The sequence below is a fragment of the Solanum stenotomum genome, chromosome 6 (genome assembly GCF_019186545.1).
Source record: "Solanum stenotomum isolate F172 chromosome 6, ASM1918654v1, whole genome shotgun sequence".
NCBI lineage: Eukaryota > Viridiplantae > Streptophyta > Magnoliopsida > Solanales > Solanaceae > Solanum > Solanum stenotomum.
In genome coordinates, this window is record NC_064287.1 from 31,506,632 (window position 1) to 31,574,605 (window position 67,974).

The window sequence follows — 67,974 nt, forward strand, 5'->3', positions numbered from 1 at the left end:
GAATCATGAGAATTCATTGTTCGTATATGTTGATGATATTGTACATGTTCGATATGTGCATGTGATTATATAGTTGTATTGACTAATGTATGTTACACTTATTAGGATAGCCGTGTGATCCTACCAGTACCCTATGATTTTGTACTGATACAGCACTTGCTTGTTCTTTATTGAGTATAGGGCATCTTCAAGCAGCTATTGATAGACCTCAGCTAGGTTTGGACAAATATGTATATACTTATTCTATTCGAAATGAAAGTTGTAGTATTTCTCGAGATTAACATTGAATTTGTACTTGTGAAATGAAGAGTTCAGAGTCATCTTATGTCAATTGATCATATTAGTACAAATTCAATTATTACGGATCTACCCACGAAAGGTTTGCCTCCTAAAGTGTTTCATGGGCATGTGGCTCATAAGGGTGTTGTTAGATTTGATGATGAGTCACTTTAGTGGGAGTTTGTCATTTTATTTATGATTTTGTCATATTAAAGTTTATTTTCTGTACCTATTAAAATTTTATGAAATTTATGAATTTCATGTGTTTAGTGATAACTCTGGAAAATAAAGGTATGAACTTTCTATTGTGTTTATTACATAAGGTATAAGAAAGTGTTTTTGGACTATTAAAGTCATAAAGTAGGACTAGTTAGAAATAAACGTGATTTAGATCATTTTACATTTAATTTATGTATTTGATCTATGTCATTGATATTGCTGATATTTATGACCATTGATGGGTTTAGTTACGAATATTTGTTACAAAAATCTCTTTTATCCAATATTGATATTATCAATTAACCATATTATTTTTGAGATATTTAAGTTAAAATAGCAAAAGTTTGTGCAAAATAAAGTTTCATCTATGTATGATTCTTTATAAATGTATGTAGTCCAAGTGGGAGATCGTTAGTAATTTCTATTTCGTGGACTCACATATTAATATATTATACTTACATGTTATCATTAAAGTAACCCATTATATGATCTAATAAAGTATTAAAATTTTTGGCCTTAAAAGTAAATATCTATTAATATGAGTTTAATTTAGATAACTTGAAACCCATAGACCTTTTCTTCAGTCTGATGGAAACTTATTGAAAAGGTGCATATAAAAGTTGAAGTGTGTGTTTCCAAAGGCATTGGAAAAAATAAAACTCCAAGCATTTGAATTGAAGCTTGTGTATCCAAAGCTGAAGAAAAAGAAAAGCGTCCCAAGTCTTTATTATATGAATTCACCCATTAAAGTTCAAACTTTTGTCATAGATATGTCAATTTTTTTCATAGATATATCATAGTTAACTTTAATTCCACATAATTGTGAAAGATTTTCTTTGATCTCTCAAGATATTAATAGTTGTAGAAGAACTAGGTGCAATAGTTACGTTCTTCCTTATCTATGTTCTTGTTTTCTCAAAAATAGATAAGGAAAGAGAGTAATTCCACATACAAAAAACAATGCCCAATAGGACATTGCTTTAATATATGTAGATTACAAAGCATAGGGAAAGGATGAAGTTGCATGCCCATACTGGAGAAGGTCATTCACTCATATTATCAAAATAGGAGAATAAGGGCTTGTAAGATGCTAAAAACGAACTCCTTTAGCCTTCCCTCTCTTGTCGATGGGCCCACTAGTTTGATCAAGCAACTTACAAAAATTGCCAGGGCCTCTACCTTTCTAAGCAGAGTGATGGTAGCTATACAGCTACTCTTGTAGTAGCTAATTGTGAAGTTGTAAACACTAGGGTTGTAGCGACACAACACATATCTTAGTTCAATGAAGAAGCACATTTGTCTTTTGTAAAGAACTTTAAACTCTTAGTCATCTTGGTGAGGTGAATCAAAATAGGGAATTGTCTCAAGATTGCAAAATAGTGGTCCCACACATTGACAATCCTAATGTTTCTTGTTCGGGATATTGAGTCTTAGCCTAATCATCCATCATGCTACTATGAGATTAAATAATTCATGACCAGAGTTGATACCCAATTAGTCCATACTTACTATACAACAGAGTACCCGAACTAACCATATATGGGTATCCCCATACCTGGCAACGCACCCGAGCCAACCATTAGTATATACCAGAAATGGTATCCGTGGCAACCCTAGGGATATCAAATACCAGGTGTGTACCCGAGCCAACCATAAAAAACTATCAGTCATGCATAATCACAAACTAAATGAAGAATAACAGGTTGAAATCACAAGTCACACAACCGTTTCATTGCATGAGATTATCAATATGTTGTCATTACATATGCTTTCATATGGTTTCCCAAATATACATATGCAAAATATAATGTTGTAAACGGTTATTACCACTCAATTAAAGGAAATCTAGCATACCTAGGCGCAAAACATTAGCTAATGAACCTTGCCCAAGAAATTTTGACTACGCATAAAAAACCTATGATGAACGAGCACTTGAATACCGTAGGCTTTCAGCTTACTTGCGCCGTAATTCATTTCCATCATTTCTCCTTTGGACCGAATGCCTTTAGAGGATTTATAGAGCATCCATAATCTGTTTTCTCCTTTCAAAAGTTGGAGGAAAGTAAAAGAAAACACATTAGTTAGGTTGGAGAATTATCGTTAGCCTGTTATGCCTCCAAAGAGGGAAGTCTCTCGCCATGGCAGGCTGGCGTCAGCCTGACCTAAAATTCAATTTGGGCCACAATCATCGTGTGCTAAAATTTTAAAAATTCCCACACCGCACTTCCATACCTTTCGGACTCCTTACGAGGTGCCCTTTAGTAACAACAAATTGGTTTTTTATAGTGTCGATGAGTGAGAACCTAGGCAAAGAAAATTGATGAATCCAATTTTGACCAAACTCATTTTCACCTCTTTGAAAGAAAGGTTCGGTATAGATTTAACGTACTGTGGCCAAACCCTGGTGTCGAATTTTGTACACTCATCACAAAATTGTTATATATAGTGGACGATAAAAGCATGTGACACTACAATAAAAAAATTGTTGAAATTATTTAGCAGCAATAATATAATTGTGCTTGTATTATATCTACACCGTCAATACGAAATATGAGTATTTATCAAAAACACTATATATATATACTGCTAACGACTTTAGTGACTCTGAATCTAATGACATTAACTCAGTTGCCGCTAAATATTCTTTCTGTAAAAAAATCATATTGCCAACAAATGTCTCTTTTGTTATAGTGTGATTGAGGTGTTAATCCTTAATAATGGTTTGTATCTGATTTACAAATCCTTGTTGTCATCCCCTGCAATATCCTTTGTACTAGATTCTTTTCACATCAAGTTCTGACTAATGATTTTAGTCCACTAAGTATTAGTTGAGAAAGATATGGAACTGTGTTGTCAGTTTCATGAAAAAAAGTAATCTACTTACATTAGTAGCTTTCTAATATCAATGTTACTACTATACTGAAAAAAATAATAATTCAATGGTTGATTGACCAAATAAATAAATTAACGAAAAGACAACACCAAAATATCTAATAAGCTATAAGCAACAATGATAAAAAGTATATTTTTCATGGAAATATGCGAAAAAGAAAAAGAAGGAAAGGTCAAACAAGACTTTCATAAAGATGAGGGGGGTAAATCTCTCCCTTAAATATGCAATGATTTTTCTATTATTCGATAAAAAAAGAAGAGTATAATAGCACTTCGCAAAATGCGTAAGGTAGAGCTTCTGCCGCCTTCAATCTTGTTGTATTCTTGGTTCATTTTGTGAAAGGGGATAAACTAGACTTACAATGTAGATTTCCACCGTAAGAAAATTACCAAATTTAGGAGACTTAAGAATTCTGATCTAATTATACTCTGGAATGTATATCATGAAAGTTGATTCAAACATAACAAAAAATTCACCACCCTTTTGACAAACAAAAAGATTGAGAAACAAAATAATCTATTGGTTCTGGAGTATGATTGATGCTAAACATTGTTGTCCAATATTATTTATTCCCATATCTTTCATAGACCACACATCTACTTGAGCAATCAAATTATGACAAAGCATAGAAAGATTACATCACAATGCTCCCAACATAAGAATATCATCCCTCTCTCAATAGCAAGGTCGTTCCACCTTTATCCATTTCTCTTCACCCAGATCAAAAGAGTATATGTTCCACCCCCTTTAGTAACCAAGACCAGAAGTAGTAGCCCATCTAAGCTTTCCATTCAAAAACTTACCTGAACTAATTAATCGTGTCCGATACTGAGGATAACCAATTATTCGCCAAGAATCATTTCTTAGACTATATATATTGACCTCTTGAAAATCACGTTGATGGCCAATATTAATAAAATTACACACTACTTTGTAATCATTATGAATCTCATCATATCCAAAACCATATAAGAAATGGATATCATTCCTCACTTTAGGTTTAAAATCAGGTAATTTTATATGATTTGTTATTGTTGGGTTCCATAGAAATAATTCTTTTGTAATATTTGCAAGACAAAGCAATCCATTTACAGAACTCTTAGATAAGAATATCTACTAGAGTTTTTCATGGGAGAATCCATATCAGATTCATCAATAATAGACTCATAAAGTAAAGACTTAAGAGAGTAATTCTTAAGATTATTTTCTGGATGGGCAGTACTTAACATAAGCCTATGATTGGTGTAGTCTTTTGTGAGGCTCCGACCCTACACCCTGGGTGGGACTGGCACTCGAGAACCATTGCTGGCCCCAAGAGAACCCTTGGCCTGGATAGACTCTTAACGAAAGACTTTAAGCATTAATAAGAGAATTCAAATGCAAGATAACTCAACTGTCTCAACTGTCTCAACTAAACTCAGAATGTTTTAGAATTAAACATTTAACTTAGCCAAAGTGACAACTCAAGTCTTAACATAAGCCAATAACAAGATAATGACAAATGAACTAACTAATAGTCTATGAAGCCTCTTACAACAGAGATAAATGTTGGGACAAGACCCACGACATCCTAATGAACTAACTAATCAAAGCAATAAAAAGGGAATCCTCCGGAAAGCAAGGATGCTCACCAACTGACTCTAAGTGCTCAACTGGATCAACGAGGTAATGGATGCTGAACTTGGTTACCTGTATCTGCATCATAAAACAATGCAGGCCAAATGGCGTCAGTACATTGAATGTACGAGCATGCGAGAGGAATTCTAAATAATACATAAGCTTGAACTGGAATCTAAATGAAACACTTACCTCAACATTACTAAAACTAATGGATACTCAACTCAAATGCAGAATTAAACAACATTAAAGATGCAGTTTATATGAAGCATTTAAAACAGTAAGAAACAACTCAATATACATATATATAATAAAATAATATAACCTTATGGGAATTTCTCTAATCGACAACAATCACTATAAGCTATGTAATGATACATCGTCTCGCCCACGCTGCCAAAACTGTCCTATAACTTGATGTGATATAGAACGCCTCAACTAAGTTGATCCACTAGTCTATGCTAAAAAGCACTAAGGAATCATCTAAACATATGTCCCTTTTCTACCCAGGTTGGCTACATGATTTATGGAGACTTTGAGTTGTTATGAACTCATCCCACATCGGTGCTCAATACTACTCCCAAAAAACTAAGCTCATACGCTTAAAAACAAAAGCTCTTTCTGTGGTTTGAGATAATTACTCAAAAACTAGCTCAAAAGCTCTCTTGGAAATCAGTGTTTCCTCTCTTGTTTCAACTATGAAAACATTTAATCATTTGGGAAGACACAGTCCCCATATACTCTTTTGAAGAAAAGAACTTAATTTTTTACTCTTACTCAACTCAAACTCTAGTCTTAAAAGAAGTTAAAAGCATTTGCAAAAGACTTGTTGAAAATACTCTATGAACTTTCTAGATTACTTTTCTTGAATTTGAATTTATGGATTCAAGGTTAGAGTTCATGTTTATGGATGATTTTTAGATGTTTAGAAGTCATTAAGAGTAGTTAGATTCAATAGGAAATATTAGTACACTTTAAAAGGACTTAGACGGGATAAATGACGAAAAACGGGTGGGGGTAAACGACCCGGGCGTTCCTGGCGTGCCTCGCCAGCCCTAAGTTACTAGGGCTCATTTCTAGCGCATAGTAGGCGCGTCACCCTAGCCTTCCTGGCGCAAGGGGGGTGCGTCACGCCAGCATTGCCCCAGGGAAAACTGATGAACTTTTCCTCTCATTTTCTTACCTTAATTTGATTACTTTCGATTCTTTTTGTCAATATCTCTTTAGATCGGGTGTTGGGTTTATCAAGGTGTAAATGGGAAATAAAAAAAAAGAATGGAAAGAGGAAGAACCAATGAAAGTGGGGGAACTAATTTTGGAGGAAAAATGAAAAGTCATTGCAAAGTGCAAATGAAAAGTCATTTTTACCATATTGGTAGAAGAAAGGAAATTGTTGTCCTTATATTAGGAAACACTTCCTTTAGTTCTTAAAGGGTTAAGAAGAAGGTGCCCCCTCACACCGTCGTCATCGCACGCTCGGCCTCCGCTTCAGCTTCGGCTTCGGATTTGGATTTGGCAAATGATGTGATTGATTGATAATATTTTTGGACAAAATTTATTTAATCAATCTTGTTAATTCATTTCTTTTCTCTTATAATTTAATTCAGAATGTTAGTTAAATAACATAATTAATTTGGCGCAACAAAATTTATTTGAAATTTATGTGCAACGATAATAACGTTCTGAAGGGACCTGTTCCTTCCGAAAAGTCGTTATTTTTCCCAAAAGACACAATGTTCTGGAAAAAATGGGTCTGAATAGACGCGTTCCTTGATGTAAATGGCTATGAATAGAGATGTTTTTTCCGGTTTTAACTACTCGAATTTTTTTCTCTCTGCATACATTTTCTTACATAAATAAAATTGTCGATCGACCGAGTCTGTGTGTGCTCTTGTTGCTGTTCTTGCGTTCGCTGTAGTTATTGAAGTTTGAGGTACCGCTACTTCTTTATCAGGTTAATCCATTTTATCTTGGGAGGAATTAATCTACAACCTCGGGTACAATGAGGGAATTAAATTTCTTAAGGAAACACAGCGGTTTGTGTGAACTCCGACTAAAATCATTCTGTCTATTTCATCTATTTTCTGTTTCTGTAGTTTTGACTAACCTAAATACAGGAGATAACAATCTTAAGAAATTTAATAGTTTCTGTATTTGAGGTTTCTGGAGATTAAAACCTTTATGGTTTTCTACTCTGTTTGAATTTTTAAAATTCATTCGATTAACAATTTAAAGAACATAAAAACTTTATTGTTAAATCAGAAATAGTCTGTGTAAGGATTTATTCTTTATTTGTAGCATTTTACATACTAAATTGTCTACCATTTGTGACAGAAAAATGACTAATTCAATTCAAGTAAATGCTGGAACAGTATATGCTGCAACAACATCGGTTGCACACAATCGTTAAACTACTGCCCTAGCACCGGCTGAGAAACCTGCAAAGTTTTCTGGAGTCGACTTCAAGAAATGGCAGCAAAAGATGTTCTTCTATCTGACTACGTTGAGTCTGCAGAGGTTCATTAATGAGAACGTTCATGTTATGTCGGATGAAACTCCGCCTGAAGAACGATTCTTGGTAACAGAAGCATGGACACATTCTGATTTTTTGTGTAAAAATTATATTCTGAGTGGCCTGCAGGATGATCTGTACAATGTGTACAGTAATGTCAAAACCTCAAAAGAACTTTGGGATGCATTAGAAAAGAAGTACAAAACAGAGGATGCCGGAATGAAGAAGTTTATTGTGGCAAAGTTTCAGGACTATAAGATGATAGACAGTAAGACCGTCGTCACCTAAGTTCAAGAATTACAGGTCATAATCCATGATCTCCTTACTGAAGAAATACATTTATTTAATACCTATGTTGGAAATATTAAGTTTATTCTTAATACTCACATAATCTTTAATGTAGGATTGCTTGTAAATGATGCTTTTCAAGTGGATGCCATTATCGAGAAGTTACCTCCATTGTGGAAGGACTTCAAAAACTACTTGAAACATAAATGCAAGGAGATGACTGTTGAAGATCTCATTGTAAGGCTGAGAATCAAAGAGGAAATCAAGGCCGCAGAAAAGAGGTCATGTGGTAATTCAGCAGTATCTGGAGTAAATATTGTTCAAGAAGATCCCACAAAATCAAAGAAAAGAAAGAAAACATCTAGTCCAAAGAGCAATCCTCCTAAGAAGAAATTCAATAGAAGCTGCTTCAACTGTGGCAAACGTGGTCATAAGGCTATTGAATGTAGGGGTCCCAAGAAGGACAAAAAGAAGGATCAAGCAAATTTGGCTGAATCCAAAGGAGAAATGGACTATTTTTGTGCAATGTTTTAAGAATGCAACTTGTTGGAAATCCAAGAGAATGGTGGATAGATTTTGGTGCCTCATGCCATGTTTGTGCCAACAAAGAATTATTTTCATCATATACTCCAGCACCTACTAACGAGAAGTTGTTTATGGCAAATTCCGTTGTTGCAAAGGTGGAAGGAACTAGCAAGATCCTCCTAAAGATGACATTAGAGAAGGTGGTGACTTTGAACAGGGTCTCGTATGTTCTGGAACTGCGAAAGAACTTAGTTTCTATACCAGTTCTGACTAAGAATGGATTCAAATGTGTATTTATTTCTGATAAAGTTGTAGTAAGTAAGAATGAGATATATGTAGGAAAATGTTACCTCATTGAGAGCCTTTTTAAACTCAATGTAATTACAGTTGATATGAATAAAGATTTTGCTTCTTCTTACTTGCTTGAATCTAAATGTTTATGGCATGAACATTTGGAACACGTTAGGAACAAAACCTTGCGAAAACTGACTAACTTAAATGTTTTGCCTAAATTTGAGTGCAATAAATCAAAATGTCAAGTTTGCGTTGAATCTAAGTATGCTAAGCATCCTTATAAATTTGTTGAAAGGAATTGATATCCTTTAGAATTGATTCACACTGACATTTGTGACATGAAATCAACACCAACACATGGTGGAAAAAAGTATTTCATAACTTTTATTGACGATTGCACTTGATATTGTTATGTCTATTTGCTAAATGGTAAGGATGAAGCAATAGATGCATTTAGGCAATATAAAACTGAAGTTGAAAATCAGTTGGATAGAAAGATCAAAATGATCAGAAGTGATAGAGGTGGAGAATATGAATCTCTATTTGCAGAAATATGTTTGGAAAATGGAATAATCCACCAAACTACTACTCCTTACTCTCCATAATCTAATGGAATTGCGGAAAGGAAAACCAAACTTTAAAGGAAATGATGAATGTCTTACTTATAAGTTCAGGTTTACCACAAAACTTGTGGGGGGAGGCTATCCTTACAGCAAATAGAATACTCAATAGAGTGCCTCATACGAAGACACGTGTTATTCCATATGAGAAATGGAAAGGTAGAAAACCCAACTTGAAATATTTCAAATTATGGGGGTGTCTTGCCAAGGTCCAGGTTCCTATAGCTGAGGGTGAAAACAAGGCCTAAGATTATGGATTGTGTATTCATTGGATATGCCACAAATAGTAAGACATGTCAATTTTTGGTTCATAAGTCCGAACATCCGGCTATTCATGATAATACGGTAATGGAATCAGATAATGCTGAATTTTTTGAACATATCTATCCGTATAAAACTAGACTTGAGTCATCTAGTGGGGGGCCTAAACAACCTCGAGAAGAACAAAAAGAGAATGAAACCAATGAAGAGAGTCCAAGGTGCAGTAAACGTCAAAGAACAGCTACTTCATTTGGATCTGATTTTGTAACATTCCTTCTTGAAAGTGAGCCTCAAAACATTCAAGGAAGTGATGTTGTCTAGCGACTCAACCTCTTGGAAAGAGCCTGTCAATAGTGAAATTGAATCAATCTTAAGCAATCATACCTGGGAGTTGGTTGATCTTCCTCCAGGGAACAAACCTTTGGGTTCTAAATGGATCTTCAAAAAGAAGATGAAAGATGATGGAACTATTGACAAATATAAAGCAAGACTTGTTGTCAAAGGGTTTAGACAAAAAGAAGGTCTTGATTATTTTGACACATACTCGCCAGTGACTAGGATTACATCAATTCGGATGTTAATTGCCCTAGCTGCAGTATACGGTCTTGAAATCCATCAAATGGATGTGAAAACCGCCTTCCTAAATGGAGAGCTAGAGGAAGAGATCTACATGGAATAGCCTGAGGGCTTCGTAGTTCCCGGCAAAGAAAAGTAAGTATGTGAACTTGTTAAGTCACTTTATGCACTAAAACAAGCACCGAAACAATGGCATGCAAAGTTTGATCAAACTATGTTGTCAAATGGATTTAAGATCAATGAGTGTGATATATGTGTTTACATTAAAGACACTTCGGATCAGGAAGTCATTGTATGCCTATATGTGGATGACATGCTGATAATGAGCAAGTACATTGCCGATATAAAATCTACTAAGCGTATGCTTGCTAGTAAGTTTGATATGAAAGATCTAGGAGTAGCCGATTTGATATTGGGAATAAAGATTCATAAAACTCCTAACGGTCTAGCATTGTCTCAATCTCATTATATTCAAAAGGTACTTGAAAAATTCAAGTATTTGATTTTCAAAAAGGCAAAGATCCCAATTGATGTGAACCTTAATCTTGCTAAGAATAAAGGTGAAAGTCATCTCAATTGGATTACGCCAGAGTACTGGGAAGTTTGATGTATATCATGAATTGTACACGATCAGACATAGCCTGCGCTATAAGTAAACTGAGTCGATACACAAGTAATCCCAATCAAAATCATTGGTTAGCAATGAAGAGAGTTTTGGGGTACTTAGAAGACACTCAAAACTATGCTTTGCATTACAAAAAATATCTAGCAGTTCTTGAAGGATATAGTGATGCAAATTGGATTACTCGGTCAACTAAAATGAAATCCACGAGTGGATATGTTTTCACTAGTGGTGGAGGAGCAATATCTTGGAAATCATCCAAACAAACATGTATAGCTCGCTCTAAAATGGAGTTTGAATTCATCGCCTTAGACAAGGCAGGTGAAGAAGCTGAAGGGCTCCAGAATTTCTTAGAAGATATTCCGTTTTGGCCCAAACCAATGGCCCATATATGCATACACTGCGATAGTCAAGCTGCAATAGGAAGGGTTGGAAGCGTTATGTATAATGGGAAGTTTCATTACATAAGACGAAGACATAACTCTGTTAGAGAACTACTCTCTAGTGGAATTATCACAATTGACTATGTAAAGTCAATGGATACTGTGTCGGATCCACTTACAAAAGGCCTAACTAGAGAGGGAGTTGAGAGATCATCGACGGGAATGAGACTATGGCCGAGAATAAGTCATCGTGGTGGTAACTCTACCTAGAAGACTGGAGATCCCAAGATCTAGTTTCAAGGAGATCAAACAAAGTCATATATGACGGTTCAACATTGTCAAAACTTATTTTATGGTCCATTCTCATGATGAGACAATGCTGAGTAACAAGGATAAAGGCATAAGGACTTTTTAATGGTTTCTAAGTTTGATACAGGGTATATCAAATAGTGTATATATGGGATAACACAGTTAGATACCACCTATGTAAGTGTGAAGTGTAAGCCGCTTCAAGGAGAATCCGGTAAGGCTAGTTCTCGAAGAACTTATTAACCGAGATCTGTTCATGGCTGAAACGTACAAAATAATGAACACCAAAAATAGTTCAAGGGTTGATTGTGTGACTTATGTTGTCTAGGTATACACCAAAGCTCGATGGTTCAAAGATATCAAATCTACCGATTGACCGAGTATATCTGATATATGTTCACTACGAAAAGTTTAAAGGGAAATCTACTTATCCAAATGCGATTAACCCTTACTTACAAGACACACAAGTTTTTCATGCATATGTTTTAACTATAGTCATTCCCCATTCATGTGAGGGATTGTTGGGTTTAGCAAGGTGTGAATGGGAAATAAAAAGAAAAAATGGAAAGAGGAAGAACCGATGAAAGTGGGGAACCAATTTTGGAGGGAAAATGAAAAGTCATTGCAAAGTGCAAATGAAAAGTCATTTTTACCATACTGGTAGAAGAAATGAAATTGTTGTCCTTATATTAGGAAACACTTCATTTAGTTCTTAAAGGGTTAAGAAGAAGCTGCCCCCTCACGCCGTCATCATCGCTCGCTCGGCCTTGGCTTCGGCTTCGGATTTGGATTTGGCAAATGATGTGATTGATTGATAATATTCTTGGACAAAATTTATTTAATCAATCTTGTTAATTCATTTCTTTTCTCTTATAAATTAATTCAGAATGTTAGTTAAATAACAGAATTAATTTGGCGCAACGGAATTTATTTGAAATTCATGTGCAATGGTAATAACGTTCTAAAGGGACCTGTTCCTTCCGAAATGTCATTATTTTTCACAAAAGTCACAACGTTCTGAAAAAATGGGTCTGAACAGAATTTTCTGAATAGACGCGTTCCTTGATGTAAATGGCTATAAATAGAGATGTTTTTTCCGGTTTTAACTACTCAAAATTTTTCCTCTTTGCAGACATTTTCTTACGTAAACAAAATTGTCGATCGACTGAGCCTGTGTGTGCTCTTGTTATTGTTCTTGCGTTCGCTGAAATTATTGAAGTTTTAGGTACCGCTACTTCTTTAACAGGTTAATCTGTTTTATCTTGAGAGTAATTAATCTGCAACCTCAGGTCCAGTGAGGGGATTAAATTTCTTAAGAAAACACAGTGGTTTCTGTGGACTTGTATTATAATCATTCTGTCTATTTCATCTACTTTCTATTTGTGTATTTTTGACTAACCTGAATACATGAGATAACATCAGGTACCTAAAACATATACAGAAGAATCTAACTCCAAGTAACTGTAATAATCGACATTAAACTCTCAAGAACTCTTCAATCTCAACCCAAATTCAAGAACACCCATCAAGAACATTCAAACTTCCAATCTTTTTAGGATGAATTTACGCTGAAATAAACATGTTTGGCACGTTTATGAAGGAACCCAATGTTATGAAAGTCTCACATACCTCGTAGGATCAAATTCTTGACGAAATCGACAATCAATTCTTTACAAAGACCAGGAATATTGATTTTCCTCTTCTCTTCTCTCTAAAGCCCTAGCGTGAATTTTCAATTGTGCAAACTGAACCAATACAGTTTTGACCCTAATTAATTCACTAAAAAGGAATTAAATCAAGTGGGTATGGAAAAGACCAAAATACCCCTTACAAATCCGGTTTTAACTTTCCTTATCTAGACAGCCCGACTTCCAATGGGCACATCTTCTTCATACGAACTCAAAATTAAGCAAACTTTGCGGCGTTGGAAATATAATCCAATGATCTTGCCTACGGTATCTTGTATCATACCTAACTCATCCTGAGCTAGGATTTATGGTCATTTGAACTTGAATCAAAACTCATACTTAACATAACTTAAACAAATTTCCAGATTTTTCATTCTTTCCAAAAATGACTCTATCTAATTTGAGCTCCTTCACTTAGCGAGGTGTTACAATATCTCCCCCCTTGGGAACATTCTTCCTCGAATGAGATCAGTCTAAGTAGACTAAGGGTATGACATCTAAAATCTTGCTCAAACACCTAACAAGTAGAATGTAAATACAATATGCCATCTTAAAATAAAAGCCAAGAAAAGGATTAGTACCTTAATTTTGGACCTTCTCCGGATTTGAAGAGATGTGGGTATCTCTTCTTCACATCCTCCTCAGTTTTCCAAGTAGCTTCCTCAACAATCTGATTTCTCTACAAAACTTTGACTGATGCTACCTCTTTAGTTCTCAACTTGTGAACTTGGCGATCTAGAATCTGAATAGGAATCTCCTCATAAGATAAGCTATCCTTGATACCAATATCTTTAGTAGGTATGATAAGTGAAGGATCTCCAATGCACTTCTTCAACATGGAAATATGAAATACCGAATGGACCGTTGCTAACTCTTGTGGTAGCTCTAACTCATAAGCTACATTGCAAATCCTCTCGGATATTCTATAAGGACCAATATACCGGGGACTAAGCTTCCCTTTCTTACCAAATCTCATAACAACCTTCATGGGTGAAACCTTCAAGTATACCCAATCATCTACTTCAAACTCTAACTCCTTTCTCCTAACATCAGTGTAGGATTTTTGACGACTCTGCGTTGTTTTCAACCTCTCTTGAATAACTTTCACTTTTCTCCATAGCCTAATGAACTAAGTCTGGTCCTATCAACCCAGCTTCACCAACCTCAAACCATCAAATAGGAGATTTGCATCTTCTCCCATAAACAGTTTCATAAGGAGCCATCTGAATGCTAGAATGGTAACTGTTGTTATAAGCAAACTCAATGAGAGGTAGGTGATCATCCCAATTACCCTTGAAATCAATCACACAGGCCCTCAACATATCTTCTAAAGTCTGAATAGTGCGCTCTACTTGACCATCTGTCTGAGGATGAAAAACAGTACTGAAGTTCACTTTTGAACCTAAGCCTTTTTGAAAAGATTTCCAAAACGGTGCAGTAAATTGTGCACCTATATTTTACATAATCGAAATAGGGACTCCATGAAGTCTTACTACCTCTTGAATGTATAACTTGGAATAATCCTCTGCTGAATGGGTAATGTTTACCGGCAAAAAATGTGTTGATTTGGTCATTCGATCCACAATCACCCAAATAGAATCCAGTTGCTTGCGAGACCTTGGTAAACTTATGATGAAATCATATTGATCATCTCCCACTTCCATTTTGGAAGTTCTATATTCTTAGCCATACCACCGGGCCTTTGGTGCTCTACTTTAACTTATTGACAATTCGGGAATTTAGCAATGAACTCACCAATACTTTTTTTCATACTATTCCACCAATATACTTTTCTCAAATCACGATAAATCTTTGTGGAACCCAGATGAAAGGAATATATAGAGCTATGAGCTTCCTCCATGATCCTCTCTTGGAGTTCATCCACCCTTGGTACACACTACCTACCTTGATACCTCAATATGTCATCTCCCCCTTGTTCAAAAGCCATTACTTTTTGCTTATGAACATTGGCCTTCAATTCAAGCAAAATAGGATCTTGGTCTTATTTCTCTTTAACTTCAGACACTAATGATGATTCCGCCCCATTCATCACCACCACTCCTTCTGTGGAATCCATTAGTCGAACTCCTAATCGTGCAAGTATGTGCACATCTTTCGCTAACTCACTCTTTTGTTCCTCAACATGGGCGGTACTACCTATAGACAACATGCTCAAGTCATCAACAACAACATTAGCCCTACCTGGTTGATAGAGGATACTAATGTCATAATTCTTGAGTAACTCTAACCACCTTCTTTATCTGAGAGTAAGCTCTTTCTGACTGAATCTATACTGTAGACTCTTGTGATTGGTGAACTTATCCACATGAACACCATAAATATCATGATGCCATATTTTCAAAGCAAATACTACGACAGCCAACTCTAGACTATGGGTTGGGTAATTCTTATCGTGAACTTTCAGTTGTCTGGAGGCATAAGATATAACTTTACCATTATGCATTAACACACAACCCCAACCAACTATGGACGCAACACAATATACCACAAAACCTTGAGTACCTTCTGGTAAGTCAATACACGGGCAGTAGTCAACCGCTTTTTCAATTCCTAAAAGCCTTTCTCACAAGCTTCAGACCATTGAAACTTCACTACTTTTTTAGTCAACTTTGTCAAAGGGGACAAAATAGATGAGAACCCCTCTACGAACTTTCTATAATATCCAGCATACCCCAAGAAACTCCTAATATCAGTTGAAGATATGGCTCTAGGCCAATTCTGCACTGCCTCTATTTTCTGAGTATCAACTCTAATTCCATCACCGAAAACAATGTGGTCTAAGAATGCCACAGACTCAAGCCAAAACTCACATTTCGAGAACTTAGCATACTACTCTCTATCCTTTAGAGGTTGGAGAACTATTCTGAGATGGCTAGCATGATCTTCCTCATTCCTCGAATAGATTAGAATGTCATCAATGAACTTCATAACAAACATATCTAAATAAGGCTTGAATACTCTATTCATAAGGTCCATGAACGTTGTAGGTGCATTAGTGAAACCGAGAAACATGACCAAAAACTCATAATGACCATAACAGGTTCGGAAAGATGTCTTTGGAATATCACATTCCCTTACTCTTAACTGATGNGGTGCATTAGTGAAACCGAGCGACATGACCAAAAACTCATAATGACCATAACAGGTTCGGAAAGATGTCTTTGGAATATCACATTCCCTTACTCTTAACTGATGTTAGCCAGATCTAAGGTCTATGTTAGAGAAACACGTGGCACTGTGAAGCTGATCGAAGAGATCATCAATTCTCGGAAGAGGATACTTATTCTTGATAGTAACCTTGTTCAAGTAACGGTAGTCTATACACATTCTAAGAGAACCATCCTTTTTCCTCACAAATAAGACCGAAGCTTCCCAAGGTGAGATACTTGGTCGAATAAAGCCCTTCTCAAGGAGATATTTTAACTCTTTCAACTCTGTTGGAGCCATTGTATATGGTGGATGGGATATAGGATGAGTATCAGGAATAATATATATACCGAAGTCTATTTCTATCTCAATAGAGACTCCGGGTAGATTATCTGGAAAGACCTCTGGAAAATCACTTACAACAGGAACTGACTCAATAAGTGGTGTCTCAACACTAGAATCATTTACTCGAATTAAGTGATAGACACACCCCTTGGAAACTAACTTTCTCGCCTTTAGGTACGAAATAAAACAACCCTTAGGAAACTGGAAATTAACAACTCGAGTTCTACAATCAATGGAGGCATAACAGGTATAAAGCTAGTCCATACCCAAAATAATATCAAAATCTACCATGTCTAACTCAACTAAATCAGCCATGGTGCTCTTGTGATTCACATAAATAGTACAATCACGATAGACTCTCTAAGATAGAATGGACTCCCCAACAGGTGTAGAAAAACTAAAGGGCTCACAAAGTTGCTCAAGAAAACATCAAAATTCATAGCAACACATGGGGTCACAAAAGATAAACTCGCCTTGGGTCTAGCAAAGCATAAAAATCAAAAGTAAAGACATTGATCATAACAGTGACAACATCTGGAGAATTATCCTACTCTTGGACTAGTGATCGCATATAGACGGTTTGCTCCTCCGCCAGTCCCTAAAGTAGCTCCTCTAGGTGCAACCCGATCTAGTGGAGAAACTGAAGAAGATTGGGCTTTATTGCCCCTATACTAATTTTCTTGCTTGTTCTTAGGACATTTTTTCATGAAGTGATCCTCTTGCCCGCACTTGAAACATCCAGTAGAGCCATCGCGACAAGTACCTAGGTGGTTTGTACCACACTTAGCACATGTATGAGCCTAATTACCTCCTTATGCCACACTACCCTGAGACTGAGCAGGTCTAGCTCTGAAATTCTGCGAATTTTGACTATTATACTCATTTTTGTTCCTTACTGCAGGTGTACTAGCAAATGATGGAGCATGTCCCTTTTGCTTATGTTGAAAGGAAGAACGGTTTACATTACTCAATTGCTGCCCAGACTCATTCCCTATCTTAGCTTTCTTGTTTCTGAATTCTTCTATATCACTCAGCTTCTCTTCCTCAATCTGCTGCACATAAACCATAAATCTCTCTATGTCCATGTCCCCTATTAGCATCACTGACAGACGATACAACCCAACAACAAATAGACTCATCTTTCTTCACATATCTGCAACCATCTCCAGAGCATATCGGGAAAGTTGGGTGAACTTCAAACTGTACACATGAACACTCAGTGAATCCTTCTTAAGTGTAAGGAATTCTCATACCTTTGCTTCTCTCCGTTCACGGGGAAAGAAACGCCGCAAGAAAGCCTCCTCAAACATAACCCAAGTAAAAATTGGTGCGCCCTCATCTCTACCCTTCTTCCACTGGTCAAACTAAGTCCTAGCAACACTCTTTAGTTGATATGCAGCTAGTTCTACTCGCTCAACATCGGCAATGTGCATAACCTCAAACACCTTCTGCACTTCCTCAACAAATTATTTTGGATCCTTAGTAGTGCTTAAACCAGTGAAGCTTGGAGGATTCATCCTTAGAAACTCAGGGATTCTTGAAGTATCATTGACTTCTTGTCGGTTCTCTCTCTGACCAGCTTGATTGGTCACCGCTTGACTTAACATTCTGATCGCTTCCCTGAACTCAGCATTGGTGACCTCTCCTTAGATTTGCACTTCAGGTGCATTTGGTACTCCTTGTTCCTTGACATTCCTCATAGTAGGACGACCTCTGACAGTTATTCGTGGAGGCATGATCAATTGAAAGACACACGCAAGCACAAGTTAGAAGGAAACTTTATAGAGATTAACTATATCGCACGACATGAATATGAAAAAAATGAGATAGTTCCTAAATGTTGCAGCCTCTTAAATATAGATGTGGCGTGCTTCACACCAATAACTAGGACTTTACAGACACGGCTTCATAGACTCCCTGGGACTCTTGAACTTTGTACTCTGATACCAAGTTTGGCAGGCCCCGAGCTTACACCCTGGGTGGGATGGCACTCAAGAACCTTTGTTGGCTCCAAGCGAACATTTCGCATGGCCAGACTCACAGTGGAAGAATGTAAGCATCAAGAAGAGAATTCAAATGGAAGATAACTCAACTGTCACAACTAAACTCAGAATGTTTTAGAAATAAACATTAAACTTAACCAAAGAGGCAACTCAAGTCTTAACATAAGCCAATAACAAGATAATGACAAATGAACTAACTAACAGTCTATGAAGCCTCTAACAATTGAGATGGACGTTGGGACAAGACCCACGACATCCTAAGGAACTAGTTAATCAAAGCAATAAAAAGGGAATCCTCCAGAAAGCAAGGAGGCTCACCAAATGACTCTGAATGCTCAACTGAATCAACGAGGCACTGGATGCTGACCCTGGTTACCTATATATGCATCATAAAATGATGCAGGCCAAATGGCATCAATACATTGAAAGTACGAGTATGCGAGGGGAATTCTAAATAATACATAAGCTTGAACTGCAATCTGAAAGAAACACTTACCTCAACTTTACTCAAACTCATGGATACTCAACTCAAATGCATAATTAAAACAAGATAAGAGATGCAGTTTATATGAAGCATTTAAAACAGTAAGAAACAACTTAATATACATATATACAATAAAGTAATATAACTTTGTAGGACTTTCTCTAACCGACAATCATCACTATGAGCTATGTGATGATACAACGTCTAGCCCACGCTGCCAGAACCGTCCTATAACTTGCTGGGATATAGAAAGCCTCAACTAAGTGGATCCACTAGTCTATGCTAAAAATAACTAAGGAATCATCTAAAAAGTATGACCCTTTTCTACCCACGTTGGCTACATGGTTTATGGAGACTTTGATTTGTTCTGAACTAGTCCCCACATCGGTGCTCAATTCTACTCCCAAAATACTCAGCTCATATGTTTAAAAATAGAAATTCTTTTAGTGGTTTGAGATAATTACTCAAAAGCTCTCTTGGAAATCGGTGTTTCCTATCTTTTTTAAAATGTGAAAACATTTACTCATTTGGGAATACTTAGTCCCCATATACTCTTTTGAAAAAAAGAACTTCATTTGTTACTCTTACTCAACTCAAACTCAAGTCTTAAAAAAAGTTTAAAACATTTGCAATAGACTTCTTGAAAAGACTCAATGAACTTTCTAGACTTGACTCTTAACATTCCTTGAATTTTAATTTATGATTTCAAGGTTAGTATTCATGTTTATGGATGATTTCTAGATGTTTAGAAGTAATTTGGAGTAGTTAAAATCAATAGGAAGTGTTAGTACAGTTTAAAAGGACTTAGACGAGATAAACGATGAAAAATAGTTGGGGGAAGATGACTCGGGCGCGTTTCTGGCGCGCCGCGCCAATCACTATGTTACTGAGGCTCATTTCTGGCACACTTCTGGTGAGTCACCCCAGCCTTCTTGGCACAATGGGGGCGCATCGCACCAGCATTGCCCCATGCAAAACTGACGAACTTTTCCTCTCATTTTCTGACCTTAATTCGATTAATTTTGATTCTTTTCTCAATATCTCTTTAGATTTAGGTACCCAAAATATATACACAAAAATCTAACTCAAATTAACTCTAATAATCGACATTAAACTCTCAAGAACTCCTCAATCTCAACCCAAATTCAAGAACGAAAGAAATTTAAGAACACCCATTAAGAACATTCAAACTTCCAGTCTTTTAAAATGAATTCACGCTGAAATAAACATGTTTGTCACATGGGTGAACAAACCCAACGTTATTAAAGTCTCACATACCTCGTAGGATTAAATCCTTGACAAAATCTGCAGCCAATTCCTTACGTAGACGACAAATCTTTATTTTCCTCTTTTCTTCTCTCTTGAGTTCTTCTCTCTAAAGCCCTAGCGTGAATTTTCAATTGTGCAAACTGAACCAATTCACTTTGACCCTAATTAATTCACTAAAAATGAAAATCAATTAGGTATGGAAACGACCAATACCCTTTAAAAATCTAGTTTTGACTTTCCTTATCTAGACGACTCGACTTCCAATGGGCATATCTTCCTCATACGAACTCGAAATTGAGCAAACTCGGCGGCATTGGAAAGATAATTCAAAAATATTTCCTACGGTATCTTGTATCACATCTAACTCATCCTGAGCTAGGATTTATGGTCATTTGAAATGTTGGGTTTTAAAAGGTGTGAATGAAAAATGAAGAGTTGCGACTTTTATGAAAAGTTGTGACTTTTATGAAAAGTTGTGACTTTTATGAAAAGTTGCGACTTTTATGAAAAAGATGTGACTTTCATGAAAAGTTGTGACTTTTATGAAAGGTGGTGACCTTTCCGAAAGATTGTGACTTTTCCAATGGTTTGTGACCTTCACAATAAGAACCTTTTAACACTACCCTTCATTTTCTATAAATTGAGGAATTTCCTCTCATTTTAAATATATAGAATTTTTCTGGACTTCTCCTATTACTAAATCTAGTATTCTAAGTGTACTTTACTGTCGTTGAGTGGCTCGCTAACACTCGTGTTTTGGGTATCAATACACTGGTGATTGAGATCATTCTATCTTGGGAGGACATATTCCAAATCAAACCTCAGCTACTAGAGGGGAATAATTTCCTTAAGGGGACACTGTGCATTCAGTGGGCTTGATCTTCTTTCTGTTTTTCCAGATTCTGGTATGTGTTATAGATTTTAGATTTGTGAATTAATTTATGTTCTTCTGTTCTTCACTGGTTCATTAAAATCTGGTAACTTCGTGTTTCTGCAGAGTTTGTTGGAATCTATAAGATTCTCTAAACACAGATTGACAACAATTCTTCTTTAAGAAAAAATATTTCGTATATTTTTTCTAATCTGTTTCTAATTCTAGTTTCTCTACTAGTTTTAATTTTCTAGTTGTTAAAATGTTCTTAAACTTTATTGTATCTTATCAAGTTCTTCAAAGTTTTGTTCTAAGTATCTTGGGAATACAAGACGTAACAATCTTAAGGAAATTATTATACTGTTGGTATTTCTTGTATTCTACTGATTGAGAGAAACAGATAATGAAAGTAGAAGTTTAAGGCATTACTTCTCCATAATTTGGTGCTTTTTTTAGCAAGGTCGAAGTGAGAATGTACAGAAAAAATTGGTGCTATTCTGGTTAAAGATTACACCAAGTAACCTTCTTATTATTTATCTAAGGATGAAAATAGTTTCTAAGAATTAACAATTTTGATTTTTTATCATGTGTATCTTTGGAAAAGGATCTGCAAACCATTTGTTGTGGAATGAATTTTTCTTGGCAAATAGTATTGCATTTAAAATTCTGTAGTTTGCAAAATGAGAGATGCACATTTTTGTTTGATAAAATAATATGTCAAAATGTTATAGTTGGAAGACTATCTGAAAAGAAAAACATTTCTATGTGATAAAGAATATGTTTAATTTTGTTTGGAGACTAAAAAAAAAATAAAATTGTAGTTTTGTACTCCATGTGAAATTTGATTGTGTCTGATTTTTGTAGGCTAAAAACTTTTGTAGTTTATTACTCTGGATAAATCAGACTATGCAATTGGTTTGAAAAATTATGAAAACTTCACATAATAAGTCAATGTTGTACTTTTGACTTTCTATAAACTCACAGTTATATAGAAACAAATTGTACAAATTTTTTTGTCTTTATTGTTAGTATTCTAAATACTGAGTGGTATGTCTATTTGTGATAGATGGAAAAATACCAATGACTTAGAGTTTGTGATTTTGTGCCTCTATGAATGAACTTTGACAGTATGTAAATATTGTCAAAGAGAATTGAAGCAATATAATTCTTTTGTAGAATAATATTTCCAAAAGAGGTTTCATAGTGCCAATGACATTTTGATAGTCTGGGAAACTATGTGGAAAAACTATTTTCAAATACTTGAAAAATATTTTTGAGATCATATTTAAAATGTGGGGGTTCTTTGCTTATGATAAAGATAAAATTAGACTTGGTGTCTAATTTAATTTTGGAGCAAAAGCTATGAAATTCAATGATACTTTTGTATTATGTTAGACCCACAAAATTTTTGGAGTATATTCGGTACTGTGGTTGTTGAGTTTCTCTATTACTAGTATATGATGTGACTAGTTTGAAACTAACAAATTATATAAATACTTGTTCAAAATAATTGTGTTCTTTTATGAAAAAGTGTCACTTAAAATGTTGTGGTTTTTCATGAAAATATATGTCTATTATAATAAAAGTATTTGCATAGACATGAATATAGGTGAATAGTTAATCGTTATGTTTTGTAAAAGAAACATTTGGATTATATTGCCTTTATTGGACCTGATGAAACTTTGTTCACGGGTAGTTCTATAACAATCAAATTGAAAGTCATGGAAAGGTCCTGCTGAAAAGGACATTTGACAAGGTGATGACTGTAAACAATGTTTCTGTCATACAAAATTGTAAGAAATAGGAAAAAATATCTGTGAGAAAAAGCTACCTCGTGGAGAGCTTTTCAAACTCAATATTTTTATTTGTTCTTACTTGCTTGAGTCAAACTATTTGTGACATGAACACTTGGGACATGTCAATTACAAAACCTTGTAAGGAAAATTGATCAACTTTGTGAAATCTAAGTATGCTGAGCATTCTTATAAATCTGTTGAAAGGAATTCTAATCCCTTAGAATTGATTTACACTGACATTTGTGATATGAAGTCAACACCATCTCATGGTGGAAAAAAGTATTTCGTAACTTTCATTGACAATTGCATTAGAAATGACTATGTCTATTTGCTGAATGGTAAGGATGAAGCAATAGAAACATCTAGACAATATAATATTGAAGTTGAAAATCAGTTGGGAAAAAGATAAGAAGTAATAGGGATGGAGAATATAAATCTCATTTTGTAGAAATATGCTTGAAAAGTGGAATTATCCATCAAACTGCTGCCCTATTCACCTCAATCTAATGGGAAAAAAAATTGAACTTTAAAGGAAATGATCAAAGCATTACTTATAAGTTTTGATTTACCACAAAACTTGTGTGGAGGAACTATCCTTACTGCAAAAGGGAACAACAAAAAGTTTTGCCTTTTCATGAAGAAAGCAATGGAAATTTATTTTTTCCAGGACACAATCTATTCCATATGAGAAATGAAAATGAAGGAAATCCAATTTGAAATATTTCAAAGTGTATTGGTGTCTAGCCAAAGTCCATGTTCCTATTTCTAAAAGGATTAAAATAGGACCTAATACAGTGGACTGTAATATTAGACTTGAGTAGTCTAGTGAAAAGTCTAAACGACCTTGGAAAGAATAAAAGGAGACTGTACTTAATAAAGATATTCCGCGGTGTAGTAAATGTCAAAGGACATCTACTTTCTTCGAATATGATTTTGTAACATTTCTTGTGTCTTCTGTAGACTCATCCTTTTGGACAGATGGTGTTAATAGTGAGATTTGTTCAATCTTGAGCAATCCTATTGGAAGTTGGTTGATCTTCCCCCAAGAAATAAACTTTTGGGTTCAAAGTGAATCCTCAAAAAGAAAATGAAAGTCGATGGAACTGTTGACAGATATAAAGCAAGACAAAAACAAGGTCATACTCGTAAGTAACTAGAATTACATTCATTTGGATGTTAGTTGTATTAGCTGTAGTTTATGACATCCAAATTCATCAAATGAATGTGAAAACAACTCTCTTAAATGGAGAATTGGAGGAAGAAATTTACATGGAACAACCCGAGGGTTTTGTGGTTCCTGGTAAAGAAAAGAAAGTGTGCAAACTTGTTAAGTCACTTTATGGACTAAAACAAGCGCCCAAACAATGACATAAGATATTTGACCAAACTATGTTGGTAAATGGATTTAAGAATGATGGAAGTGAAAAATGTGTTTACATTAAAATCACTAGGTCATTGTTTGTTTGTATAATTGGTGATATGTTGACACTAAATGCTACTAAACGTATGCTACAAAGCAAGTTTGGAATGAAAAATTTTGGAGTTGTTGACGCGATCTTAGGTATAAGAATCCTTAGAACTCCATAATGTTTAGCATATTCGCGATCTCATTGCATTGAAACAGTAGTTGACTAGTTCAAATATTTGGATTTTAATATTGTCAAGTCTCCAATAAATGTGAGCTTTGCATTTCAAAAGAGTGAAGGCAAAAGTGACTCACAATTGGATTGTGCTAAAGTATTGAGAAGTATGATGTATATCACAAAGTGTGCGCGATCAGATATAGCGTTTGCTATTAATAAACTGAGTCAGTTCACGAGTAATCCCAATCGAACTCATTATATGACAATGAAAAGAGTTTTGGAGTATTTAAGAAATACTTAAAACTATGTCTTGCATTTTAACAATATCCAACAGTATTGAAAGGATATAGTAATACGAATTGGATTATCGGACAAATAAAGTGAAATCCACGAGTGGATATGCATTTACTCTTGGTAGAGGAGCAGTCTCTTGGAAATATTTTTTTTAAAAAAAAGACATGTATCACTAGCTCTACAATGATCTCTGAGCTAGGTACTCTAGATAAGGTCGGTGAATAAATTGAAAGACTCCGGAATTTCTTGATAGATATTCTTTTTGCCCCAAACATTTGGCATCAGTATGCATACACTTTGATAGTCAAGATGTAATAGGTAGGGCATGGAGAATGATGTATAATGGAAAGTCTAGTCATATAGGACATAGACAAGATACCGTTAGAAAACTACTCTCTAGTGGAATTATCAGAATTAACTATATAAATTCACAGGATAATGTGTCGGACCCACTTACAAAAAGGCCTAACTAGAGATAAAGTTTAAAGATCATCTAAGAAAATAGGTTTATGGCTTAGGACAAGTCATCATGGCGGTAGCTCTATCTAGCAGACTGGAGATCCGAAGAGCTAGATTCAAGGAGAAAAACAAAGTAGTGGCTGACGGTTCGACATTGTCAACAAACTCAATCCATTCTCATGATGAAGACAATGCTCAGGAACAAGGATACAACATTAAGGCTTGTTAATGAGTTACTAAAGATTAATGTTTTTAATGATTTGCTAAGTCTGGCAGATTTGACCAAATAGTGTATCGACGCGATAACACGGTTAGAAATCACCTATGTGGGTGTGAAGTGTAAGCCACTTCAAAGAGAATTATTGTCAAAAACCTATTCTCTATACACTCATGAAACCAGGAGGTGTTCATGACTAAAATGAACACAACCGTAAGAACCATAAATGGTAAAGGGTTAATTGTGTGACATATGGTTGTCTAGGTATACACCAAAGCTCGACGGTTCAAAGATATTTCATCTACCGATTGACCGAGTATATCCGACATATATTCACTACGGAAAGTCCAAGGGGAAACCTACTTATCCAGATGCAATTAATTCTTGCTTGTAAAGTACACATATTTGTCTGTTTCTTTGTCTTGGAGTCATTCCCCATTCATGTGGGGGATTGTTGTGTTTTAAAAGGTGTGAATGAAAAATGAAGAGTTGCGACTTTTATGAAGAGTTGTGACTTTGATGAAAAGTTGCGACTTTTATGAAGAGTTGTGACTTTTATGAAAAGTTGCGACTTCTATGAAAAAGTTGTGACTTTTATGAAAAGTTGTGACTTTTATAAAAGGTGGTGACCTTTCCGAAAGATTGTGACTTTTCCAAAGGTTTGTGACCTTTCCGGTAAGGCACAATAACAACCTTTTCACACTACCCTTTGTTTTCTATAAATTGAGGAATTTCCTCTCATTTAAAATATATAGAATTTTTCTGGACTTCTACTACTACTAAATCTAGTATTCTAAGTGTACTTTACTGCCGTTGAGTGGCTCACTGACACCAGTGCTTTGGGTATCAATACACTGGTTATTGAGATCATTCTATCCTGGGAGGACATATTCCAAATCCAACCTCGGATACTAGAGGGGAATAATTTCCTTAAGGGGACACTGTGCATTCAGAGGCTTGATCTTCTTTCTGTTTTTCCAGATTCTGGTATGTGTTACAAATTTTAGATTTGTGAATTAATTTATGTTCTTCTATTCTTCATTGGTTCATTAAACTTTGGTAACTTCGTGTTTCTGCAAAGTTTGTTAGAATCTGTAAGATTCTTTAAACACAGATTGACAACAATTCTTCTTTAAGAAAAAATATTTCGTATATTTTTTCTAATCTGTTTCTGATTCTAGTTTCTCTGGTAGCCTTAAGAGAATTTAAATAATGAGATCAGAGAAAACCAACATTTCTTATTCATTAGACTCTAAATTTTCTTGCTTGCTTTCACTATTCTCTCCATTTATCTTTTTACGGAGTAACATTTTGGATATGGTTATTCTTTATGAAAATGTTGAAGCTCATAAAGAAAGAAATAAAAAATAAATAAAATGTTGTAGCTGATAAAGAAAGATTTTAATTATATTACCAAAAAGTATTAATTCACATTTGGAAAATAAGATAAAATTATATGTTGTTATCTTTTTCAAAACGGGTGACTAATTTTTATGTACTAAATGTGTGAATCTTTTAATGCTATTAAATTATTATTAAATGTAAATTTATGTAAAGACTATGGTGAAGTCAAGATGTAACTTGTTGTCAATGAGGTTGGACTAAGCTATATTGAGACAAAATGTTCAAAGAGGCTAATAATGTTAGAATTATTTTTTCATTGGTGAAAACATCAATGGATATATAGACTTATTGGGTACATATATAAATGGGAGTAGCAAATATACGGTGAATTAATTGAGGTGCGCTAAGTTTGTCTTGCAGCCAACGTTATTAAAAACTACATGAAAAGTTGGCACACCAAATATAACGCTAACAAAACTTTATAATCGTTATGAAATGTGAAGCATTAGATTCATTACCAAGGCTGCTATAAAATCATAGTTAGTAGTTTTATTTTCCTTTTCCATTTTATCTTTGATATATCCAGTGTTGGAGACATTCTTTGAAAATAAGAAAACACGTCTTCTTTTAAACTTATTTTTCTTGATATTTTTAATTATATTTAAATCATCATGTTAAGAATTTTTGTGAACATTAGCCACCAGTGCACGAATAAATAGAGCATGAAGATCCCTATTCCCTATACAAGCATAAGACAATTTGATTCATTCCCACATTGAGTTCAACTTTGGTAATCACATGGTACCCACCATACAAAAGTTGTATTGTCACCATTGTTCCATGAGCTCTCCATACGTCATTACCATTTCCCACTGAAACAACTGCCATTTTTATCATTTCATCCCAATCCACCCCACCCCCACAATCCCCTATATACCTCCTTATACGATTATGATAGTGGAATTGATTAAAATCGTGATGGTTGGTCGGATGGTGTCTCAAGATTCTTGATAATAAAGGTATAGAATGAACAGAAAGTGTGAATTTTTACAGAGATTTTCAGTCACCACATTACTTTCATGAATTGGGGGTTTTGATTTTTTGGTTCAAAATCAAGAATTATTTTGGATTAAGATATATAGATGGGTCAGAGATGGATTTAAAATAGGAATTAGTCATTTTTAAGAAATCGGTTAAATTTTTGTTGATTTGGAGATTTCCGTTCAAAATGGGATACAAATGATAAGTTTATTAACAGTCGGGGTAACCTCATTTTAATAGTAAGGGTAAAGTCAACTAATAAATTGAAGTTGTGAGGTAATTTTGACTATTTTTCTCGTATAAAGAATATGGTGTAAATCACAAATAAAAACACATGTTTAGGGTGTAAAATGCAAAGAAGTCATTAATTCACTGTATACTTCCGGTGAAATATGTACACAATGATTTTAATGGTATGTTAATCTACGAAGAGCCGTGAGCTTATTCTCACTTCACTTCGAGTGACATGTGTACCCTCATTCAATTGATATTATAATTAAATCAGGGAAATAATGTCTCCTCATTCTCACTTCATTTCACTTTAAGTAAAAAACATTCTTGGAGCCTGGATTTTCAAATCTTGAACTTTCGTGCACTCGCACTGGCGACTAAGATCTTAACTTTACAGCACCATTTCTCAACTGTTTATCGTAAAAATTTCTGACAGTTGACAATGGTTATGTAAGCAAAGAGCACAATTTTTTAATTTCGTGAAACATCTGTTTAAAGTCCCCATTTTTTATTTCACTAAAATAAATCTAGTTATTACATGGATTATTAATTTGAATATTGGTTTGCTTCCAATTAATTGTGGCATCTAAGATCATGAAAGGTTTTTTTGATATGAAATTTTTAATCCTCTTTTTCAAGGAAGGAAAAATATAACTGTAGAATGCCATAGTTTAAGAGAGAAATACAGGTCCTAAATAACAATTGATTTTGACTAATATACTCTCCTCTGTATATTACCATTTATATAACTTGGCCCAAGCTGATAAACAGATGTTTGTGGTTCGTTGGAGATGTTATTTTGAAGTTATTCGATGGTTATCTGAGCTATTTGGTGATGCTTTGGATCCATTTCGTGGGCTGAAGTTCAAAGAATAGATGAATGGATTATCTAGTAGTTTGCCTTGTAAAAATTTATTTGAAAACTGGCAATCGGATGAACAATGGAAAGTTTCCTGGTGGTGCACAAGCATTTAAGCTTGACAAGCTTCTGAAATTATAAGATGTAAAAGGAATAGGATGAAAATAATCTACTCAGAAGGCTTACGAGTTGCCCGTGCTGTAAGGGACCAACAGAGATTATATAGCATAGAGTCTGATGATCTGCTCGAAGATTTGCCTCGATCAAGACTCAAAAGATCAATGTCAAAATACTGATTTACAAGTCACCTCCGCTTTACATGTCATTCCACGGAAATGCTAATCAAGAGGGATAAAGGTTTGCGATTGTTTATGATTTTTTGGTTATTTTGGACAACGTATGCCCAGAGGTAAAAGAAATCTCCAATGAAGGAATAACCATTGCCACTTCAGAATCCATCCTTTCATCACGACCTGATCAACGTTGGAAGCTTTTCTCAGCTATTACAGAGAGGCGGATTGATGATTTTAGTTCAGTTGATCACCCTCCTTATATACATGTTTCTCATCCAGTACATGGTACCTAGCTCTTATTGTTTGTTTCTCATCAAGGTACATGGTACTTTAACCTACTCTAACAGATTTTCATGTTATATTTTGTTTAGGGACAACTATTGCCTTAATTTCAAGCTCGTTGGGTTGGCTATATGAAACTTTATTATCCATGTCCCCCCATTTCAGTCTCGTCTGAGTTTGATAAATACTCAAGGATCTTAATGAGCGAAGAAAATGCGATACAATATTCTTTCACTTTTACAAGAAATTAAAAGATAGGATGGAGGGAGTACGTTATTAGGGGAGTTTTTAGGAGGACAAAAGGTATTGCCTCTGGTCTATTTCACTTATCATGTCTTTCTTTGGGCGTCCCTTTATGAAAATATTAGCAACTTAAAAGTAAATGTCTTAAGTATCCTTATTTATCTTCAATATCAATTTACAACTACTCTCTTTTTCAACACGTCAATTATAGGGAGAAGGGGCAAATATACCCTCGTTATAAAAGTGGTACACGTCTACGTTTCTTCTAACAAATGATGCATATTTACCATCTTCATGAACAAACTTATATTTACTGAATTAAATAAAAAAGTAAAACTTATTTTTTAATTCCAAAAAGGTCACTTGGCTTTATAAAGTTACTTCACCCTTTTTTTTCCCCTCCAAAACGTGCCCTAAATTACAAATGATATAGCAAAATCATTTGTTTAAACAAACGTACCAAATTAAAAACTAGAGAAACATGCTCGAATGTTTTCCATGGGTTGTGATGGAATGATTAAGATCCCCCCCCCCCCAACCAAAGAGCTCGGGTTGGAAGTCCGTAAAAATGATAAAGATTCTATAGGACTGTCATTCCCAGAAATGGACTTCGCAATGTGCGAATCTAAATTTAGTTGGACTCCAATATGAGTACCGAATGCCAAATAAAAATCACTAAATGATTAAAAAGCTAGAAAATAACTTATTTTTCCATTAATTTTGCCCTAAGAATAAGTACAAAAGAAATTGAAAAAAAAACGTAAAAGTAAACTAAGAATTTTGAATTAGAGGGTAAAATCTAAGTATCTACATTTATAGAATATATAGTAGTGGCACCAAAAAACCGGTAAAATTCAGTAATCATGAATTGAGTAGACGAGAAGATCAAATTACTTAACTATGTCTATCAAGTCTTATATACATGAGCATAAATTATAAGTACTTTTTTCTTATATTGATTGAAGGGTAGTCTTACATTAATGGTACGAGTTGTCTTCCTATGACTAAGAAGTCGTAGGTTCAAGCCATTGGAACAACCTCTATAACGGACTCCACATTGTCCGACCCTTCATTCCATCTTGTGCACAACGAGATTTTATTGCATTGAACTGCCTTCAATGTTTAATCGGTATACACTAAGACCTAAAGTGGCAAGAAGAATCAATGAAGTAAATATCTACCCTCGATTTAGTTTAACGGGTCAAATATCTCTTATTGCTTTTGGTAGCTTGGGACCTTTTTGTTCAGGTAAATGAAACGGAGGACCAAAACGCAACGGGAAAAAGAAAACTTCAAGCATTCGAATTGAAGCGTGTGTTTCTAAAAGTTGAAGAAAAAGGAAAGTGTCCCATGTCTGAATTATATGAATTGAAGCCCATTAAAGTGCAAATTCTTGTAATAGATATTTCAATTTTTTGTCATAGATTTATCAGAGTTAACTTTAATTTCCATATAATTGTGATAGATTTTCTTTGATCTCTCAAGATAATAATAGTTGTAGAAAAACTAGGCGCAATACTCACGTTCTTCCCTATCTCTGTTCTTCTTTTCTTAAAAATATATAAGGAAAAAGAGTAATTACACATATATGTAAATTACGAGGCATGGTGGAGCTGCTTGCTAGTACAAGAGAAGGTTACGTTAGTAATTTCTATTTTGTAGACTCACATATTAATATACTGGTCCTAGGAACGTGCGTTGCACGTTTGTCCCCTAATTGACATTAGAAAAGTTAATTTATACATTATCATAGCGGAGCGTACATAAATTCATTGCTAAGTTCAAAGCTAAGTCCTTTTGTATGTAAGTTTGACATAAGAATATATCTCTTCACATAATATAACACTAAAATCTTGTGCCAAATGTTGGAGGTTTGATATTTTGAATGCTTCATGAAAAATAAACCTTTTATTATATCAGCGGAATTAATATATTTTAATTACTAAACGTAAGTTTTAATATTCACAAAAGAAATTGGTTATAAAAAAGATACGTATAAAAAAAATATTACAAAATGTCTAGGTTGTGTGACATCAAATTTATACAAAAATATTACAAGTTCAAACGGAAAAGAAAGAAAAGTAAATAAAGAAATGTCATCCATACTAAAAGACGTCACATTAAAATATATAGACAAAAATATTGTCATATTGATTGAATTACATTTTGTTAGAAGTCGACTTGCTATAGACAAAATGTTTCATATGTATAAAAAACTAAAATCATAAAAAAAAAAAAACAGAAAAGAAAGCATGAATATATTAAAAAGACAGAAACACTATATTTCTTGAACTATATAATAAAGGATTTTTATATAAAAAATTAAATATGAATTCTAATACACTAAAATTCAATGTAACATTTAGTCATCTTTTTACTTTACATTATTTTTTATTTTATTTATACTTTTGCACTGATTTTTGTACCTCTCTGTAATAGTTTAGTACATGAATTTTCTTAATATTTGAGATTATATATAAAAAGGAAAAAGTACAAACATGTTGTTTTAAAAAGATAAATGATTATCAAACAACAAAGAAGGCATAGTTATTAATGTTTATCAAAGACTTTCTCCTTTACGGATCTAGTTGTGAAAATATTCTATGGGATTTAACATGCTTACCCTCAAAATAATTAATTATTAATATAAATTGGGATTAGCTTTATTATATTTATATCCTAAAGATAGAAGAAAGGAAAAATACAAAAATATAGAAATCAATTACGAAGTTATATTTAAAATCTCAAAAATATGGAGATATGAAAAATAAAAATTCACTTACTACTTCATACTGGAGAATATTCATCTTGTAACTATGATAATTTACATATTTCTCAACAAAATGAAGATGAATATGCATGAAAGTTTAAAGAATACTTATAAATAAATCAGTAAGAATTCTTATAATTACTTGGTAATGAAAATTTTACAACTGATGTCGACTAACCTAATGTAAAATGCAAGATGATCACAAACATGAATAAAAGAAGGGAATATAAATAATGTTGTGTGAGTGTCTTTGATAGACTCTTCACTACCCCAACTTATCTTACAAATTAAAATTCAAGGTTATTAGACTCTTCATTACCCACATTTAATTAGTACATGAATATATGATTGCATTCAGAACTTGTTTAATGCATGAATTTAAATATAACTATTACTTAATATTTAATTAATTAAATATATATTAATATTCAATATATTTTAGGAGTAAGATAAGGGCAAAATGGTTATAGGGCTTTGACGTTAGGAGCTTCCCACTAATAATAATACTAGTCCTTATCCTTTAACTTGAACCAATCAATATAATTCTTCGAACTAATCTCAATCATATTGGATTGAGAACTATTTTTATAAAAAAAAAAAATTTATAGGAATCGAAGGCCCAATTTTTACCATAGTCCCATGCTTTAAAATTCTCAAATTAAGCATCAAAATGTTCACAAGAACTTTTGGACTCTCTTCAATATTCAACATTTCAATTTATATTTTAATAGACTTAACTGGCCAATTGGTAATCTCAATGTCATCAAACACAAAAGAAGGAAAATCAACTGGACTAAGGGTGTGTTTGGTCCTAGAAAACATTTTCCTGGAAAACAAGTAGATTTTTGACTTATTTTCTCATGTTTGGTTGGTGAGTAGAAAATATTTTCCCGAAAATATTTTTAGTGTTTGGTTTATGAATGAAAAAATATTTTTGAGAAATATCTTTTATTTTTACTAGAGTAGAAAATAATTTTTGATATTGAAAATATTTTTTAGAAACAAACATAATTTTTTTTCGGGGTGGGGAGGGGGTGGTTTGAGTGTAGGGACAAAATAAATTAATTTTTTCAACAAAAAAAAATTGTAATTTGAAGTTGGAAGAGAGTTTTGGAAAATGTTTTCCTTAAGTTTTAAAGGGAAGAAAATGAGTTGATTTGAAAAACATTTTCCAAAATATTTAACCCAACCAAACATGAGAAGATTGGAAATCCTTCATACCAAACACACCCTAAGTGATGACAATCCTGGTGACTTTATTATTTTATCCTTAGCATCACAGTTTTTGAAATATTCAACAGAATCTGTGAATCTATAATAGTAAACATTAAAAATTGTGGTTAGTTGGATCCAAAATAATGTAGATTGGATATTAATTTTTTTTGTGCCACTAAACCACTCTGATCCATAATAAATAGTGATGACATGTGAAAAAGGGGTACCTTTATTTACATTTGATTGGATTAACTTGAGTATAAATTCCGACTCACGTGACTTTATAAAAGAATTGAACAAATGGAACTCATCAATTGAACTTAATTAGAATCTTCATCTTAGCCATCAGAGAAAGGAAGAAAGCTTAATCCTTCAACATTTGAGAGTTGTTTTATTCTACTGAAACCTGATAGACTTATGGTTAAAGTGAACCTAAACTGATTGATAGTTTGGAAAATTGAAAACATAGATTAATTTGTCTTTTGCCTGAGAATAGTGCTATAAAAACATGAGATTCTTCATTTTTCATGTTTTGGGCGGTGAAAAGAGAGGTATCCATGAAAGAGACTGCGGATTTTGGGAAGGAGAACTTTGTAAAGGAAGAAAGTGTGTTTGAACTGGCTTGATTGCAACTAATTAAGGTCACACATACTATAAAAAATCTAAAGAATTTATCATATTATCTAAACATCTACCTTAAATATTTATGTTTTGAGATGATATAAATTTTGTATAAAAATATATCAAAAGACATTTTACTCAATTTTTTTTGAAGTTCTACAAAGGGAAAATGGTCTAAAAAATACTCCAGCTTTGGCCGAATTTCCTGTTACAGTACCAAACTTTATGGAGAACCTTTTACCCCTCTGCACTATTTAATAGTGTATTTTAAAGGTATATATGTGCCCACGTGGATACATTACTATTTAAAATAATGCAATATTTATGATGTCCACGTAGGCACATATATACCTTTAAAATATACTATTAAATAGTACATGGGGTAAAAAGTCATTTCCAAAGTTTGGTATCGTAACAGCAATTTTAGCCAAAATTGGAGTATTTTTGAGACCCTTTTCCCTTCAAAAAAGTATTTTGAATTCTTTGTTATACCAAGAATCAAATTTATTATTTAACAAAAATTAACACAAGAAATGTGTGAGTACTTTAGAGTAATAATTAACAAAAAAAACTTAATGATAACAAGTAGTATGTTTTATTATTAGAGATACTATGTGCTAACAAATTAGAGTTACAAAAGCATGACATAAGTATATATTTGATAATAAATTTTGTTTTTTAAGAAAATAAGGGATAATGCGTAAGTACCCCTCATGAACTATGACCGAAATCTCAGTGACATGCCTTAATTTAATCAGGGTCCTATTATCTCTCGTACTCGGTTTTTCATATTCCTGCATCCTTTGTGCTGATGTGAGACCTTCAACCAAATAAGTTTGTTATGTTTGTACACACGTGCCTGTAACGTGTGTAAATAATATTTTTTTAAAAAAAATAATTCTTTGATATATTTTTATTTTCATTATCATATATTTAAATTAAGTTAATAAACGTATGTTTTGGATTATTTATACCTTTTAAAATAATTTTTTACCTTCATTCATTGTTTTTTCTCTTTTATTTTTCTATTGATTGTATTTACTCTTTTTATTTTCTTTGTCTTTTCTTTTGATTTTATCTAAAGTTTAATTACAAAAGTCTTATGTATAAAATAAGTTAATTTAGAATAGATTTTAAAATGAGTAAATAAAATCAAATAAAACATTAAAAAATAGTTAAAATTTAAGGACACTTTTTATTTATATTTTAAAAAAACAAATATAATTTTCTAAAAATAATTAAAAGAGAAAGGATAAGAAATTGATGAAAGAAAAAAATAAAGTTTTAAGTGAGGAAGAAATTAAAATAATTATTTCAGAAACTAAGAATATTATTTCATTATGAATAATTTCAAACAGATCACTTTTTTTTTTAAACGGAGAATAAGCTCTTAAAAAACTAATTGATTACTAACTATTTTGTTAAAATAATCTATTCAGGAGTAATTTAGTACTCATTATGACCAAGTAAAAACTCATTACCAAAAGCCTTGAGATTCACACTTGATGGACCATTTTCTTTCATAGCTTCCTTAGCTAAATCACTCCATTTCTTGGCATTTCTTCTCAATTCTTCCCCTTCTTCGCTTCTTCCCATCGCGATCGTGATACATCTATTGAACTCATCTCTTTCTACGACACCACCTTCACTGTCAATAACTCTAACACAATTCTTCCAGATATCTTGAATGAGTTTTGCATTACAAACTTGATCGTTCCAGAGTGGGCATGCCACGAAAGGTACCTCAGATGCTATGCTCTCTAAAGTTGAATTCCATCCACAGTGAGTCTGAAAACAACCAACAGAAGGGTGTTTAAGAACTTCCACTTGCGAGCACCAATTCACTATCTTCCCCTGCTTTTCAAGTTCGTCTTGGCAACTCAACCTGTCCTCCATCTTTTATCCATCTTGTCCTTCCCTAATTGCCCACAAAAATGGCCTCCCACATTTTAGCAATTTGTGACCAATCTCCTCCATCAATTGACTTTATATTTCGGAGTAGATTCCAAATGCTATGTAGATAACCGATCACTTATCCTTTGAGTTCAACCAATCCATATAATTCTTCGAACTAATCTCAATCATATCAGCTCGAAAAGTATCATCATCAAGAAATATTAAAGGAATTGAAGGGCCAATTCCCACCATAATCACATGCTTTAAAATTATCAAAGCATCAAACTCCAAAGCTTCAAAAGTGTTCACAAGAACTCTTGGATTTTCTTTAATATTCAACATTTCAATTTGCCTTTTAATAGACTTAACTGCCCAATTGGTACTTTCCACGTCATCAAACACAAAAGATGGAAAATCAATTGGTCTAAGTGGTGGCAATTCTGGTAACTCTATTATTTTATGCTTAGCATTACTGTTTTTGAAATAATCAGAATAGTTTGTGAATCTATAATAGTAAACATCAAAAACTGTGGCAAGTTGGATCCGCAATAATGTAGATGGGACTTTAATTTTTTTGGCCACTAAACCAACCCATTCTATCATAATTGTATAGATGACTTGTGAAAACGGGGTACCATTTTTTGCATTTGATTGGATCAAATTGGAAATGAAATTTGACTTGGGAGACTTTACAGAAGAATAGAACAAATGAAAGTCATCAACTGAACTTAACTGGAATTTGCCATCATAGAAAGGAGCAAAGCTTAGTCCTTCAACGTTTGGAAGTTTTTTTATTTTACTAAAAGTTGATAGGCTCGTGGTTAAAGTGACTTCAATGCCTAGATTGAATAATTGTTTGAAAAATTGAAGACATGGATTAATTTGGCCTTGGCCTGGGAATAGTGCTATAAGAACATGAGGCTTTTCATTCTTCAAATTTTTCATGTTTTGGGTGGTGAGAAGAGAAGTATCCATGAAGGAGAATGAGGGTTTTGGGCAGGAGAACTTTGTTTTTTGACCTGGCTTGGTTACAACTGATAAGGGTGACACATATTTATACTAGTAAATAGATGGTTCTACAAACAAAAAAGATCTAGAAAAATCATTATATTCTTTAAATACTCACCTTAACTATTAAGTTTTGATATTTTATAAATATTTATTTAATAAAAAAATATCAAAAGATATTTTACTCAAACTTATAGAAGCTCCAAGAAGTATCTGATTTATTGTTATTCTAAAAATAAACTTTATTATTTAGCAAAAAATAAAACAGAAAATACATGAATACTTTTGAGTATGTAACAAAAAAATATAATGATCACAAGTAGTATGTTTTATTATCAAATATAATGTGTGCTGGCGTTTTAAAGATACAAAAGCATGATATTTTTATTTTTCCAAGAATCATCATTATTATTTAGTGAAAAAAATGCAAGAAATGCATGTGTACTTTAATCGAAGAAAAAAAACATAATGATAGCACGCAATATGTTTTATTATAAGATATAAAGTGTGCTAACAAATTAGAGATACAATGCATAACATATTTGTTGTTTCGTAAATTATCAGTAAAAAAAAACAAGAAATGCATGAGTACTTTAGTCTAAGAAATGAAAAAAATATATGATAGTAGTATGTTTTATTATGAAATATATCGTGTGCTAACAAATTAGAGATACAGAAGCATGAAATTTTTTATTGTTCCATGAATCATATTTATCATTCAGTAAAAAAATTACGCAAGAAATGCATGAATGTGTAATGACCGGAACCGTCGTTATTTAGGAAAAACAAAGCGTTAGGAAAATACTGGGGTCACTATCCCGCCAGAGTGGATCACATGCCGCTAGGGCGGCAGCGCTCCAGCGGGATGGGGCGTGCCAGAGCGGGAATGACGGGATAGAACTTAAATAACGCGAAGTCTTATTTTCTCCTTTTTCCAAAAATACCAAAAAGAGGCGAGGACCACCCCAGAAACCCTCCAAAGACTGTGCTAAACTTGGGAAGGAAGGAAAAAAAGATTTCTAGCATAAGGATGTCGATAGATTGCGGATTTTGGTAAAAAATCACCGCCTCATCGTTCAGAAGCCCGGATTGGAGCTATAATCTCTTTATAACTGCTTGGTGCTGATGAGTCCGAGATTTGGACTCATTTAGGGCTTTATTTAAAATGATTTAGAATCCTCAAATGCTTATTTTGTGCCAATAACTGATGTAAAACCCTCGATTTTCAGGTACATTGGTTGAGAAATAAAGCAAGGACACTAATTTGCAAAAAGGAACAAAGCGAGCTGAAAGAATGAAGCAAAGTAAGCCTGGTGACCGCCAAGTCTACTTGGCCAGTCACCGAACGACTTCTTGACCGCCTAAAGTTCCAGTGTGCAATTTTCGAACATTTAGTTTAGTATGAATTACTCTTTTAGAACAGACATTTATCAAGTTTTGAACTGTGAGACAAGTTTTCTCTAGTTTTTCCTTAGCTTTGAAGAATTGAAGTTTTTTCACTTTTGAGAAATTGGAAGTGGGTCTTTGAGATTCTTCGAATTGGACCGTTGTAAAGATGAAATCAATCTTACCTAGTTGATGGAAACTCAATTTGGTAACAATTTTTATATTTTTATGATGTCTAGCTAAAACCCCAATTTTTGGGGCGTGATTATGTAATTCTAGGCTGATTTAGTTTATGGGTATTTCTAATTGTTTGTTTAAAACCCAAAAATGTTATTTTTCTGCAGGTTTTGTTCTTTAGAGCTAAGAGACGACCTAGGGTTATTTCTTGAATGTTTTCCACCTCTTCCAGCACTAAAGAGAAGGTTTATACTCCCCTAATCCGTTTTCAATCCGTAGAATGTAGATTCTTGGTAATTATCCTTGGGGGAAGGTTTTGATCTGTAATTAATGGTGGAAAAAGCCTTAAGTTGGGTGTTAGGATCATGGGTTTTGCCTAGGGTTGATAATGTTGATTGTAATCTGGATAATTTGGACTTGTTTGTTGATCCTTGCATTAAATTGTTATTTCTAGACCACGAACAAGCGGAAAGAATCCGAAAAGGGAAGATTCAAGTGACTTTTGGGGGATTCAAGCTTATTTTCGAGGTAGGTGATGGTTTGATTTCAAGTTTGTGTGATGTATATTCGTAATTGCTTCATTGTAATGCGTGTATGTATGTGAATGAAGCACTATTGATCAAATCTAATGTAAATTAGTGTGAATGAACCATTGTATGTCATGAAAAGACATTTGATTGTATGATTATGAGAATGTATATTATGAGTGTGATTGTGATTGTGATTGTGGTTATGTTGATTGGATCGGGTGTCAAATTCCGACACATACATTGGATCAGGTGTCATGTTCTGACACACTAATTGGAATTGGGTGTCACGTTCCGACACATACATTGGATCGGATGTCACGTTCCGGCACACTAATAGTTTGGGTATGGGTTCCATGAGAGGACCATTGTGTTGTCATATCTAATTGATATTGAGAATGTGGAATTGTACATTGCTCCTTAAATGATCATTGTATATGTTATGTATATGCGTGTTTACTATGTTGTGACTGCTTATATATATTGTGCTTACTGGAATAGTCGTGCGATCCTACTAGTACATTGTGGTTGTGTACTGATACTACACTTGCTCGTTCTTGGTTGAGTACAGGGCATCTTCAGGTGTCTATTGATAGACCTCAGCTAGGAGATCAATGATTGAGACCGGATTTCAAGGGTGAGCTAGTTCTTTTAGGCTGCCTGCCATGGAGTCCTTCATTTTGCTTAGTCTATTCTTTTCGTACTTAGACATGCTTTAGTAGTTTGCTTATGTTTGGTTGGGGTTGAACCCCTTTTCCTTAGACTTGTTGAACTATAGATGTTTTGGTACAATGACTTTCAGGTTCTAGGGGTTGTTTTTCGCAATATTGCAGTAGTTGTTTGTTAAAACTTTTGGAGTTGATGGGAACTCCGTATTAATTATTTATTTATTTAAACCTGCTTCCCTAGCATTAAATGTGTAGTTTTGGTTAAGTTGCTCATTTGGGTTATAGTTATTGTTTTCCCACCAGAGGGTTGTTGTGGATGTCACTCACGACGGTCTGGGTCGTGACAAAGTTGGTATTAGAGCCATAGGTTCGCTGATCTCATTATACCAAAACAAGTTTAGTAGGGTCTTGTAGAATGGTATAGAGATGTATGTACTTTTCTTTGAGAGACTATAGGACTTAAAGAAATCTCTTTGTCTTCTTCTTCTTTTGTGTTATGATTTGATTCCAATTGGTATCTGGTGATCCCAATTGGTATCTTTCCTCCTTCATTCTTCATGGGTACTGAATCTGAAGATTCTTATGATTTTTTTTGTTGAATGTCATGAGCTGCTTCATAAGATAGATAAGGTAGAGTGATTTAGTGTTGAATTTATGATATACCAATTTAAGGGAAACACCAAAATATGGTGGTGGTCTCATGTTGAGTGACGACTAGTAAATGCACTACTCATGACTTGAGAAATATTTTATTGCTTTTTTTATGGAGAAGTATATACCCTGAACTTTGAAAAATATGAGGAGAGATGAGTTCCTAAATAGATTTGTTGCACCCTATAAGGCCAAATTTCATGTTTTATTCCAAATATGGTACTCCACCTTGCTTCAGTCTAAAAGAGAAAATTTGTTGCTTTGTGAAGGTTTAAGCCAGATTTGTAGATTCAAGCTTATAGGTGACAACATTCAATAAGTTTTGTAAGGGATGGCTATAAAATGAAAACCATAACTTTGGAAAATGCATCAAGTGTTGTTTTCATAACATGTCTGGGTCGCTTAGTAAATGATAGAATTATGTTGCGATGATTGAGGTTAGAATATCTACTACGATTTCCTAGATTGAGTGTATATCAAAGAGGGTCATGATACGACTGCTCCAATAGCAGCAATGCTTAGTTGGTTAAGTTATTAAGTGTATTACAGTGATGGAGAACTTGGACATATGAGGAGAGATTGTCCAAAACCATGCATGTTGGACCCCGTGTAGAAGAAAACTAGTGTAGTGGTACCTGCGGGCAATGATAATAATGGTAGAGGACGTCCACAAGGTGGGCGAGAAAGGAATCAGTGAGGTCGTGGAGGTTGAGGAATTGGTAATGCAGGTAGAGGGGAAGTGCAACCAGGCAAGGAGATTGTCCATTAAGATGACATGGCTCAGTTTTATGCCTTCCAAGCAAGACCGAGGTGGAGACATCTGATATAGTGATCACATGTACTATTCTTGTTTGTGACAGGATGGTTAATATGTTTTTTGATCCGGGTTCTACTTTTTCATATGTGCTAGTGCAGTTTGCCTTGGGATTTGATGCGGTTTGTGGTGTACTTGATGCCTCCATCCATGTTTTTACCCTAGTTAGAGAGTCAGTCATAGTCATCCATGTATATCATGCTTGTCCTGTTATGTTTATGGGTTTTTAGACTTGGGTTGATTTGGTTATTGTGGATATGACTGACTTTGATATAATCTTAGGCATGACATGGTTGTCCCCCTATTATGTTGTGCTTAATTGTGATGCTAAGTTAGTAACTCTTGAGATCCCGGGTAGGGAAAGGTTAGAGTGGGAAGGGGTGTACAAGCCTAAGCTAGCTAAGGTCATATCTTTCGTGCGGCATAGGAAACTAGTGGGGCAGGGGTGTTTAGCGTATTTGGCTCATATTCAGGATGTTGAGGTTGAGTCTCCCTCTATTGAGTCTATTCCTCTAGTGTCTGAATTCAAGGAAGAATTTACTACTGATTTTCCTTGTATGCCTCTGGATAGAGATATAAATTTGTGCATTGACTTGGAAACTGCACTCGCCCCATCTCCATTCCTCCTTATCGCATGGCTCCAGTAGAATTGAGAGAGCTTAAAGCTAAAATCCACTATCTTCTTGATAAAAGTTATCCATCCTAGTGCTTCCTCGTGGGGTGCTCTTGTCTTATTTGTTAAGAAGAAGGATGGTAGAATAAGGACTGGTGATTTTATCTTAAGCCATAAAGGAGTGGATTGATATCAGAATGACAAGTTTATGGATAAAGAAAGTCCCATTAAGTATACTAGGGTGAAGGTAATTGAAGATTTTAGAAAGAAAATGCTTATAAAATTAGGTTAGTCCTTTGAATTTGATGGGTATACCTGAGTTTGAGGTGTCATGTCAATGAAAATGATGACTTCGTAGTGATAGTCAAGGGTAACTGAGCATAATTGTAATAAGAGTTTGTGATGGGTTGTGATGGAATGAAACTATATAATAAGATTGTTGGTTAAGCAAATTTTGTATAGTAACTACGGCTTGCGAGTATCTAAGGTTGTGGTTTTCTAATATTTGGTAAGTAATGTGGTTGTATGGACAATTTTAAGAGATGGTGGGATGCCACTCGAATAGAATTTAAAAGACCTAGAGTCATAAGGAAGAAAAAATAGTGGGATATAGTAAACCCTTTAGTGAGAGGCGAGAGAAAGAATAATTGATTTTATTGCAAAGGCAAAGGAGCTACCTTTCAAATGGACTGAAAAATGCGTGGAGAGCTTTCAATAGCTCAAGACTCTTTTAACCACAGTACCTATTTTGGCATTACCGGTGGAAGGTAAAGATTTCATTGTTTATTGTGATGTTTCACATCTGGGTTTGGGTGATGTATTGATGCAGAATAAGAATGTCATAACTTATGCATTGCGGCAGTTGAAGGTGCATGAGTGAAATTATCTGATACATGATTTGGAGTTGGCAGCAGAAGTGTTTGCTCTTAAGATCTGGCGGCATTACCTTTATGGTGTCAAGTGTGATGATAAGTGTTTTTTTTGTTTTTGAGTTTGGTAATGAGTACGATTGAATTTTTAGCGAAAGATATTGTAAGATCGATGAAGATGCGATCAATAATAAGGGAAGATCCATGAATTCATAAAAATCTTCAAAGTACAAGCTAATGTTGATATATAAGGGCATTGTGTCATACGGTTGAATTTACAATTTATATTTTTTATTGTAAGTCTACATTTTTGGTGATATATTTTGCCATGGTATAAATTTGCAAGGTGAGAAATGATCAATTGTATCAGGTATTGAGCATGTGAAAGGACTTACACCTGGTTTGCGTCGTAAAGTTTATTACTTTTGATTGTTAAATTACATAAGAAAGGTTATCATTTAAAAGTGTTGGTTTAGAGTAAGGTAAATGGTAGAAGTGTTTATGATGGTTGTTAGTATTGAGAGTGTGGGCTTCAGAGGAGTGATGTGAAGAGTATGTGGAGTCAACTAAACGAAATGGCTAGTATCGGCTCTTCAGAGGAAAACCTTTAGTGTTATTCGATAAATTCTTATGTGACCATCTATTTCATTTTGTACATGGTTGTGAGTATGATGCACCAGGTATGCTCACATGTGTTTTTACTTTTGTGGGTGGATCCCTAGTGGTGGAGCAGGTATCAATCCAGCAATGTTCTCTTGGTTGAGTGGGATGATTGGGAAGACTTGGTTAATTCAGATGACATATTTAGGGTTGTCTTTGAAGTTGTTAAAGTATTCCAGTGGTTTTACATGTACCACCTTGCTTATAAGAATTTATAGAAGAACTACCATGCATAATTATGGTTGTCTGACAATCTTAATATTCCTCTGTTCGTCGAGGTCATGTATCGATTATGTGTGGTTTAATGTGGGGATCATTGGGTCTAATTCTACTCTTCTTAAGGGTAATCTACCATCACAATTAATAATCTAGCATTTCGATAGTGTTGTTAGAGGGTTTGTATGCTTGGACATATCCCTCGATGAGTATCTGATATCTAAATATCAAAATGTTATAAGCTCATGGAAATTTATGTTGTGAGATGAAGATGTTGATAAGAACTATGATTTTCTGGGTATTATGAGTTTTGTTGGTTGGTTCAGGTTCACTTCTAATTGTAGCGAGTATTGATTTAGGATTTTATCATGGTTATGTGAGAAAGGATTCATCCTGATGATTGTGTCAAAGTCCTTGATAACATGTTGCAGACGTGTGTACGATCAACTTTGGTAGTTATTAGGAATATCTTTTGTTGTTAGTAAGTTTACATACAACAATATTTGTCACTCGAGTATTGAGATGACCTAATTTGAAAGCATTGTATGAGAGGATGTGTAGGTATTAAATTGGTTGGTTTGAGGCTAAAGGTGTGAAACCTTTGGGTGTTGAGTTGGTGAAAGATGCTCATAATAAGGTGAGAAACATCGAAGCTAAGCTTCTAGAAGTACAGAGTCGACGAAAAAAGTGTGCAGACCGTAAGGTAAGGACATGCGAGACAAAGTATCCCCAGTTATTCGACGATTCAGGTGCTACTCTACCCTTACTTTAGCCAATTTCTCCTAGTTTGATCACTCAGGGACGAGTGATGGGTAAATTAGTATCTATTGTAATGACCTATTCCCATCATTATGGAAAAGCCAATGGGGAAAGAAATTCGGCCAGAAAACTTTGAGTAGTGACTTCGAAATTCCTAGCGTAATCTAGATTTGGACAAAATTTGAGTCCGGTGAGGTCTAGGGAAATCTGGTAATGAATGATATATCTAATAATGAATTTGATTACATAAGTGGATAGCCAAGACGTTATGGAGCCCGTACGACTTTACAGAATCGAATTAGGGTAAGTACAACTCCCGAAACTCATGTTAGCATGAACATATAGTTTTTGAACGTCAATGGTTGAGGGTGTGTTGTAAAATGGGGGTTTGGAACTCAAATTCCGACGTTCTGTCTCCATTCAAGCCGCCAGATAAGGATTAATCCCGCCAGGGCGGGGCCGCTGTGGTGGGATGGGGTCCGCCGTGGCCTAGTCGCGAATTAAGTAGGGATTAAAACCCTAAAACGTTATTTTTTTACTAGTTTCGTTCTTGAGAGCTAAGAGACGGCCTATGATTATTTCTTGAAGGTTTTCCACCTCTTCCAGCACTAAAAGTAAGGTTTTTACTCCCTTAGTCCATTTTTTGATCCGTAGAATGTAAATTCTTGGGTAATTATATTTGGGGGAAGGTTTTGAGCCGTAATTAATGGTTGAAAATGCCCTAAGTTAGGTGATGGGATCATGGATTTGGCCTAGGGTTCATAATGTTGATTGTAATCTAGGTAATTAGGACTCGTTTATTTATCCTTGCATTAAATTGTTGTTTCTAGACCACGAACAAGCAGAAAGAATCTGAAAAGGGAAGATTCAAGTGCCTTAGGGGGATTCAAGCTTGGTTTTGAGGTAGGTGATAGTTAGATTTCATATTTGTGTGATGTATATTAGTAATTTCTTCATTGTAATGCATGTATGTATGTGAATGAAGCAATATTGATCAAACCTAATGTAAATGAGTATGAATAAACCATTGTATTACATGAATCAACACTTGATTGTATAATTATAAGTATGTACATTATGAGTGTTATTGTGATTATGATTGTGGTTATGTAGATTGGATCGGGTGTCACGTTCCGCCACATACATTGGATCAGGTGTAACGTTTCGACACACTAATTGGGATCGGATGTCACGTTTCGACATATACATTGGATCGGGTGTCATGTTCCGACACACTATTTGGGATCGGGTGTCCCGTTCCGACACCCTAACAGTTTGGGTATGGGTTCTATGAGAGGACCACTATGTTGTCATATCTAATTGTTATTGAGAATGTGGAATTGTACATCGCTCCTGAAATGATAACTATATATATATTATGTATATGCGTGTTCACTATGTTGTGACTGCTTATATATATTTTGCATACTGGAATAGCCGTGTGATCCTACCAGTACACTATTGTTGTGTACTGATACTGCACTTATTCGTTCTTGGTTTACTACAGGGCATCTTTAGGCGGCTATTGATAAACTTCAGCTAGGAGATTAGTGATCGAGACATGATTTCAAGGGTGAGCTAGATCTTTCAGGCTGCCATGGAGTCCTTCATTTTGCTTAGTCCATTCTCTTCGGACTTAGACATACTTTAGTAGTTTGCTTATGTTTGGTTGGGGTTGTACCCCTTTTCCTTAGACTAGTTTAACTTTAAATGTTTTGGTGCAATGACTTTCAGGTTCTAGTGGTTGTTTTCCACAATAGTTCATTAGTTGTTTGTTAAGACTTTTGAAGTTTATGGTAACTCCGTATTAATTATTTAGTTATTTAAACTTGCTTTAGTAGCTTTAAATGTTTAGTTTATGTTAAGTTTCTCAATTGGGTTATAGTTATGGTTCTCCCACCGGAGGGTTAGTGTGGGTGCCACTCACGACGGTCTGAGGCGTGACAAAGTTATATCAAACCATATGTAAATGATTATGAATTAACCATAGTATGCCAAGAATAAACACTTGATTGTATGATTATGAGAATGTACATTATGAGTTTTATTGTGATTGTGGTTATGTTGATTGGATCGGGGGTCATGTTCCAACACACTTTTGGGATCGGGTGTCATGGTCCGACACATACATTGGATCGGGTGTCACGTTCCGACACACAAATTGGGATCGAGTGTCACGTTCCGGCACACTAACAATTTGGGTATGGGTTCCATGAGAGGACCATTGTGTTGTCATGTAGCACCCCGTACCCGAAAACAGACCTCAATGCAGATTACCAGAAGATGTAGTTGCAACCCATGCTTACCATCCACAGATTGTAGGGTGACCCACGGCCCGTGATGGTGCTTCGTGGTTCGCATCTGCAACCTTCCCAGAAACCCCCAGAAAATTTGTCTAAGGGTTAGCCTACGCCAGGACCTATGGACCGTAGGTCAGACCACGGTTCGTGGTCCAGGATCGTGGGTCAGACCATCAACTTCCAGCTCCCAGCCACAATCCTCGATTGACCAGTACAGACCATTAGTAGGTCGACGGTCCGTCGGTGACGCCAACAACTTTTAAGTCAGGGGTCTTTTGGTCTTTTCATTATGCATTGGACCCCTAAACTACGTCGTTTAAACCCTAAACTACATAGTTTTGGTAAATTTTAGCCTAGAAACATAACTAAAACTTTGCTAAGTCAAATCATTCCCCAAAACTTAGAAAAATTAGAGCGTAAGAGAAGAAAGAGGTCAAGAACCCTAGTTCAAGAACGCAGCAAGGTTCCATCATTTCCAACCCTAAAATCGAAAGATTTCTTCGTGGAATTCGTCACCAGGTATGTGGGATTTCACTAGTGGTTCCTTTCACCCATTATCCCTAGATTTATGTTAGAATCTTGTTTCCCTTAATATTATCTAGACTTAAGGTTTCTTGACTGTTAGAATTGTTGGGTTTTAGCTATTTGAATGATCTAAATCGTATTATCATGAATTCAGTATCGTTTTGCCCAGATTTATGTATAAACTCAAAAATCTAGCTATGTAGTTATCACGACTCGAGTCTACACCATGGACGTGGTCGGCACTCAAGAACCATTGTTGGTCCCCAAGCAAACCCTCATCCTCGCAGACTATAAGCGGAAGACTAACTTAAGCATGCAAAATCTTAAAAAACTGAATAAATATTCATGAAACTTAAATAAAAGCTTTAACTCAAAAGAAAACTCAAAATAAAATAAATTATTCAACTCGCCATAAAATTTGCAACTTAAGTCTTTAAAACATTTAATAAAATAAATGATACAGACTTCTTAACTATACTGACTATCTATGAAGCCTCTAACTGATAAAGATGGAAGTCGGGACAAGACCCACGACATCCTAACAAGTGATATAACTGAAAGGTAAATAAAATCCTCCGGAAGCAAGGAGGCTCACCATAGCCAACTCGAACTCTCGGATGTATCAACAAAGCTCCTGTTGATGATCCTTAATACATGTGTTTGCATCATGAGAAGATGCACGCCAAATGGCTCAGTACGTGGAATGTACGAGCATGTAAGTGGAATTCTAAAATATAAATAAGCTTGAAAATTGATAAAAAGGAAACATACTTACCTCTTCTCAAACTTACTCAACTCATAAGTACTCAAGGATAAGATACTCAACTCAGAGATAAGATACTCAACTCAAAGATATGATATTCGACTCTGGGTACTCAACTCTGGATACTCAACTCAATATGACTGAACTCATTTCAATATAAACTAATTTAAAAGAAGTGCAATAAAGAAACAAACTATTTAAAAATATGTTATCAACTCTGTGTGTATGCAAGGATACAACATAACTCCGAAATGTATGTAAAAATACAAATAACTGTGTATATAAGAATACAATAACTTCTGTGGGTGTTTCTCTAACCGACAACTATCACGTAAGAGCTATTGTGATGATACAACAATTTTCCGCACGCTGCTAGAGTATCCTTTACTTTGCCAAGGGTATAGGACCTGAACTACTAAGTGGATCCACTAGTCTATGCGGAAAGGATTCATCTAAAAAGTATGACCCTTTTCTACCGATGATGGCTACATGGTTTATGGCGGCCGGGGGTTTTCTGAACCCTCCCCATATCGGTGCTCAATACTACTCCCAAAATATACTAGTTCTTTATGTTTTAAAAACATACTTCTTTTGTGATTTGAGATTAGTGCTCAAAGGCTATCCTGGAAACCAAAGTTTCCCCTCTTGCTTCATTTAGAAAGAGATTACTCTTTTCTAAAAACTAGGATAGACCTCAAATACTTAGAACTCAAGAACTTCAATGATACTACTCATTTCAAGAATGCTCAACTAAGAGTTCATGTGGAATTATGAGCATGAACTACTCAACTCAAGGACTCAAAGATACTTCTCATCTCAAGACTGTTCGACTTATAATGTTCATGCGAAATTATGAGCATGAAATATTCAACTCAAGGACTCAAAGATATTTCTCAAAAGGGATTAGGAACTCAACACTTAAAGGCATAGAACTTGGAGATATTACTCCTCTCATAGATACTCAACTTCTGGAGTTCATGCGAAATTTAATGGCATGAACGACTTGACTCGTAGGTCTACATAACATTATGGAACTCATGATACAAATCTTCTCATTCTCTTACTTACTTCCTCAAAATTTAGTTCAAATCAATAGTTGATCTCAAAGGATTCACAATTGAACTCAAAGACTTTCTTGAACTCTACTCTTAACTCTCTCTTGAATTTGAATTATGAATTCAAGAGTTATGGTTCATACTATGAAAGATCTCATGATGACAAAATAGACTCAAGAATACATTCTCCTCATTCTCATGTTCACTTACTCGAGTCTTGAAACAAGTTACTAGAAGTTGTAGAAGACTCCACAAAATTACTCAAAGTGACTTTCTTAGAATGTTCTAAAGAATTCTCCAAACTTAACTCTTAACTCTATCTGAAATTTGAATTATGAATTCAAGGTTATGATCATGTTAGGAATGATTTTAGGTGTTTATAAGTAGCTTAGAGTAGTTAGAATCGAAAAAGAGTGAAGGTACATTTCGAAAGAACTTAAATGGAGCAACCAGTTCCAAACTGGACGGGACAGGCGAGCCTGGGGCTATGGGTGGTGCGGAGCGCCAGCCCCTAATATTCAAAGCCTACTTTGGGGTGCTCTGTCTGGCGCGATACTCCTGGCCCCAACCCAAAAAACCCAATGAATTTCTTTGCTCGTTTTCTCACCCTAACTCGCCTAGAATCGAACGGTTTCTTCCCCAATCACTTAGAATTGATTACTTAACATAAGTACACTCTAATATACTCAATAAATCCCTTAAAACACTCAATTTGATCTCAAAAAATCATCCAAAACCCAACACCACAAGATTTAGAATGAACTTCAAGAACACCTATCAAGAACTCAAATCTTTCAACTTCAAGAATGAAATTTGCGCTAAAATTAATATGTTTGGCATGTAGGTGAACAAACCCAACACTATGGAAGCGTACATACCTCTTAGGGATCAAAACCATGGCAAAAATTCGCAACAACACGCAAGAATCTTGACGAACACTTGATCCTCTCCTCTTTTCTCCTCTTTTCTCTTCTTTTCTCTTCTTGAACTCTCAACAAAAACCCTAGGCGTAAATTTTAGGATTATAAAACTGAACCTAATAGTATTAGACCCTTAGAACCTTAATAAAAACGAATTAAATCTGATTTGGTAAGGAAAAGACCAAAATACCCCTTACTATTTTCGGCTAACTTTCCTTAACTGAACAGCCTAACATCAAAAGGCCATATCTCACTCATCTGACCTCAAAACTTAGCAAACTCGGCGGCGTTGGAAAGATAATTCAAAGATATTTCCTACGGTATCTTGTAGCACATATAACGCATCATGTGTTAGGAGTTATGATCATTTTAAGTTGACCAAAAACTCATAACTTAAGCATAACTTGCAAAATTTCAGATTTTGCTTTTTCTAAGTTAGTTCTTTCCGGAACTCAAGGTGCTACATCTAGTGAACTTAACATTTAGGAAATTTTAATTCATCGGTAAAATCCTACTCACAATGAAGGAAGGTTCAAGTCTTAGCTCAAAAACTTTCTAGGGTGTTACAATATCTCCCCCTTGGGATCATTCGTCCTCGAATGACGACTGGACTGGGTATGGAACGGGTTACCCTTACTAAGGTCTGAAGCTAATGGTACGCTCTCACTATATTCATGCTTAACCCAAATCCTTAGGTTCAGGTTCTATACCTCTCTATAGGGAACCTCATCCTAAGACCATTACTCCTTACCACCACATTCAAGGTTAGTACTCTAGCAACTCCATGGACTCTTACTAAAAAACTCCTTCAGAGCCAACTAAGGGCTCTCATTTAAATATTTCTCATAGTAAAACCTCATTCTAATATTCTTCCTTATTTACAACCTTAGATGGAACTATAACACCATCAGCATCATGATAGGATCATTAAACTTCTCTTTCTAACACCACTCCATTTCTAAAATGACCTCTGAAAAGATATATCGCAAACACTTTGGAACTCATTACTATCTTACTCTCAAACACTTGACTTGATTTCTCATCTCGACATCTCCCCCTTAGGTCTAAAGCTGACACTTATAAGATATGGACCTATTCCATCATCTCTAACTGGTGTACATCCTCTTAGTGCTCTTTTTTCTCTTGTGACTTAGCCACACTTCACTGCCCTTATGTGAAGGTTAGGGTCTCTCACTTGTACCACTCATATCTATTGCAGCTAATCACCTTGATTTCTTCAAGTCTTATAGATCAAATCTCAAGACTAACATCATCACCCTCATGTGGTCATTCTTTTGATCATGACACTCATCTTAAATTCAACATTAATGTTTATTACTAAACCCAAATAACAATATGATTGCTCGCCTACTACACAAACTCACCACTTCTTAGTCTACCCATAAGGTAAAACTCCTCATTACTAACTAACTAGGTACTTGACTATTGTAGCATAGCTTGTCCAAACACCATCTCCCTTACTAAGAATACTAAACCTCTACATACTTTCCTCTAGCTCTGAGCTCTTTCACTACTACTGCTCATGATCTCATAACTCATGCTACCTTTTCGGGTGAAAATACTACTCTAGCTCTAAACATACCTCTTAAAAGGACCTCAACTGAAACAAAGCTTAGGGAAGAGAGTACATCTCGATTTTAGCTCAAACGCACGATTCATATGAATATGGGTGCATTCCTCTAAAACTGAACACTTAACTTACTCTTGGGCTTCTCTCAAGCCCCTCTGGAGTCTCATGACTTTCTCAAGACTCTTGCTAAGAACAACCCATCGATAAAAAACTTACTCTTCTTTTCAACCACCTCTAGTATGATGGGTAGTCGAAGGAATAGGAGAACACACGAGTTAGAATAAGTCCCTACGACATAGCTCTATTTCACGATTAAGAGTATGAAAGAAGGGAAACTTTTCTTAAATGTCTGTAGTCCCTCATTTATAGAAGTGGGGCCCTCATAACCATAAACGAGAACCTAATAACAATGCTTCATAGACACTCTAGGACACTTAAACTCTGTGCTTTCATACCAAGTTTGTCACAACCCGAGTCTACACCCTAGACGTGGCCGGCACTCAAGAACCATTGTTGGTCCCCAAACGAATCCTCATCCTGGCTGACTACAAGCGGAAGACTAACTTAAGCATGCAAAATCTTAAAAAACTGAATAAATATTCATGAAACTTAAATGGAAAGATTTAACTCAAAAGAAAACTCAAAATAAAATAAATTATTCAACTCGCNGTAGTCGAAGGAATAGGAGAACACACGAGTTAGAATAAATCCCTACGACATAGCTCTATTTCACGATTAAGAGTATGAAAGAAGGGAAACTTTTCTTAAATGTCTGTAGTCCCTCATTTATAGAAATGGGGCCCTCATAACCATAAACGAGAACCTAATAACAATGCTTCATAGACACTCTAGGACACTTAAATTCTGTGCTTTCATACCAAGTTTGTCACAACCCGAGTCTACACCCTGGACGTGGCCGGCACTCAAGATTCATTGTTGGTCCCCAAGCGAATCCTCATCCTGGCTGACTACAAGCGGAAGACTAACTTAAGCATGCAAAATCTTAAAAAACTGAATAAATATTCATGAAACTTAAATGGAAAGATTTAACTCAAAAGAAAACTCAAAATAAAATAAATTATTCAACTCGCCATAAAATTGAAAACCTAAGTCTTTAAAACATTTAATAAAATAAATGATACAGACTTCTCAACTGTACTAACTATCTATGAAGCCTCTAACTGATAATGATGGAAGTCGGGACAAGACCCACAACATCCTAACAACTGATATAACTGAAAGGTAAATAAAATCATCCGGAAGCAAGGAGGCTCACCGTAGCTAACTCGAACTCTCTGATGTATCAACGAAGCTCCTGTTGATGATCCTTAATACATGTGTCTGCATCATGAGAAGATGCAGGACAAATGGCTCAGTACGTGGAATGTACGAGCATGTAAGTGGAATTCTAAAACATAAACATAAGTTTGAAACTTGATAAAAAGAAACATACTTACCTCTTCTCAAACTTACTCAACTCAGAAGTACTCAAGGATAGGATACTCAACTTAGAGATAAGATACTCAACTAAAAGATATAATATTTGACTCTGGGTACTCAACTCTAGATACTCAACTCAATATGACTGAACTCATTTCAATATAAAGTAATTTAAAACAAGTGCAATATAAAGAAACAAATTGTTTAAAAACATGTTGTCAACTCTGCGTGTATGCAAGGATACAACATAACTCTGAAATGTATGTAAAAATACAAATAACTGTGTATATAAGAATACAATAACTTTTGTGGGTGTTTCTCTAACCGACAACTATCACGTAAGGCTATTGTGATGATACAACAATTTCCCTCACGCTGCCAGAGTATCCTATACCTTGCCAAGGGTATAGGATCTGAACTACTAAGTGGATCCACTAGTCTATGCGAAAAGGATTCATCTAAAAAGTATGACTCTTTTCTACCGATGATGGCTACAAGGTTTATGACGGCGGGGGGTTTTCTGAACCCGCCCCCATATCGGTGCTTAATACTAATCCCAAAATATACTAGCTCTTTATGTTTTAAAAACATAGTTCTTTCTGTGATTTGAAATTAGTGCTCAAAAGCTTAGCTCAAAGGTTATCTTGGAAATCAAAGTTTTCCCTCTTTCTTCATTTAGAAAGCGATTCTCTTTTTTGAACAATAGCCCGAAGGCTCCTTGGAAATGTCAGTTTTCGTTCTTATTTAAATGTGAAAACATTTTAAAAGTCATTTGGGAATACATAGTCCCCATATACTTTTGAAGAAAAGAACTTCAACTTTCCTCTTTACTAAACTCAAAACATAAGTCTTAAAACAAAGTTAAAACGTTTGCAAAACACTACTTATAATATGGTTCTTGCCGAATTATAGACATGAATGACTTAATGTAAGGTTTTAAATAACCATAAATAGACCTCTAATACTTGGAAATCAAGAACTTCAATGATACTACTCATTTCAAGAATGCTCAATTTAGAGTTCATGTGGAATTATAAGCATGAAGTACTCAATTCAACGACTCAAAGATACTTCTCATCTCAAGACTGTTCAACTTATAATGTTTATGTGAAATTATGAGCATGAAATATTCAACTCAAGGACTCAAAGATATTTTTCAAAATGGATTAGGAACTCAACACTTAAAGGCTTAGAACTTGGAGATATTATTCCTCTCATAAATACTCAACTTCTAGAGTTCATGCAGAATTTATTGGCATGAACGACTTGACTCGTAGGTCTACTTAACATTATGGAACTTTTGATACAACTCTTCTCATTCTCTTACTTACTTCCTCAAAACTTAGTTCAAATCAATAGTTGATTTCAAAGGATTCACCATTGAACTCAAAGATTTCTTGAGCTCTACTCTTAACTCTCTCTTGAATGTGAATTATGAATTCAAGAGTTATTGTTCATACTATGAAAGATCTCATGATGACAAAATAGACTCATGAATACATTCTCCTCATTCTCATGCTCACTTACTCGAGTCTTGAAACAAGTTACTAGAAGTTGTAGAAGACTCCACAAAATGACTCGAAGGGACTTTCTTAGAATGTTCGAAAGAATTCTCCAAACTTAATTCTTAACTCTACCTTGAATTTAAATTATAATTCAAGCAAATGATCATGTTAGGAATGATTTTAGGTGTTTAGAAGTAGCTCAGAGTAGTTAGAATCGAAAAAGAGTGAAGGTACCCTTCGAAAGAACTCAAACGGAGCAACCAATTGCAAACTGGACAGGGCAGGCGACCCTGGCCTATGGGTGGCACAGAGCGCCAGCCCCAAACATTCAGAGCCTACTTTGGGGGGATCTGTCTGGCGCGACACGCCAGGCCTCAACGCAGAAAACCCGACGAATTTCTTTACTCGTTTTCTCACCCTAACTCACCTAGAATCGAACGTTTTCTTCGCCCATCACTTAGAATTGATTACTTAACGTANNCTTCGAAAGAACTCAAACGGAGCAACCAATTGCAAACTGGACGGGGCAGGCGACCTTGGCCTATGGGTGGCACAGAGCGCCAGCCCCAAACATTCAAAGCCTACTTTGGGGGGATCTGTCTGGCGCGACACGCCAGGCCTCAACGCAGAAAACCCGACGAATTTCTTTACTCGTTTTCTCACCCTAACTCACCTAGAATCGAACGTTTTCTTCGCCCATCACTTAGAATTGATTACTTAACATAAGTACACCCTAATCTACTCAATACATCCCTTAAAACACTCACTTTGAACTCAAGAAATCAACCAAAACCCAACACCGCATGATTTAGAATGAACTTCAAGAACACGTATCAATAACTCATCAAGAACTCAAATCTTTCAACTTGAAGAATGAAATATGCGCTGAAAATAACATGTTTGGCATGTGGGTGACCAAACCGAACACTATGGAAGCTTACATATCTCTTAGGGATCAAAACCATGGCGAAAATCCGCAACAACATGCAAGAATCTCGACGAACGCTTGATCCTCTCCTCTTTTCTCCTCTTTTCTCGCCTCTTCTCTTCTCTTCTTGAACTCTCAACTAAAACCCTAGGCATATAGTTTAGGATTATAAAACTGAACCCAATAGGATTATAAAACTGAACCCAATAGGATTATAGCCTTAAAACCTTACTAAAAATGAATTAAATCTGATTTGGTAAGGAAAAGACCAAAATACCCCTTACTATTTTCGGCTAACTGTCCTTAACTAGACAGCCTAACTTCAAAAAGCCATATCTCACTCATACGACCTCAAAACTTAGCAAATTCAGCGGCGTTGGAAATATAATTCAAAGGTATTTCCTACGTTATCTTGTAGCACATCTAACTCATCCTGTGATAGGAGTTATGATCATTTCAAGTTGACCCAAAACTCATAACTTAAGAATAACTTGCAAAATTTCAGATTTTGCTGTTTCCAATTTAGTTCTTTTTGGAACTCAAGGTGCAACATCTAGTGAACTTAACACTTAGGAAATTTTAATTCCTCGGTAAAATCCTACTCACAATGAAGGATGGTTCAAGTCTTAGCTCAAAAAATTTCTGGGGTGTTACAGTAATTCTTTTAGTTCATGAATTACACATGCTAGGTAAGTTAATTCAGTTAAAGATATAACATGCCTCAGTTTTCGAATGCATTATTATCAGTATATTATTGTTGTATTCTCAGTTTGCATGTCAGTATTTTGACCTATCCAGTATTACAAAATTTCATTCATAAAGTGTTAATACTTAATCATATGGGAAGCTTAATACCGAATGGACTAGGGTCAGTCACCCTCAAGTCCAAGAACTACGTGCCTCTTAGGTTGTAAGTCCCCTCTGTGGGCATCATTTTTCTTTTCACGCCAGCATGCCTCTATACCTTTGGCAGGGTATATTGGGTCCTTTCGATGGGGCGTATACATCGGACTTCACATTTAGCTCATGTGGTTTTATGTCGGTTATTAGTAGCTCCCTTATAGTTTAGTGAGATTATATTGCATTGACCATGTTATCTGTATAGTTCAGTCTTCAGTCTCAACATGTTGTAAACTTGGTCATTGCATTCAATTTAGACATGTTCAGTATTTCCAGTATCCTTATCATATTCAGATTATATCGTTTCTTTATTGCTTATTCAATTATGTTATTATGTAGCTTTAATTTATCCTGCATGTTCAGTACCTTTCAAGTATTGACATATACACTACACTACATCTTTTCGTGATGTAGGTTTAGGTCCTTAGCAATTGGATCACGCCTAGATTGGATCCCGATCTTCAGTTCAGCAGCATCAGTGGTGAGTCCTTATTCTTCGAGGACTAGTGACATTATTATGTTCTTGCTTTTAATTTTAGTTTCAGATTTACTAGATCTAGCTGGGGCATGTCCCAGCAATTCTAGTCTATTTAGAGGCTTATTTCAGACATAGTTAGTTTCAACTTTAGTATTAAAGTTTGACTTCTCATTTGTATTCAAACTCTCAATTTCATATATTCAGATTTAGTATATGGGTATTCCCCATCATTTCAGATTTCTACATGATTTAGCTTCCGCCAGCAGGGTTTGCTTGGGGTCACTCGTGATCCTAGATCTCTTGTCCGCGTCCAGGAGGTAGCCTCGGGGTGTGACAAACTTGGTATCAGAGCACTAGGTTTAGGTGTCCTAAGATGTCTGAAAAGCCGCACTAAGTAGAGTCCTTTTCATAGGTGTAAAGTACACCACATCTAATGAGAGGGAGGCTAGAAGTGGTTTAGGAAAACTTCCCTTTCTTTCTTACTCTTATTGTGCATTAGGTATGATCTAATTCTTCATTCTGACTCGTTGTTTTAGGTTTCGGATTTGCCTCCTCGTAGAGCCTATGGAAGGTGTGTGAATGCATACAATGCTAACGCAGCTCCTCCTGTCCCAGATTAGGAAGTTTCAAATGCTTAATTTGGGAACGTTATTCAGTTGTTGGCTTAAAGTGTGACCAACCAGAACAATCAACAGGTTCCAGTTTCGACAAATGGTAATATTGGGTCAGCTGCAACTAGAGTTCATGATATCATTAGGATGAATCCACCTGAGTTCTTAGGATCGCAAACTGGTGAGGATCCCCGAAACTTCATTGATGAGGTCAAGAAGATCTTTGGAGTGATGCATGTAACTGGGAATGATCGAGTTGAGTTAGAATCTTACCAGCTTAAGGATGTAGCTCATATCTAGTATACTCAGTGGAAAGAGAACAGCGGTACAAATGCAACTCCTATTACTTGGGAATGATTTAGTGAGACCTTTCTGGAAAGGTTTTCCCAAGGGAGTTGAAGGAGGCAAAAGCTCAGGAGTTTATGAATTTGAGATAGGGTTCTATGATGGTCCAAGAGTACGGACTCAAGTTCACCCAACTCTCCAGGTATACTCCTCACATGGTTGCTTATTCCAGGGCTCAAATGAACAAGTTTATGTATGGGGTATCTGATCTTATGAAAACATAGTGTAGAAATGCTATGTTGCTGGAAGATATAAATATTTCTACGATCATGACTCATGTTCAGCAGGTTGAGGGTGATAAACTTAGGGAACAAGCCAAGGAGAATAAGAAGGCTAGGACCGGAAACTATGACTATTCTCAACAGAAATTGGGTTGTGGTAATCCCTCGCAATTTCAGCAGAAGTCTTCAACTCCAACACCTTTATCAACTAGCGTTCCATCCTTCAAGTTCCAAAATAATCAGAAAGGTAGGGCCTCAGGCTCCAAGTCTCAAGGTAGTATTTCGGGCACCATAACCTACACATCTTGTCCAAAGTGTGGTAAGAACCATTCAGGCGAGTATTCTGCAGGAAAGGAATGATGTTTTGGGTGTGGTCAGTTTGGTAACAAGTTGAAATATTGTCCTTCTAAGTAGGGTCAAGGAGGTAATAATGGTAGAGCTCAGTCCACAACTTCAGCAGTACTAGCAGGTCGCCTGACTCAGCGGGTAACTTATCTGGTACAGGTTGCGGTCAACACCAAAATAGGTTGTATACTCTCCAAACTCGCCAGGATCAGGAAGATTCTCCTGATGTAGTCACTAGTACATTACGAGTCTTTGACTTAGATGTTTATACATTGTTAGATCCATGGGTTACTCTTTCCTTTGTAACTCCTTTTATAGCAATCAAATTTGATGTTAGTCCAGAAACTCTTTCAGAACCTTTCTCAGTCTCTACTCCAATCGGTGACCCAATTATAGCTAGACGGGTATACAATAATTGCCCTGTCATATTCTCCCAAAAAGTCACCTCAACAGATCTTGTAGAGTTAGAAATGGTAGACTTCAATGTCATTATAGGTATGGATTGGTTACATTCCTGTTATTCCTCAATTGATTGTAGAACTATAATTGTTCATTATCAGTTTCTAGAGTCAGAGATGTTTACATTCCGAAGACAACCTTCTGAACTTGGTATGGTCATTATGAATTCATAGTTATGTCATTTGGACTAACCAATGCTCCTACAACTTTCATGGCTTGATGAACAGGGTGTTCAAGTAGTACTTGGACTTGTTCGTTATCATCTTTATTGATGATATCCTCATTTACTCTAGGAATGAGGAAGAACATGCGAATCATTTAAGGGTTTTTCTGCAAACTCTCAAAGATTGCAAGTTATTTGCTATGTTTAGCAAATGTGAGTTTTGGTTGCAACCCGTTGCTTTCCTTGGTCATATTGTGTCTAGAGAAGGATTCCGAGTGGATTCTCAGAAAATAGAAGCCGTGAAACAATGGCCCAGACCTACCTCTCCTACAGATATCAGAAGTTTCTTGGGTCTAGTGAGTTATTACAGAAGGTTCATGGAAGGATTTTCATCCATAGCCTCTCCATTGACTAAGTTGACTCATAAAAAGGTCAAGTTTCAATGTTCAGATGATTGTGAGAAAAGCTTTGCAGAACTAAAAACTAGGTTGACTACAACTCCCATTTTGACTCAACCAGAGGGTTCAGACGGTTATGGTATCTATTGTGATGCATCCAGAGTCAGACTAGGTTGTGTGACTAGGTGTTATAGTTTATGCTTCTAGACAACTCAAGGTGCATGAGAAGAACTATCTAACTCATGAACTCGAGCTTGCAACCTTGGTATTTGTACTTAAGATATGGATACATTACTTGTATGATGTTCATGTAGATGTGTTCATAGATCATAAGAGCCTTTAGTATGTGTTCACCCAAAAAGAGTTGAATCTTCGCCAGAGGAGATGGCTTGAGTTCCTCAAGGATTATGATATGAGTGTGCATTACCATCCTGGTAAGGCCAATGTAGTAGAAGATGCTCTTAGTAGACTATCTATGGGAAGTGTAGCACATGTTGAGAAAGAAAGAAAGGAACTAGCAAAAGATGTACACGGAGTTTCTCGCTTAGGAGTTCTTCCTATGAGTATATCATATGGTGGTGTAACAGTTTAGAATGGGTCAGAATTTTCATTGGTAGTGGAGGATAAGGAAAAGCAAGACGGTGATTCGATATTGCTTCAACTTAAGGGTGCAGTCCATCAGCAGAGAGTTGAGGTTTTCTCCCAAGGCGGAGATGGTGTGCTTCGCTATCAGGGTCAATTATGTGTGCCTAAGGTGGGTGAGTTGAGACAACAGATTCTTGCAGAAGCCCATAACTCCAAATATTCTATTCATCCAGGCACCACTAAGATGTAACATGATCTACATGAAGTCTTTTTGTTGAATGGTATGAAAAAGGGATATAGCAAATTTTGTGGCTAAGTGCCCCAATTGTCAGGAAGTCAAGGTAGAACATCAGAAACCAGGACGTATTACTCAAGAGATCTACATTCCTATTTGGAAGTGGGAAGTGATCAACATCAGGTTTACCTCGCACTCGCAAACAACACGACTCCATTTGGGTGATACTTGATAGAGTTACTAAGTCTACGCGCTTTTTAGCAGTCAAGACTATAAATTCGGTGGAGGACTACGCCAAGCTTTACATTAATGAGATAGTGAGGTTGCATGGGGATCCTTTATCTATCATCACAGATAGTGGTCCTCAGTTTACCTTTTATTTTTGGAAGTCATTTTAGAAAGATCTTGGTATCAGGCAGAGTGTACCATTCATACCTTAGAGGACATGTTGAGACCTTGTGTGATTGATTTCAGGGGTAGTTAGGAAGATCACCTTCCTCTTATAGAGTTCGCCTACAATAATAGTTATCATTCCAGCATCCAGATTGCCCCTTATGAGGCATTGTATGGGAGTAGATGTAGATCTCCAGTTGGTTGGTTTGAAGTAGGTGAAGCAGCCTTGATAGGGCCAGATTTAGTTCATAATGCTATGGAGAAAGTACAACTCATCAGAGATAAACTTAAGACAGCCCAGAGTCACCATAAGTCTTATGCAGATGTAAGGAGAATGGAATTACAGTTCCAAGATGATGATTGGGTTTTCCTGAAAGTGTCACCTATGAAGGGGGTGATGAGATTTGGCAAGAAAGGGAAGCTCAACCCTAGATATGTAGGCCCTTACAAGAACTTGAAGAGGGTTGGTAAAGTGGCATATGAGTTAGAGTTGCCAACAGAACTATCGGCAGTGCATCCGGTTTTTCAAATTTCATTATTAAAGAAGTGTGTAGGTGATCCAGCATCCGTTGTACCTTTAAAAAATGTAGCTATAAAGGATAGTTTCACTTATAAAGAGGTACCAGTTGAAATCCTTGATCGTCAGGTTCGAAGGTTGAGGAACAAAGAAGTTGCTTCTGTCAAGGTTTTTTAGAGGAGTCAGTCCGTAGAGTGATCTACTTGGGAAGCAGAAGCAGCCATGAAGGTAAAGTATCCTCACCTCTTTCCTTCTGAATCCATTATAGCTTGAGGTAATAGTTCCTCTTCAGATTTTCAGTCATTCATGCACAATTTTAGTCTTAGCATTATGTTCCTTCAGGTTGCACTTGCATTTTTAGCATATTTGCATGTTCTTGGAACTTAGTTCAATCAAAAAATCAGTTACCAGTGTTTAGTGGTGGGAGTTGCAGATCTTTCCCTCCATTTCAGCTAGCTTAGTCTTCATTCGAGGACGAATGTTCCCAAGGAGGAGAGAATGTAACACCCCGTACCCAAAAATAGACCTCAATGCAGATTACCAGAAGTTGCAAGTGCAACCCACAGTTGCCACCCACTGACCGTAGGGTTACCCACGGCCTGTGCTGGTGGTCGATGGTTCGCACATGCAACCTTCCCCAGAAACCCTAGAAAATTTGTCTAAGGGTCAGCCTACGCCAGGACCTAAGGATCGTAGGTCAGACCCTCAGCTTCCAACTCCCAGTCACGATCAATGGTTAACCAGTACGGACCGTCAGTCAATCGACGGTCCGTCGGTCCCGAACGTCGGTGACCCCAACAACTTTTAAGTCAGGGGCCTTTTGGTAATTTCCTTATGAGTTAGACCCCTAAACTACATCGTGTAATGCCTAAACTACGTAGTTTTGGTTAGTTTTAGCCTAGAAACATAACTAGAACTTATCTAAGTCTTATCATCCATCAAAACTTAGAAAAATTAGAGCATACCAGGAGAAAGAGGTCAAGAACGCAGCAAGGTTCCATCAGTGCCAGCCATAAAATCAAAAGATTTATCCGTGGAATTCGTCACCAGGTAAGTGAGATTTCACTAGTGGGTTCCTTTCACCAATTAGGTCCCTAGATTTCAATTAGAATCTTGATTCCCTTAATAATATGTAGACTTAGGGTTTCTTGAATGTTAGAATTGTTGGGTTTTAGCTGTTAGAATTATCCAAATCGTATTATCATGAATTTTGTATCGTTTTGCCTAATTTTATACATAAACTCAGAACCCTAGCTATTTAGTTCGTTTAGTTCATGAATTAACCATGCTAGGTTAGTTAATTCAGTTATAGATATAAACATGACTCAGTTTTAGAATGCATTATTATCAGTATATTAATGTTACATTCTCAGTTTGCATGTTAATATTTTGAGCTATCTAGTATTACAACATTTCAGTCATAAAGTGTTAATTACTTAATCATATTGGAAACTTAATACCGAGTGGACTAGGGTCAGTTACCCTTAAGTCCCAAAACTACGTGCCCCGCAGGTTGTAAGTCCTCTCTGTGGGCATAATTTTAGTGATCACGCAATCATGCCTCTATACCTCTGGCAGGGTATATTAGGTCCTCTCGATGGAGCGTATAAATCGGACTCCACATTTAGCTCATGCAGTTTTATGTGAGTTATTAGTAGCTCCCTTACAGTTTAGTTAGATTTTATTGCATTGACCATGCTATCCGTATAGTTCAGTCTTCAGTCTCAGCATGTTATAAACTTGGTCATTGCATTCAATTTAGACATGTTTAGTATTTCCAGTATCCATATCATATTAAGATTATATCATTTCTTTATTGCTTGTTCAGTTATGTTATTATGTAGCTTTAATCTATCCTACATGCTCGGTACCTTTCAACCTCGTGAAGTAGGTTCAGGTCCTCAGCAATCGGATCACGCATAGATCGGTTCCCGATCTTCAGTTCAGCAGCATCAGTGGTGAGTCCTTATTCTTCGAGGACTAGTGACATGATTATGTTCTTGCTTTTAATTTTAGTTTCAGTTTTGCTAGATCTAGCTAGGGCATGTCCCAGCAATTCTAGTCAGTTTAGAGGCTTATTTCAGACATAGTTAGTTTTAGCTTTAGTGTTAAAGTTTGACTTCTCATTTGTATTAAAACTCTCAGTTTCTTATATTCAGATTTAGTATATGGGTATTCCCCATCATTTCAGATTTCCACATGATTTAGCTTCCACATAGTATTTATTACTTTAGTCTATCTTTAGTATGCTTATGATTATGACAGCAGGATTAGCATGGGGTCACTCGTGATCCTAGGTCTCGTGCCCACGTCCAGGGGGTAGCCTCAGGGTGTGATATTTCCCATGAAATTTGACTCTGCAAAAACAACCTATGATGAACGAGCACTTAAATATCGTAGGCTTTCAGCTTACTTGCACCGTAATATTTTATCCATCATTGCTCCATTAGGCCGAATGCCTTTAGAGGGTTTATGGAGCATCCCTAATTCTCCTTTCAAAAGTTGGAGGAAAGTAAAAGAAAACACATTAGTTAGGTTGGAGAATTATCGTCAGTCGTCTATGCCTCCACAAAGGGAAGTCTCTCGCCATGGCGGGCTGACGTCAGCCTTACCAAAATTCAATTTGGGCCACAATATTCGTGCTCAAATTTTAAAAATTCCCACACCGCACTTCCAAGCTTTTGGGACTCCTTACGATGTACCCTTTAGTAACAAAAAATCAATTTTTACAATGTCGATGAGAGAGAACCTAGGCAAAGAAAATTGATGAATCTAATTTTGACCAAACTCATTTTTATCTCTTTGAAAGAAAGGCTCGGTATAGATTTAAAGTACAGTGGCCAAACCCTTGTGTCGAATTTTGTACACTCATCACAAAATTATTGTATATAGTGGACTATAAAAGCATGTGACACTACAATAAAAAAACGGTTGTAGTTGTTTAGCAGCAATAATATAATTGTCTTTGTATTATATATATAGCGTCAATAAGAAATATGAGTATTTATCAAAAACACTATATATAAATACCGCTAACTACTTTAGCGCCGCTGAATCTAATGACATTAACTCAATTGTTGCTAAATATTATTTTTGTAAAAAAATCCTATTGCCATCAAATGTCTCTTTTGTTATAGTGTGATGAAGGTGTTAATCCATAATAATGGTTTGTATCTGATTTACAAATCCTTATTGTCATCCCCTGCAATATCCTTTGAATTAGATTCTTTTCACACAAAGTGGGAGATCATTAGTAATTTCTATTTCGTGGACTCACATATTAATATATTATACTTAGATATGTTATCATTAAAGTAACCCATTATATGATGTAATAAAGTATTAATATTTTGGGACTTAAAAGTAAATATCTATTATATGAGTTTAATTAAGATAACTTGAAACCCATAGACCTTTTATTAAATCTGATGGAATCTTATTGAAAATGTACCATTTAAACCTAAAAAGGTACATATAAAAGTTGAAGTGTGTGTTTCCAAAAGCAACGGGGAAAAGAAAACTCCAAGCATTTGAATTGAAGCTTGTGTATCCAAAAGTTGAAGAAAAAGGAAAGTGTCCCAAGTCTTTATTATATGAAGTCACCCATTAAAGTGCAATATTTTGTCATAGATATGTCATAGTTAACTTTAATTTCCACATAATTGTGAAAGATTTACCTTGATCTCTCAAGATATTAATAGTTGTAGAAGAACTAGGTGCAATAGTTACGTTCTTCCTTATCTATGTTCATCTTTTCTCAAAAATAGATAAGGAAAGAGAGTAATTCCACATACAAAAACAATGTCCAATAGGACATTGCTTTAATATATGTAGATTGCAAAGCATAGGGAAAGGGTGAAGCTTCATGCCCATACTAGAGAAGGTCATTCACTGGTATTATCAAAATGAGAGAATAAGGTCTTGTAAGATGCTAACAACGAACTCCATTGTCCTTCCCTCTCTTGTCGATGGCCCCCACAGTTTGATCAAGCAACTTACAAAATCACCAGGGCCTCTACCATCCTAAGCAAAGTGATGGTAGCTATCCAACTACTCTTGTAGTAGCTAACTGTGAAGTTGTATAACCTAGGGTTGCAGCGACACAACACATATCTTAGTTCAATGAAAAAGCACGTTTGGCTTTTGTAAAGTACTTTAAACTCTTAGCCATCTTGGTGAGGTGAATCAAAATAGGAAATTGTCTCAGGATTGCAAAATAGTGGTCCCACACATTGACAATCCAAATGTTTCTTGTTTGGGATAATAAGTCTCAGCCTAATCACCATGCTACTATGAGTTTAAATAGCTCACGACCGAGTTGATACCCAATCAGTCCATACTTACAGTATCGGCGAGGTACCCGAACAAACCATATATGGGTATCCCCTTACTTGGCAACGCACCCGAGCCAACCATTAGTATATACCAGACGTGGTATCTGAGCCAACCCTAGGGATATCCTATACCAGGTGTGTACCCGAGCCAACCATGAAAAATTCTCAGTCATGCACAATCAAAAACAAAATGAAGAATAACAATTGAAATCACAAGTCACATAACCGGTTCATTGCATGAGATTATCAATATGTTGTCATTACATATGCTTTCCTATGGTTTGCCAAATATACATATGCAAAATATAATGTTATAAACGGTTATTACCACTTAATTAAAGAAAACCTAGCATACCTAAGCGCAAAGCATTAGCTGATGACCTTGCCCAAGAAATTTTGACTACGCAGAAACAATATATAATGAACGAGCACTTGAATACCGTAGGCTTTCAGCTTACTCGCACCGTAATTCTTTTCCATCATTGCTCCCTTGGGCCAAATTCCTTTAGAAGGTTTATGGAGCATCCCTAATCTATTTTCTCCTTTCAAAAGTTAGAGGAAAGTGAAAGAAAACGCATTAGTTAGGTTGGAGAATTATCGTTAGCCTGCTATGCCTCCACAGAGGGAAGTGTCTAACCATGGCGGGCTGACGTCAACCTGACCTAAAATTCAATTCGGGCCACAATTATCATGTGCTCAAATTTTAAAAATTCCCACACCACACTTCCAGACATTTGGGACTCATTACGAGGTGCCTTTTAGTAACAACAAATCAGTTTTTTATAGTGTCGTTGAGTGAGAACCTAGGCAAAGAAAATTGATGAATCCAAGTTTCACCAAACTCATTTTCATCTCTTTGAAAGAAAGGCTCAGTATAGATTTAACGTATTGTGGCCAAACCCTGGTGTCGAATTTTGTACACTCATCACAAAATTGTTGTATATAGTGGACAATAAAAGCATGTGACACTACAATAAAATAATTGTTGTAATTATTTAGCAGCGATAATATAATTATATTTGTAATATATATATAGCATCAATAAGAAATATGAGTATTTATCAAAAACACTATATATAAATACCGCTAACGACTTTAGCGACTCTGAATCTAATGACATTAACTCAATTGCCACTAAATATTCTTTTTGTAAAATAATCCTATTGCCATCAAATGTCTCTTTTGTTATAGTGTGATTAAGGTGTTTATCCTTAATAATGGTTTGTATCTGATTTACAAATCCTTGTTGTCATCCCCTGCAATATCCTTTGCATTAGATTCTTGTCACGACCCGAGCCTACACCCTGGACGTGGCCGGCACTCGAAGATCATTGCTGGTCCCCAAGCAAACCCTCATCCTGGCTGACTACAAGCGAAAAACTGATTCAAGCATACAAAGCTTAAAAATTGAAATAAAAGTTCATAAAACTTAAATACAAACTTTAAGTCCAAAGAAAACTCTGTATAATAAAATATATACAACTCGCCATAAAAAGTCAACTTTAGTCTTTAAAACATTTAATAAAATAAATGATACAGACTTCTCAACTATACTGACTATCTATGAAGCCTTTAACTAATAAAGATGGAAGTCGAGAAAAGACCCATGACATCCTAACAACTTATATAACTGAAAGGTAAATGAAATCCTCTGAAATTAAGGAGGCTCACCATAGCTAACTCGAACTCTCGGATGTATCAACGAAGCTCCTGTTGATGATCCTGAATACCTGTGTCTGCATCATAAGAAGATGCAGGCCAAATGGCTCAGTACGTGGAATGTACGAGCATGTAAGAGGAATTCTAAAACATAAACATAAGCTTGAAACTTGATAGAAATGAAACATACTTACCTTTTCTCAAACTTACTCAACTCAAGGAATATTCAAGGGTACTCAAAACTACTCAAACTTACTCAACTCAGAAGTACTTAAGGATAAGATACTCAACTCCGAGATTAGATACTCAACTCAAGGATATGATATTCGACTCAAAGATATGATATTTGACTCTGGATACTCAACTCTGAATACTCAATTAAATATGACTGAACTCATTTCAATATAAAGCAATTTAAAACAAGTGCAATATAAAGAAACAAACTGTTTAAAAATATGTTGTCAAATCTGTGTGTATGCAAGGATATAACATAACTATGAAATGTATATAAAAATACAATAAATTGATATATATATATAAATACAATAACTTCTGTGGGAGTTTCTCTAACCGACAACCATCACAT

The 67,974-nt window shown here is 35.4% G+C and overlaps 1 pseudogene; it reads right to left on the minus strand.

Moving 5' to 3' along the window:
• Window positions 1–35,920: 35,920 nt before the first annotated feature.
• On the minus strand, window positions 35,921–37,345 carry LOC125868107 (UDP-glycosyltransferase 75C1-like; annotated as a pseudogene).
• Window positions 37,346–67,974: the final 30,629 nt, after the last annotated feature.